The sequence below is a fragment of the Scyliorhinus canicula genome, chromosome 17 (genome assembly GCF_902713615.1).
Source record: "Scyliorhinus canicula chromosome 17, sScyCan1.1, whole genome shotgun sequence".
Lineage (NCBI taxonomy): Eukaryota > Metazoa > Chordata > Chondrichthyes > Carcharhiniformes > Scyliorhinidae > Scyliorhinus > Scyliorhinus canicula.
This window is the reverse complement of record NC_052162.1, coordinates 110,977,890-111,031,915: the sequence shown is the minus strand read 5'-3', so window position 1 is coordinate 111,031,915 and position 54,026 is coordinate 110,977,890. Positions and strand designations below refer to the sequence as shown.

Below are 54,026 nucleotides of genomic sequence, written 5' to 3'. Positions count from 1 at the left end.
TCAGAAGAAAAAGAAACACAAGACTTGTGTATGATGATGTTATCATGTCAAGATTCTGATGATGCTGTTTAAGTTGTTGTCTTTGTTTTGGTTAAATCATTGTAATTACATACAACGAAATGTGTAATTGTGAACGAGGAAAACTACGTGTATGATGTAATAAGTTATGTTCGTGTAAAGTGGATCAGTGATTCATGATTATGAAGGTTTATTTCTTTCAAAGGGGGAGGTGTTAGGTAAATGAAAGTAGTTTTAAAGGACTTATATTTGTGGTGGTAAACCTTAGAAATAAGGTATAGTTTTAAGTAGGTTTAATTTAGTGTTTCTTTGCCTGGGAAGGTAAAAGCTATAGTTGGATTCATGCTGGACAAATTGTTTGAATGTGGGGGTTGGTAAAGTTCCAGCTGTGATTCTATTGCACTTAGAGAGGGTTATGGCATAAAGAAAGAATAAACCAGCACTGGTTGCTTAACAACCGGCACCTTGTAAGGATAAAAAATCTTTTTAAGTTGATAGTTTTAAGTGGAAGTCAGGGCAGTTGGAGACAGGTCACTGAGGAGTGAACAACTCTCAACTCCGCCAGTAGAAGCTGGACATGACCAGCATTAGGATCCTGGACCAGACCCCAACGTTTGTTAGGTTACCAGATAAAACTGTGAGAACATAGAACATACAGTGCAGAAGGAGGCCATTCGGACCATAGAGTCTGCACTGACCCATTTAAGCCCTCAGTTCCACCCCATCCCCGTAACCCAATAACCCCTCCTAACCTTTTTGATCACTAAGGGCAATTTAGCATGGCCAATCCACCTGACCTGCACTTCTTTGGACTGTGGGAGGAAACCGAAGCACCTGGAGGAAACCCATGCAGACACAGGGAGAACGTGCAGACTTCCCACAGACAATGACCCAGCGGGGAATCGAACCTGGCACCCTGGTGCTGTGAAGCCACAGTGCTAGCCACTTGTGCTACCATGCTGCCCTTTCCTGCTGAGGAAAGGATACTTCACCACAGGAGTGACAACTAGAACATAGAACATAGAACAGTACAGCACAGAACAGGCCCTTCGGCCCTCAATGTTGTGCCGAGCCATGATCACCCTACTCAAACCCACGTATCCACCCTATACCCGTAACCCAACAACCCCCCCCCCCTTAACCTTACTTTTATTAGGACACTACGGGCAATTTAGCATGGCCAATCCACCTAACCCGCACATCTTTGGACTGGGAGGAAACCGGAGCACCCGGAGGAAACCCACGCACACACGGGGAGGACGTGCAGACTCCACACAGACAGTGACCCAGCCGGGAATCGAACCTGGGACCCTGGAGCTGTGAAGCATTTATGCTAACCACCATGCTACCCTGCTGCCCCAAACTCTGACCAATAGATATCTTTTTTGTTCAAACAAACTTTAATTTACATACAGAATTAACCACATTAACATCAAATAAATAGCTTTACAATTTATCAGTTAAAAAGTTCTTAAACACAAGAAAAAATTTAAATTTCTATCTATACCTGCTACTAACTCCAATTAAGCAACCCAATACAGTTCAAATGCCACTTATAAATAAAGTTAACAAACAGATTACTTGCTTAAATACCTTTGAAGAGAGGGCCCTTTCAGGAGCAGAACCAGTACACTTCTGCTCAACCAACAGCATTTGGCAAAACTGCTGTTCAACTTAAAATCCTTCTGTCTTATAAGACTCAAATTCTATGGCAAACTGGAAAACTATAGACAGACCTGGTTCCTCCTATTGATTACATCACCATCCCCCACTAAGATCCATGACCTGTTTAGCTAGGACTAACACCACTTCCCCATAAAATATCTACTCTCCAGATAATCTCCAGAAATCCTAACAATGATCCATTCGCCCTTTATATGTAAACAAGTAAATGGTTAGAAATAATGAAGACCTCACCTTTTACAACTTCTTAATTACAACTTTAACATACACACAGTCTGGATACCTTAACCTGGGTCCTTAATAACATTACTGGCACAAATGTAAAATATAATACATAGCAATTTCTACATTCATCACATAAAGGAGTTGTAAAGATGCAGATTCCCAAAGGAATAAGATACAGTTCAGATAACCAGGGAATTGGGACAGAAAGACTGTCTAAGCCTAGCTGAAGTTAAGTGAACAGAGACCGAGGTATTGTTCAGAAGAATTCAGTAAACAAAGTGTTCTCAGTTAAAGAGACAATTGCAGTAACTCGATTTAAAGTGGGACAGCAAGCTTGAGAGGTAGATGGACCATTTAATGTAATTTCAATAAAGAGTCTGGGAATTGAGATTTAAAGCAATTGCGAACTCTTTGGACAGCACTTAAGACAAACAAATCCTAAACGGATTGGGGTCAAATTCTGGATAGGATTGACTTAAAAGTGGAGCAGAAGCTGTATTTAGAACTGTAATTTGGAAAACCCGGACTGGATTTTGGAATCCAAAGTGCCAAGGGAAACCACTATTATGAGAAAAGTGGTTAAAGTTTTTGGGAGAGTTATGTGGAAACTCTCATATGACAAACATAGAAAATACTGCACAGAACAGGCCCTTTGGCCCACGATGTTCCGAATTTTTGTCCGAGAGTAAGAACAAATTAATCTACACACTATCATTCTACCGTAATCCATGTACCTATCCAATAGCCGCTTGAAGGTCCCTAATGTTTCCGACTCAACTACTTCCACAGGCAGTGCATTCCATGCCCCCACTACTCTCTGGGTAAAGAACCTACCTCTGACATCCCCCCTATATCTTCCACCATTTATCTTAAATTTATGTTCCCTTGTAATGGTTTGTACCACCTGGGGAAAAATTCTCTGACTGTCTACTCTATCTATTCCCCGGATCATCTTATAAACGTCTATCAAGTCACCCCTCATCCTTCTCCGTTCTAATGAGAAAAGGCCGAACACCCTCAACCTTTCCTCGTAAGACCTACTCTCTATTCCAGGCAACATCCTGGTAAATCTCCTTTGCACCTTTTCCAAAGCTTCCACTTCCTTCCTAAAATGAGGCAACCAGAACTGCACACAGTGCTCCAAATGTGGACTTATACAGCTGCATCATCACCTCACGGCTCTTAAATTCAATCCCTTTGCTAATGAATGCTAGCACACCATATGCCTTCTTCACAGCTCTATCCACTTGAGTGGCAACTTTCAAAGATCTATGAACATAGACCCCAAGATCTCTGTGCTCCTCCACATTGCCAAGAACCCTACCGTTAACCCTGTATTCCGTATTCATATTTTTCCTTCCAAAATGGACAACCTCACACTTTTCAGGGTTAAACTCCATCTGCCACTTCTCAGCCCAGCTCTGCATCCTATCTATGTCCGTTTGCAGCTGACAACAGCCCTTCTCATGATCCACAACTCCACCAATCTTCGTATCAACTGCAAATTTATTGACCCACCCTTCAACTCCCTCATCCAAGTCATTAATGAAAAACATCTGAGAATCGAAGAAAAAAAACACTGACATTAACTTGGGTCCAGAGAGAAGTGGGTATTTGACCACAGTCATCTTGTGTGCGTCAAAGAGACTTTGTGTGTTAGTGAGACCATTGTAGTTTAAGATGTACTTTGAATCCATGTTAATCCTAAAACCTGTGTGAAATTGTTAAGCTAAAGGGGGAAGTAAGGGTGTGTTGATTATGATTCAATTTTTCCATTTTTAATAAATGACCTTTTTCTGGTTAAAACTAATTAGCAATCCTGTGATTCTGTTCCTCCACATTTTATTTTTACAAAGTAAAAATTATGGGGCGGGATTCTCCCGTACCTGGCAGGGCGGGGGATCCCGGCGGGAAGGAGTGGCATGAACCACTCAGGGGCTAGGCCAGCGCCGGAGTGGTTTGCGTCCCGCCACCCGGCGTGGAAGGCCTTTGGCGCCACGTCAGCCGGGGCCGAAGGGACTCCGCCGGCCGGCAAGAGTCAGCGCATTCACGGGTGCGTCAGCGACTGCTGACGTCATCCCCGCGCATGCGCAGGGGTCACCTACGCGTCGGCCATTGCAGAGGCTGATACGGCCAACGCGTAGTAAAAGAGTGCCCCCACGGCACAGGCCCACCCGCCAATCAGTGGGCCCTGATCGCGGGCCAAGCTACCGTGGGGGCACCCCCCAGGGCCAGAAAGTCCCGCGCCCCCCAGGACCTCAGAGCCCGCCCGCGCCGCCGGGTCCCGCCAGTAAGGGTCCTAGTCTGATCCACGCTGGTGGGACCGGCAAAAAACCAGCGGGACTTCGGCCCATCGTGGGCTGGAGACTTCGGGTAGCCCCGGGCCCATTGAGTCGCGCCGGTCCCCGCCATTCTGCGGGGCAGACGGCGCGACTCACACCTCGCCGACTTTTGGAGGGCCGGAGAATTCAGCGGCCGGCGGGGGCGGGATTTACGCCGACCCCCGGCGATTCTCCGACCCGGCGGGGGGTCAGAGAATCCCGCCCATGGTCTTTTGATCCAGGGTTTTATTCTGGGATCTTCCCATCCAGTGATAACATTAATGGGGATCATAACACTTATAACTCAGGAGTGCTACAGTGTCCCTTTATGAGACTGCAATAAAAACCTGTGGGATCTTTGACCATATCAATGGAAGCATAGAACACAAAAGTAAGGACGTTATGGTGAGTCTCTGCAACGCTCCAGTTCATCATCATCATTCTTATGAGGAGAGGGTAAGTAGATTGGCCCTGTCCTCAGTGGAATTTAGAAGAATGAGAGGCAGACTTAGAGACGTATTGGATTCTCAGGCCTTGACAGGGCAGATGCTGAGAGGATGTCTCCTCTTGTGGGAGAGTCTAGGACCAGAGGGCATCAACTCAGAATGGAGTTTAATCCGGACAAAGGTGGGGTAATGCATTTTGGAAGGTCTAATACAGGGAGTGAATATACAGTGAATGGTAGAACCCTCAAGAGTATTGACAGTCAGGAGATCTAGGTGTGCAGGTCCACAGGTCACTGAAAGGGGCAACACAGGTGGAGAAGGTAGTCAAGAAGGCATAGGGCATGCTTGACTTCATTGGCCGGGGCATTGAGTATAAAAATTGGCAAGTCATGTTGCAGCTGTATAGAACCTTAGTTAGGCCACACTTGGAATGTAGTGTTCAATTCTGGTCGCCACACTACCAGAAGGATGTGGAGGCTTTAGAGAGGGTGCAGAAGAGATTTACCAGGATGTTGCCTGGTATGGAGGGCAGTAGCCATGAGAAGCAGTTGAATAAACTTGTTTGTTCTCACTGGAACGACGGAGGTTGAGGGGCGACCTGATAGAGGTCGACAAAATTATGAGGGGCATAGACAGAGTGGATAGTCAGAGGCTTTTCCCCAGGGTAGAGGGGTCAATTACTGGGGGGGGGGGGGGGGGGGGGATAGGATTAAGGTGGGGGGGGCAAGGTTTAGAGTAGATGTATGAGGCAAGTTTTTTACACAGAGGGTAGTGAGTGCCTGGAACTCACTGCCGGAGGAGGTGGTGGAAGCAGGAAATATAGTGACGATTTTGGAGCATCTTGACAAATACATGAATAGGATGGGAACAGAGGGATACGGACCCCGGAAGTGCAGAAGATTTTAGTTTAGACAGGCAGCATGGTTGGCACGGGCTTGGAGGGCCGAAGGGTCTGTTCCTGTGCTGTACTTTTCTTTGTTGTTTGTTGAGAATAAGGGAGTTGCCCATTTAAGGCAGAGATGAGGAGGAATTTCTTCTCCCAGAGGGTAGTCAATCTGTGGAAATCTGTACCGCAGAGAGCTGTAGAGGCTGGATCGCTAAGTATGTCCAAGGCTGAGGTAGACAAATTTTCAATAAGTAAGCGAACCGATGGTTACAGGAATAGGGCGGGAGAGTGGAGGTGAGGATTATCACATCAGATCAACCATGATCTCATTGAACAGTGGAGCAGACGCGATGTGCCGAGTGACCTACTTATGCTCCTTCGTCTTATCATAGATTTTACAGTGCAGAAGGAGGCCATTCAGCGCATTGAGTCTACAATGGCCCTTGAAAGACCCCACACCTACTTGATCCCAGTAACTCCACCTAACCTTTGAACACTACGGGGCAATTTAGCATGGCCAATCCACCTAACCTGCAGATCTTTGGACTGCGGGAGGAAACCGGAGCACCCGGAGGAAACCCACGCAGATACGGGGAGAACGTGCAGAACCCGCACAGACAGTGACCCAAGCCAGGAATCAAACCCGGGTCCCTGGCGCTGTGAAGCAACAGTACTAACCACTGTGCTGCAGTGCCATCCGAGTTGCTCCCTGTACTTGCACGCTAGCTTTCTGTGTTCCTCAAGGAATGAGAGAAGATCTAATTGAGGTTCACAAGATATTAAAGAGGATTGACAAGGTAGATGTAGAGCGGATGTTTCCCCTTGATAGACATTCTAGAATGAGAGGCTATAGTTTTGTGGTAGTCACCACTATGTATTACGGTAAGACACATATACTAGAGATACATGGGTAAATCTCTGCTGCTGGCTCCGCCCAGTAGGTGGTGTATAAATGTGTGTGCTTGCCGGTGCTGCAGCCATTCTGGCAGCAGTTACAGGAGGCACAACATCGTTGCTCAATAAAGCCTTGGTTATTCCACTACTCTCGTCTTTGTGGTAATTGATAGTACATCAAGTTTTAAGCTAAGGTGGGGGTGGGAGGGGCAGAGTTAAAACAGAAATGAGGAGGAATTATTTCACTCAGAGGGTTGCGTATCTGCGGAAATCTCTACCCCAGAGTGCAGTGGATGTCGGAACACGGAATAAATTTAAGAAATTCTAGGTTTAAAAAAAAATAAATTTAGAGTACCTAATTTTTTTTTTCCAATTAAGGGGCAATTTAGCGTGGCCAATCCAACTAACCTGCACATCTTTGGATTGTGGGGGTGAAACCCACGCAGACACAGGGAGAATGTGCAAACTCCACACGGACAGTGACCCAGGGCCGGGATTCGAACCCGGGTCCTCAGTGCTGAGATCCCAGTGTTAACCACTGCGCCAGATGCCGCCCCAGGAGCTAGGTTTTTAATTAGTAGGGGGATGAAGGGTTATGGGAAATGGGCAGGAAGGTGGCGATGAAGCTGAGATGAGATCAGCCATGATCGTATTGAATGGCGGGGCATGCAGGAGGGGATGAATTGCCTCCTTTTGATCCGACTGATCTTCTGTTTCATAGATTATCATAGAATTTACAATGCAGAAGGAGGCCATTCGGCCCATCGAGTCTGCACCGGCTCTTGGAAAGAGCACCCTAACCAAGGTCAACATCTCCACCCTATCCCCAGTAACCCCACCCAACACTAAGGGCAATTTTGGACACTAAGGGAAATTTATCATGGCCAATCCACCTAACCTGCACATCTTTGGACTGTGGAGCACCTGGAGGAAACCCACGCAGACACGGGGAGGATGTGCAGACTCCGCACAGACAGTGACCCAAGCCGGAATCGAACCTGGGACCCTGGAGCTGTGAAGCAATTGTGCTATCCACAATGCTACCGTGCTGCCTGTTCTTATACCAGCACATCCAAATCTGAACATGAAGAGTTATGAAGTTCACGCTTTTCCGTCCTGACAACTGAAGTGAATATCTTCACATTTCCCCACATGGTACTCCATCTGCCACCATCTTGTTACCCGTTCATTTAACCCGACCACATCTCTGCTCTGTGTCGTTTTCGAGGTTTATCTTTCCACCTGTCATCAGCAACCGTGGGATCCTTCAAAATAGTAGCAGTCATGGGTTTGTTAAGATGCTGCCTAAGGAGCCTTGGTAAGTTCTTGCAGAGCATCTTGCAGATGGTAAACACGGCTGCTATTGTGCGTCGGTGGTGGAGGGAGTGGACGTTTGTGGAAGGGGGAGCAACCAAACTGACTGCTTTGTCCTGGATGGTGTCACACTTCTTCAGTGTTCTTGAAGCGAAACTCATCCTGGCAAGTGGAGAGTATTTTATCACACTCCAGGCTTTGGGGAGTCAGGAGCTGAGTTACTCGCCACAAGATTCCTAGCCTCTGACCTGCCCTTGCAGCCGCAAAGTATTTATGTTAGATATGTTTATTGAAAAATTTTCATTATAAACAAAAGAATAGAAAGTTAACTGAAGTTACAATATCAAAGAACATGACAATCATATCAAAGACACAAATTAATTTAACCCCCCAAAATAAACTAACTCCTTCACAACTGATGGTGTCTAGCTCTTTAGAAAGGAAATGAATGGCTGCCATCTTTGGTCGAACCCTTCTACCGACCCTCTAATAGTGTATTTAACCTTCTCCAAATAGAAGAATGACATGACGTCACCCAACCAAGCCGAGAGACTGGGCAGAGTAGGAGACCTCCATCCAAGCAGTACATGGCTCGGGGCTATTAAGGAGGTAAAGGCGAGGACATCCACCTTCACTCTGTCTGCAGCACTGGCATATCTGATACCCTGAAATGGCCACCAGTGGAGATGGCTCCAGATTGACATTAAAGTAGAGGTTTGGGTTGTTTTCCTTAGAGCAGAGAAGGCTGTTGGGAGGACAGGATTGAGGTATAGAAAATTGTGAGGGATATAAATGGGGTAGATCGGAATAAACTTTTCCTCTTAGTAAAGGGGTCAATAAGCAGAGTTTAGATTTAAGGTAAGGGGCAGGAGATTTGGAGGAGGTTTGAGGAAACCTGGAATTTACTACCATAAAGTGTGATAGAGGCAGGAACCCTCACAACATTTAAGAAGCATTTAGATGAGTACTGAAACACCACAGCACACAAGGCTATGGACCAAGTGCTGAAAATGGGATGAGAATAGATATGGTGTTTGATGGCCCGCCCAGACATGATGGGCCGAAGGGCCTCTTACTGTGCTGTAAACCTCTTTGACTCTATCTCTGAAATGGTGTTGAAGAAAGAGATCCAAAAGTTTTCTGACTTGGATGTTTGCAGAAGGGGTGCCAATCAAACTGACTGGTTTGTCCTGGATGGCGTCGAACCAGAACATATGAGTGTGATTAGCCGGCCCCCGAGAACACCGCTCACACCTGTCCTCCATCCCAGAAAAGAATCCACTCATCCTCCCCTTGGCAGATGAGTCCTGTGTGTCACCTTGAACTGGATCAGACTAATCCAAGCACAAGAGGACGTGGAGTTGCACAAGAGGACGTGAAGAGCGTCCACGTCTCATCACCCAGAATAGGAGCCAATTCACCCTCCCATTTCACCTTTACCTCATTCAACGAGCCGACTCCGCTGATGGGAACTGGCAGCATATGCTCGAAATAATCTCCACAAAAGACAAAATTCCCTTCAACAGGGAGGAAGGTGTTGCCAAGGGGAAAGAGGGAAAGCCTTGCGCAAAACAATCATGAATCTGAAAGTATCTGAACAGATTGGAACCAGGATATTGAAATTTCTCCGACAGCTCCTTAAAACTTGCAAAACTTCCATCCAGGAACAAGTCGTCAAACCTCTCCAAACCCTCCCCCACCCCCCATGACCTAAACGTCGAATCTAAACCCGCTGGCAAAAAATGGTGATAGTTGCAAATAGAGAGGCCAGCAAAGACATGAAACTAAGTTTAAAACTCTGTCTGAACTGCTTCCAGATTCTCAGGGTGGACACCACCACTGGATTCGAGGAAACTCTTGCTGGAGAGAACAGCAATGATGTGGTTACTAATGCACCAAGTCTAGAACCTTTACAGGAACTCGTCTCCATTTTCTGCCACGGGGAACCTGGATCACTAAACCTCCCCAGTTTTGAACATTGGCTGCCCAAAAGTAAAACAATAAATTGGGTCAAACCAAGCCTTCTGATTGCCTATCTCTCTGGAGGAACTTTCTACGGATCTGGTTCAGGGGCTGGTTTAGCACAGTGGGCTAAACAGCTGGTTTGTAATGCAGTGCAAGACAGCAGCGTGGGTTCAATTCCCGTTCCGGCCTCCCAAACAGGCGCCGGAATGTGGTGACTAGGGGCTTTTCACAGTAACTTTATTGAAGCCGACTTGTGACAATAAGTGATTATTATTATCTTTGGGATCTTACCCGCCCAAATTAATGAGGACACTCAATTATTAGTTTTGGCAAAGAAGGACGGTGGGGGGGGGGGGGGGAGAAACGTTGAAAAAGAAATAAAATCTCCAGAGGGCATTCATCTTAATAATCTGGACCCTGCCCGCCAAGGACAGGGTAAAGTTATCCTACTTTGGTAAGTCAGCTTTAAACTCATTAACCAGATGAGTATAATTTAATTTTTGAAGCGAGGTCCTATTGTGTGTCACCTGGATTCCCAGATAACGAAAGGAAGATCTGGCAAGGCAAAAAAGGTAACCTCCCCAGATAGACTCCCCTCCCCTGGGGGTTAATCGAGGAGTATTTGTTCTTATTCAAATTCAATTTATACTGAAAGAAGGCGCAAAAACTCCCAAGCTGCTTCATTATCTCATCCATATGGATACTGGGTTCGTTATATAAAGAAGCAGGTCATCCGAGTACATGAACATCCTATTTTCCACCCTCTCCCATTTATCCCCCTCCATTTAATGGAGGATCTCAGGGTGACTGATCTTCTCCCCGTGTTCGTAAAATACACCCCTCGAACGTCGCAGTTGGCCCACCGCTTTATCATAGAACAGTACAGCACAGAACAGGCCCTTCGGCCCTCGATGTTGTGCCGAGCCATGCTCACCCTACTCAAACCCACTATCCACCCTATACCCGTAACCCAACAATCCCCCCCTTAACCTTACTTTTTAGGACACTACGGGCAATTTAGCATGGCCAATCCACCTAACCCGCACATCTTTGGACTGTGGGAGGAAACCGGAGCACCCGGAGGAAACCCACGCACACACGGGGAGGACGTACAGACTCCGCACAGACAGTGACCCAGCCGGGAATCGAACCTGGGACCCTGGAGCTGTGAAGCATTTATGCTAATCACCATGCTACCGTGCTGCCCAATTGTGATTGGTTGATAATCACTCAAATTATGTCTGCAGCTTTTTTCCACTTGCCGGCAACTCTGGGGATGGGGCAAGTGAGTACTGATGGTCCAGAACAAGGACAAAGAAAAGTACTGCACAAGAACAGGCCCTTCGGCCCTCCAAGCCTGCGCCGACCATGCTGCCCGTCTAAACTAAAATCTTCTACACTTCCAGGGTCTATATCCTATTCCCATCCTATTCATGTATTTGTCAAGATGCCCCAAAAACGACACTATCGTCCCTGCTTCCACCACCTCCTTCAGCAGCGAGTTCCAGGCACCCACTACCCTCTGTGTAAAAAACGTGCCTCGTACATCTCCTCTAAACCTTGCCCCTCGCACCTTAAATCTATGCCCCCTAGTAATTGACCCCTCTACCCTGGGAAAAAGTATCTGACTATCCACTCTGTCTATGCCCTTCATCATTTTGTAGACCTCTATCAGGTCGCCCCTCAACCTCCGTCGTTCCAGTAAGAACAAACCAAGTTTATTCAACCACTCCTCATAGCTTATGCTCTCCACACCAGGCAACATCCTGGTAAATCTCTTCTGCACCCTCTCTAAAGCCTCCACATCCTGGTAGTGTGCCGACCAGAATTGAACACTATACTCCAAGTGTGGCCTAACTAAGGTTCTATACAGCTGCAACATGACTTGCCAATTTTTATACTCAATGCCCCGGCCAATGTAGGCAAGCATGCCGTATGCCTTCTTGACTACTTTCTCCACCTGTGTTGCCCCTTTCAGTGACCTATGGTCCTATGCACCAAGATTTATCTAACTGTCAATACTCTTGAGGGTTCTACCATTCACTGTATATTCCCTATCTGTATTACACCTTCCAAAATGCATCACCTCACATTTGTCCGGATTAAACTCCATCTGCCATCTCGCTGCTCAAGTCTCCAAATGATCTAAATCCTGCTGTATCCTCTGATAGTCGTCATCGCTATCCGCAATTCCACCAACCTTTGTTTCATTTGCTAACTTACTAATCAGACCAGTTACATTTTCCTCCAAATCATTTATACTACGAACAGCAAAGGTCCCAGCACTGATCCCTGCGGAACACCACTAGTCACAGGCCTCCAATCAGAAAAGCACCCTTCCATTGTTACTCTCTGCCTTCTATGACCTAGCCAGTTCTGTATCCATGTTGCCAGCTTCCCCCTGATCCCGTGTGACTTCACCTTTTGTACCAGTCTGCCATGAGGGACCTTGTCAAAGGCCTTACTGAAGTCCAGATAGACAACATCCACTGCCCTACCTGCATCAATCATCTTTGTGACCTCCTCGAAAAACTCCATCAAGTTAGTGAGACACGACCTCCCATTCACGAAACCGTGCTTCCTCTCGGCAATACATCCACTTGCTTCCAAATGGGAGTAGAACCTGTCTCGAAGAATTTCCAGTAATTTCCCTACCACTGACGTAAGGCTCACCGGCCTGTAGTTCCTGGATTATTCTTGCTCCCCTTCAAACAAAGGAACAACATTGGCTATTCTCCAGTCCTCCGGGACATCACCTGAAGACAGTGAGGATCCAAAGATTTCTGTCAAGGCCTCAGCAATTTCCTCTCTAGCCTCCTTCAGTATTCTGCGGGTAGATCCCATCAGGCCCTGGGGACTTATCTACCTTAATATTTTTCAAGACACCCAACACCTCGTCTTTTTGGATCTCAATGTGACCCAGGCTATCTACACACCCTTCTCCAGACTCAACATCCACCAATTTTCCTAGGGGCTTTTCACAGTAACTTCATGGTGAATACTGATGCAAAGTATTCATTTAGTACCTCGCCCTATTTCCTCTGGCTCCACACTTACATTCCCTCCCGTCCTTCAGTGGGCCAATCCTTTCCCTGGCTACCCTCCTGCTTTTATGTACGTGTAAAAAGCCTTGGAATTTTCCTTAACCCATTTGCCAATGACTTTTCATGACCCCTTTTAGCTCCCTGACTCCTTGCTTAAGTTCCTTCCTACTTTCCTTATCTTCCACACAGGCTTCATCTGTTCCCAGCTTTCTAGCCCTGACAAATGCCTCTTTTTCTTTTTGACGAGGCCTACAATATCCCTCGCTATCCAAGGATCGCGAAATGTGCCATATTTATCCTTCTTCCTCACAAGAACATGCCGGTCCCTGAATTGCTTTTAACTGACATTTGAAAGCCTCCCACATGTCAGATGTTGATTTACCCTCAAACATCCGCCCCCAATCTATGTTCTTCAGTTCCCGCCTGATATTGTAGTAATTAGCGTTCCCCCAATTTCGCATATTGACCTGAATACCACTCTTATCCTTGTAACCAGCACTTTAAAACTTACTGAAATGTGGTCACTGTTCACAAAATGCTCCCCTAGTGAAACTTCTACAACCTGGCCGGGCTCATTCCCTAATACCAGGTTCAGTAAAGCCCCTTCCCTCATTGGACTATCTACATATTGTTTTAAGAAGCCCTCCTGGATGCTCCTTACAAACTCTGCCCCCTCCAAGCCCCTAGCACTAAGTGAGTCCCAGTCAATATTGGGGAATTTAAAGTCTCCCATCACAACAACCCAGCTGCTTTTACTCCTTTCCAAAATCTGTTTCTCTATCTGCTCCTCTATCTCCCGCTGGCTGTTGGGTGGCCTGTAGTAAATCCCCAACATTGTGACTGCACCCTTCCTGTTCCTGATCTCTACCTATATAGCCTCGCTGCCCTCTGAGGTGTCCTCCCCCAGTACAGCTGTGATATTCTCCCTAACCAGTAGCGCAACTCCTCCATCCCTTTTACATCTCCCTCTATCCCACCTGAAACATCTAAATCTGGAACGTTTAGCTGCCAATCCAGTCCTTCCGTCAACCAGGTCTCTATAATGGCAACAACATCATAGTTCCAAGTACTAATCCAAGCTCTAAGTTCATCTGCCTTACCCGTAATACTTCTTGCATTAAAACTTCAGGCCACCAGTCCCGCTGTTTTCAGCAACATCTACCTGTCTGCTCTTCCTCAGAGCCATAGTGGCCCTATTTCCCAGTTCTCCCTCAATCTTTTCACCTTCTGACCTATTGCTCCAACTCAAGGATGGAGTCAACCAGCCTCTGCTGCTCCTCCCTCGCTGTCTTTTCCATGTGCACTTTGCGGGAAGTTATCTTCCCCCGCTCCCCGATAACCAGCTTAAGGGCTTCCCACAGCGTAGAAAGTAAGAAATACTCACTGTTATTAAATTTAATACATTCCCCAATGGCGGTGGACGTGTGTTCACAAAATCTATTAATGCCGTATCCAATTTCCATGGCAGACATTGGGGGGGAACCTGAGTTGAGTGTCAAATCAACAAAATGTGGGGCATGGTCTGAAATCACAATCGGTGAGTAACCCACCCCCTCCGCCAAAGGGAGGAGGGAGCCATCCACCACAAAAAAGTCAATATGCGGGTATACCTGGTGTACATGGGAGAAAAAGGAAAAGTCTTTATCACCTGGATGCAAAAAATGCCACGGACCTGCCCCCCCCCCCCCCCCCCCCACCTGCTCTATGAAAACCAACAGTGCTCTGGCCACCCCTGGTGGAGTAAGAGGTTTATGCCGGGACCGATCTATCTTGGGGTCCAGAACACAGTTTAAGTCACCCCCCCCCCAAAATACGGCGATGCATATCCAAATCAGAGATGGAGGCCAACAGCTTGTTAATAAAACCCATATCGGCCCAGTGTGGAACATATTAACCAGGACCACCAAGGTTCCCGCCAAAGATCCACAGACAAAACATGTCTGCCATTGGTGTCCGTCAAGATCTTAGCAGCAGAAAACTGAACCCTTTTTTTGATTAGAATTGCCGGATCCCAGGCTTTACCATCAAAGCCTGAATGAAAAACTTGTCCCACCCACCCCTTCCGCCACCTTGCCTGGTCTCTGGCCCACAAATGAGTCTGCTGCAGAAACACCACATCAGCATTCAAAATTTTACGGCGACTAAATTACCCTCGACCTTTACACTGGGCCATTAAACCCCTGACATTCCAGTCCTCCCGTAAGTCCCAAAAGACGCGCTGTTGGGTAATTTTGACATTCTGAATTCTCCCTCTGTGAACACGGACAGGCCCCGGAATGTGGCGACTAGGGGCTTTTCACAGTAACTTCATTGCAGTGTTAATGTATGCTTACTTGTGACAATGGAGATTATTATTAAAGATTTTTCCTTTTTCTCACATGACCATCAGGTTTACTCTCATATCAACTGCTTTGTGGTGGGTAGCTCTCTCCTTCTTTTGGTGGAGAGGGCAGGGTCGTCATCGGGGGATTTCCGACCATGCCCCACATTTTGTCGATTTGATACTGGAGTCAGGTCGCCCCCAACATCTGCCATGGAGATTGGATACGGTGTTGTTGGCGGACAAAAGATTTTGCGAAAGCCATTGGGAATATATTAAGTTTAATAAAAGTGAGTCTATCTCACCTTCCTCACTGTGAGATGCCCCTCAGGTTTTCCACAGGGAGGGAGATCATTTCCAACAAAGCACACATGGAAAGGACTGCGAGGGTGGAGTAGCAGAGGCTGGTGGACTCCATCCTTAAGGTAGACCATCAGACCATCGTCAGACTCGTTTGACCCCACCTCAGAGTTGCTTGTGAGTAGAAAAAAGCAGCAGGTGCAATTTGAATTGCCATCAACAGGTAATGCGGTGAACCAGCTGTGATGTTCGAGGAGGCTATTTTATGAACTCGGGGAGAAGGCCAATCGCCTTTTAGTTAATCAGCCGAGGTGGCAGGCTGCTTCCTGGGAGATTGTGCAAATTATGTGCTCAGGTGGCAGTTTGGTTTCTGTCCCGCCTAAGGTCAAAGCAACTTTTGAGACATTTTATGGGGATCTCTATAGATTGGAGCCCCCAGAGGGGAGTTCGAACATGACGGAATTTCTGGATGAGTTATCCTTCCCATTGGTGGACAGGGACAGATGGGAAGAGTTGGAATCACCGTTGGACCCAGAGGAAATTATGAAATGCATGGAGTTAATGTAGATGGGTAAAGCTCCTGGCCCTGATGGATTCCCATGAATCCATTGACATTGGCAAGACAGTTGATCCCTTTGCAGAGAACATAAAACATAGAACAGTACAGCAGAGTGCAGGCCCTTCGGCCCACGATGTTGTGCCGACCATTTATCCTAATCTACGATCAACCTAACCTATACTCCTTCAATTTACTGCTGTCCATGTGCCTGTCCAAGAGTCGCTTAAACGTCCTTGACTCTGACTCCACCACCTCCGCTGGAAGTGCATTCCGCGCGCCCACCACTCTCTGTGTGAAGAATGTACCTCTGACATCCTCCCCAATACCTTCCTCCAAGCAGCTTAAAATGATGTCCCCTCGAGACAGCTATTTCCGCCCTGGGGAAAAGTCTCTGGCTATCCACTCTATCTATGCCTCTCATCACCTTGAGCACCTCTATCAAGTCACCTCTCTTCCTTCTTCACTCCAGTGAAAAAAGACCAAGCTCCCTCAACCTTTCTTCATAAGACATGCCCTCTAATCCAGGCAGCATCCTGGTAAATCACCTCTGCACCCTCTTCAAAGCATTCACATCCTTCCTATAATGAGGGACCAGAACTGGGCACAATATTCCAAGTGTGGTCTAACCAGAGTTTTATAAAGCTGCAGTAAAACCTCGCGACTCTTAAACTCAATCCCCTGTTAATGAAAGCCAACACACCATACGCCTTCTTTTTAAAAAAATTTAAAGAGTATCCAATTAAGGGGCAATTTAGCGTGTCCAATCCACCTACCTTGCACAGTTTTGGAGGCGAAACCCACGCAAACACGGGAAGAATGTGCAAACTCAACATGGACAATGACCCAGAGGCGGGATCGAACCTGAGACCTCAGCGCTGTGAGACTGCAGTGCTAACCACTGCACCACCGTGTTGCCCCACCATACGCCTTCTTAACAATATGAACCTGGGTGTCAACTTTGAAGGATCTATGTACATGGACCCCAAGATCCCTCTGTTCCTCCACACATCCAAGAATCCTGCCTTTAACCCGTATTCAGCATTCAAATTGAACCTTCCAAAATGAATCACTTCACATTTATCTAGGTTGAACTCCATATCCACTTCTCAGCCCAGCTCTGCATCCTGTAAACATCCTGTTATAACCTGCAACATCCCTCAACACTATTTACAACTCCACCAACCTTCGTGTCATTGGCAAACTTACTAACCCACCCTTCTACTTCCTTATCCAAGTCATTAGGAAAAACCACAAAGAGCAGAGGTCCCAGAACAGATCCCTGCGGGACACCACTGGTCACCAACCTCCAGGCGGAATACTTTCCATCCACTACCACTCCACTGTCTTCTTTTGGACAGCCAATTCTGTATCCAGACAGTCAAATTTCCCTGTATCCCATGCCCCCTAACTTTATGAATGAGTCCACCATGGGAAACCTTAGCAAATGCCGTATTGAAATCCATATACACCACATCCACTGCCCGACCTTCATCAATGTGTCTCGTCACATCCTCAAAGAACTCAATGAGGCTTGTGAGCCATGCTGACCATCTTCAATCAAACTATGTTTTTCTAACTAATCATAAATCCTAACACTTAGAATCCTTTCCAGTATTTTGCTCACCACTGACGTAAGACTGACTGATCTGTAATTCCCAGGGATTTCCCTATTCCCTTTCTTGAACAGGGGAACAACATTCACCTCCCCCCAATCATCCGGCGGAGACTAAGGACGCAAAGATCATCGCCAACGGCACAGCAATCTTCTCCTTCGCTTCCCGTAGTAACCTTGCGTATATCCCATCAGAGGACTTATCTATCCTGATGCTTTTCAAAATTTCCAGCATATCGTCCTTCTTAATATCAACCTGTTCGAGCTTATTAACCTGATTCATGCTGTTCTCATGAGCAACAAGGTCCCTCTCTCTAGTGAATACTGAAGCAAAATATTCATTTAGGGCCTCCCCTACCTCCTCAGACTCTAGGCACAAGTTGCCTCCCCTATCCATGATTGGCCCTACACTCACTCTGATCATCCTCTTATTTCTCACATAAGTAGATCACCATGGGGTTTTCCTTAATCCTTCCCACCAGGGCTTTTTCATGTCCCCTTCTAGCTCTCTTACGTCCATTTTTGAGTTTCTTTCTGGTTACCTTGCAACCCTCTGGAGCCATGCCAGACCGTTGCTTCCTCAACCTTAGGTAAGTGTTCTTTTTCCTCTTGACTGGAAGCTCCACTTCTCTTTTCATCCAGGGCTCCTTCACCTTACCATTCCTTCCGTGTCTCAGTCCTTCCATGTCTGAGTGGGACAAAACTATCCAGCACTTGCAGCAAGTACTCCTTAAATAACCCCACATTACTGTTGTGCATTTCTCTGAGAACAGCTGTTTCCAATTTATGTTCCTCAGCCCTGTACAATAGCAGTATAATTTCCGCTTCCCCAATTAAATACCTTCCCATACTGTCTGTTCCTATCCCTCTCCATGACTATGGTAAAAGTCAAGGAGTTGTGGTCACTGTCATCTAAATGCTCTCCCAACGAGACATCTGAAACCTGGCCTGGTTCGTTGCCAAGCACCAAATCCAATATGGCCTCCCCCCTAGTTGACTTATCTACATATTGAGTCAGGAAGCCTTCCTATACATACCTGACAAAATCTGCTCCATTCCAACCATTTGGACTAAGGAAGTTCCAGTTAATATTAGGGAATTTGAAGTCACCCATGACAACAACTCAGTTACTTCTGCACCTTTCCAGGATCTGCCGCCCAATCTGTTCCTCCATCTCTCTGCTGCTATTGGAGGGTCTATAGAAAACTCCCAACAAAGTGACTGCTCCTTTCTTGTTTCTGACTTCCACCCATACTGACTCAGTAGACAAACCCTCCTCAACTACCTCCTTTTCTGCAGCTGTGGGGCACTGCCTAATTAACAGTGCCACTCCCCCTCCTCTTTTACCTCCATCCATATTTTTCTTGAAACATCTAAAACCCGGAACATCTAACAACCATTCCTGCCTACGTGAAATCCATGTCTGCGTAATGGCCACAACATCGTAGTTCCAAGTACTGATCCATGCTTTAAGTTCATCTCCATCTCCCTTGATTCCTGACACTCCGTGCATTGAAACAGACACACTTTAACCCATCCCACCGAGTGCAACTTTGCCCTATCAACTGTCTATCCTTCCTCACAGACTCGCTGCATACTACTTCTGGCTGTTCAACAGCTACCCTATCCTCTGATCCGTAGCTCTGGTTCCCAACTCCCTGTCAGACTATTTTAAACCTTCCCGAAGAGCTTTAGTAAACCTCCCACCCAGAATATTGGTGCCCCTCCAGTTTAGGTGCAATCCATCCTCCATATACAGGTCCCACCTTCCCCAGAAGGTATCCCAATGATCCACATATCTGAAGCCTTCCCTCCTGCACCAGCCCTGTAGCCACGTGTTCAGCTGCACTCGCTCTCTGTTCCTTGCCTCACTAGCACGTGGCACCGGTAGCAATCCTGAGATCACTACTCTGCTTGTCTCCCTAAAATCACTTTTTAGATCCTCCTCCCTTTTCTTAGCTATGTCGTTGGTGCCTATGTGCACCACGACTTCTGGTTGCTCACCCACCCCCTTAAGGATCCTGTAGACTCGATCCAAGACATCCCTGACCCTGGTACCCGGGAGGCAACATACCTTCTCGGCGTCTCGTTCACGACCACAGAATCTTCCATCTGTTCCCCATACCATTGAGTCTCCTATCACTATCGCTTTCTGAGCCCCCCCCCCCACCCACCCCCTATACTGTTGCTACCCACTCAAGTGAAGCTAGTCCGGTTAATGGGGTGAAATCTGACTTACAGAAGTGGGATAGACTCCCCCTTGGCGGGCAGGGTTCAGACTATTCATATGAATGTCCTCCCGAGGTTTTTATTTCCTTTTCTGTATCTCCCCACTTTGTTCCCCAAATCCTTCTTTGCCAGAATTAACAAATTAGTGGCCTCTTTCATTTGGGAGGGCAAGACCCCAAGGATCCATAGGGCATTCCTCCAGAGAGATAGACAGTCAGGTGGTCTAACTTTACCCAACTTGCTATTTTATTATTGGGCAGTCAACACTGAGAAAGTGGGGTGGATTAGTGATCCGAGGTCAATATTGAGGCAGATGAAGGGAAGGTCTTATAGGGACTCTAGCCTGGGTGCTTTAGTAACTGCCTCGCTTCCGTTCTCTCCTGCAAGATTTTTGTTGAACCTGGCAGTGGTGTCCACCCTGAGAACTGGAAACAGGTTAGACAGCATTTTAAATTTAGTTCCATGTCTTTGCGGGCCCCTATCTGTAGTAATCATCTCTCTTTGCCAGTGGGCTTAGACTCAATGTTTCGGCTATGGTGGGGGAGGAGAGCTTGGAGCGGTTTGGGGCCTTGTTTGTGGAGGGAAGGTTTGTGAGTTTTGAGAACCTGTCAGAAAAATTCCAACTCCCTTGGACCAATCTGTTTGGGTCATTTTAGATTAGCGTTTTTTTTGCGCTGGGTTATTTCCTCTTTTCCATTGGTACCACTGTCTTCCCTGTTGAAGAGGATTTTATCCTTGGCCAGACCTGGTGGGGGGATTATTTCGGATATTTATGGCCAGATCCTAATAGCGGAGTCAGCGCCATTGAATGAGGTAAAATTGAAATGGGAGGGTGAATTGGGTCCCATTCTGGATGATGAGGTATGGAGCGAGGCTCTTCACAGCATCAACGCCACGTCCTCGTCTGTTTGGCTTGTGGCTTAAAGAAAAGTACAGCACAAGAACAGGCCCTTCGGCCTCCAAACCCGCACCAACTATGCTGCCCGTCTAACCTAAAAGCCGCAGGGGCAGCACGGTGGCGCAGTGATTAGCACTGCTGCCTGACGGCGCTGAGGTTCCAGGTTCGATCCCGGCACTGGGTCACTGTCCATGTAGACTTTGCAGATTCTCCTCGTGTTTGCGTGGGTTTCACCCCCACGACCCAAAGATGTTGGGCGGCACAGTAGCACAGTGATTAGCACAGTTGCATCACAGCTCCAGGGTCTCAGGCTGGGTCGCTGTCTGTGCGGAGTCTGCACGTTCTCCCAGTGTCTGCGTGGGTTTCCTCCGGGTAATCTGGTTTCCTCCCACAGTGCAAAAATGTGCGGGTTACGTGGATTGGCTATGCTAAATTGCCTTTAGTGTCCAAAAAATGTTAAGTGGGGGTTACTGGGATGGGGTAGACATGTGGGCTTCAGTAGGGTGCTCTTTGTAAGGGCCGTTGCAGACTCAATGGGCCGAATGGCCTCCTTCTGCACTGTAAATTCTATGTGTAGGGTAGGTGGATTGGCCATGCTAAATTGCCCCTTAATTGGAAAAAATGAATTGGGTACTCTAAATTTATTTTTAAAAAACCTAAAAATCCCTACTTTTCCGGGTCCATATCCCTCTATTCCCATCCTATTCATGTATTTGTCAAGATGCTCCTTAAACGTCACTATTGACCCTGCTTCCACCACCTCCTCCAGCAGCGAGTTCCAGGCACCCACTACCCTCTGTGTAAAAAACTTACCTTGTACATCTCCTCTAAACTTTGTCCCTCGCTCCTTAAACCTATGTTCTCTACTCTTCAACCCTGGGAAAAAGCCTCTGACTATCCACTCTGTCTATGCCCCTCATAATTATGTAGACTTCTATCAGGTCGCTCTTCAACCTCCGTCGTTCCAGCGAGAGCAAACCGAGTTTATTCAACCTCTCCTCATAGCTAATGCCCTCCATACCAGGCGACATCCTGGTAAACCTCTTCTCTGTATGTGGTGTATCTGGTTTTCCAGTCGGCATTCGACAAGGTGCCACACAAAAAGCCGCTGCATAAGATAAAGGTAGACTGCATTATGGGTAATATATTAGCATGGATAGAGGATTGGTTAACAAACAGAAAGCAAAGAGTGGTGATAAATGGGTGTTTTTCTAGTTGGCGATCAGTTGGCTAGTGGTGTGCCTCAGGGATCAGTGTTGGGACCGCAACTATTTACAATTTACATAGATGATTTGGAGTTGGGGACCAAGTGTAGTGTGTCAAAATTCGCAGGTGACACTAAGATGAGTGGTAAAGTGTGCAGAGGACACTGAAAGTCTGCAGAGGGATATAGATAGTTTATGTCAGTGGGCAAGGGTCTGGCAGATGGAGTGCAATGTTGGTAAATGTGAGATCCTCGATTTTGGTAGGAATAACAGCAAAATGAACTATTATTTAAATGGTAAAAATTGTAGCCTGCTGCTGTGCAGAGGGACCTGGGTGTCCTAGTGCATGAATCGCAAAATATTGGTTTGCAGGTGCAGCAGGTAATTACGAAAGCAAATGGAATTTTGTCCTTCATTGCTAGAGGGATGGAATTTAAAAGCAGGGAGGTTATGTTGCAACTGTATAGGGTGCTGGTGAGGCCACACCTGGAGTACTGTGTACAGTTTTGGTCTGCTTACTTGAGAAAGGATGTACTGGCACTGGAGGATATGCAGAAGAGATTCACTAGGTTGATTCCGGAAGTGAGAGGATTGTCTTATGAGGAGAGACTGAGGAGACTGGGACTATAATCATTGGAAATTAGAAGAATGGGGGGGGGGGGGGGGGGGGGGATCTTACAGAAACATATAAAATTATGAAGGGAATAGATAAAATAGAAGCGCAGGGAGGTTGTTTCCACTGGCTGGTGAAACTGGAACTTGGGGACATAGCCTCAAAATTACGGGCAGCAGATTTAGGACTGAGTTGAGGAGGAACTTCTATGTTCTTCACCCAACTGTTGTAAATCTGTGGAATCCCCTGCCCACTGAAGCAGTTGAGGCTACCTTAGAACAGTACAGCACAGAACAGGCCCTTCGGCCCTCGATGTTGTGCCGAGCAATGATCACCCTACTTAAACCCACGTAACCCGTATACCCGTAACCCAACAATCCCCCCCATTAACCTTACACTATGGGCAATTTAGCATGGCCAATCCACCTAACCCGCACATCTTTGGACTGTGGGAGGAAACCGGAGCACCCGGAGGAAACCCACGCACACAAGGGGAGGACGTGCAGACTCCACACAGACAGTGACCCAGCCGGGAATCAAACCTGGGACCCTGGAGCTGTGAAGCATTGATGCTAACCACCATGCTACCGTGAGGCCCCCAGACCTTGTTGGATGTTTTTAAGGCAAAGATAGATGGATATCTGAACAGTAAAGGAATTAAGGGTTACGGTGAGCGGGCGGGTCAGTGGAGCTGAGTCCACAATAAGATCAGCCATGATCTTACTGAATGGCAGATTGGGCCCGAGGGGCTGGATGGCCTCCTGCTCTTAGTTCTTATAAAAAGCCTCCCTCCAAAGCCTCCACTTCCTTCTGGCAGTGGGACGACCAGAATTAAACACGATATACCAAGTGTGGCCTAACTGAGGTTCTCTGCAGCTGCAGCATGACTTGCCAAGTTTTGTACTCAATGCCCCAGCCGATGAAGCCAAACGTGCCATATGCCTTCTTGACTACCTTCTCCACTTGCATTGCCACTTTCAATGACTTGCGGACCTGCACACCCAAAATGAAATGCTGGAAAATCTCAGCAGGTCTGGCAGCATCTGTAGGGTGAAAAAAGAGCTAATGTTTCAAGTCCAGATGATCCTTTAGCTCGTTAGATCTTTTCTCTCCCTACAGATGCTGTCAGACCTGCTGAGATTTTCCAGCATTTTCTTTTTGGTTTCAGATTCGAGCATCCACATTATTCAGCTTTTGACCTGTACACCCAGATCCCTCTGCCTGTTAATACTCTTAAGGGTTCTGCCATTTACTGTATACTTCCTACCTGTAATAGACCCTCCAAAACTCACATTCGTCCAGATTAAACTCAGTCTGCCATCTCTCCGCCCAGGTCGCCAACCGTTCTATATCCTGATGTATCCTCCGATAGTTCTCATCGCTATCCTCAATTCCACCAACCTTCCTGTTGTCCACAAACTTTTTTTAAAAAATAAATTGAGAGTACCCGATTTTTTTACAATTAAGGGGCAATTTAGCGTGGCCAATCCACCTACCCTGCACATCTTTGGGTTGTGGGGGCAAAGCCCACGCAAACAAGGGGAGAAGGTGCAAACTCCACACGGACAGTGACCCAGAGCCAGGATCGAACCTGGGACCTCAGCGCCGTGAGGGATCAGTGCATCCCACTAAGCCACCGTGCTGCTCCCATGTTGTCCGCAAACTTACTAACCAGACCAGTTACATTTTCCTCCAAATCATTTATATATATATTACAAAGAGCAAAGAACCCAGCACTGATCCCTGCGGAACACCACTAATCACTGTTGTGTTTGGTGATCTTGCTGTTGCAATGATGCACACCAAACTGCTGGTGACTTAACTAGAATGATGATTTATTGATTAACACGTGGAAGGATAACAAGCAGAATCCTACACAGGCTAAGTTACTATTTGAGTTTTGTGAACTCTCCTGGAACTACCCTATGTGTGACTGTCCTATTGTATGCTTTACTACCAACTGGCGATAGTCGGTGTAATGATTTGTATATAGTCAGGTTAATGAAGGGTTAATTATTACATCTCTGTGTAAATCAAACACTAGAGGGCACCACCACTTCTCTGTATTTAAGTCAGACCCTGAGGGAATCCTGGGAGTAGCATTAGGAGAAAGCATGGTCACAGCATTAGGAGATTAAATTAGACAGATCATAGTGTAGTTAGTGGCTATTTAGGTTATTGAGTACTGCTTGACAGATTCAATATTACTTAATTATTAACTGTAGCTCAGTAGAGTGTGCGAACTTCATTTAATTAATAGCTTTATAATAAATTAGTTTTGTTTCAATCTTTTGATTGGTGGATTCTTTGTCAACAACACATCGGATCATTCTGGAAGAAAAGACAAAGAACACAACATATTACCACAAATGGTAATATAACAGTCGGATGTCAGATGACCTATGTCTGGCGCCACCAGCTGGTTCGAAGTCGCACTGCTAACTGTATACAATATTATTCAGTCATATCACCACATCCCCCTTCCTTTGGAGATGTTAACATTTAGATACAAAACATGATTTGTTTAACACATGTGGCATGTATATACAGATTTAACTGTGCTTCAGTTCACATGATATGCCTGCTCAGTGTGTCCCTTGTGCACAGTTCATTGTTCATCTCCATCTGCTCTTGTCAGCTTTCTGGAAGACTGGTTTCCGTGTCAGTCGTTTGTGCCTTAGCCTTTTGATGCAATGCATCCTAAAGATCAGTATCCTTGCTGGCCATGCTTCTTTCGTGTCTTTACATGATGTTGTTTGCGACTGCGTCGTTGCATACTCTCTGGCATCACCAGTTTTCCTCATGTCATTACGCAATGCTTTTTGCTGCTGCGTAGTTCTGTATTCTCTGGCCCGTCGACCACATTGTCGACAACTACTTGCTTGGTGTCATCAGTGGGACTCACAAGGCATCACGGTGGCACAGTGGGTTAGCACTGCTGCCACACGGCGCCGAAGTCCCAGGTTCGATCCCAGCTCTGGGTCACTGTCTGTGTGGAGTTTGCACATTCTCCCTGTGTTTGTGTGGGCTTCGCCCCCACAACCCAAAGATGTGCAGGGTAGGTGGATTGGCCACACTAAATTGTCCCTTAATTGGAAAAAATGAATTGGGTACTCTAAATTTATTTTCATTGACCGAGCCAGTTCTGTATCCATCTTGCCAACTCACTTCTGATCCCCTGTGACTTCACCTTTTATCCCAGTCTGCCATGAGGGACTTTGTCAAAGGCCTTACTAAAGTCCAATGTAGACAACATCCACTGCCCTACCCTCATCAATCATCTTTGTCACTTCCTCGAAAAACGCGATCAAGTTAGTGAGACACGACCACCCCTTCACAAAACCATGCTGCCTCTCGCTAATACGTCCACTTCTTTCCAAATGGGAGTAAATCCTGTCTCAAAGGATCCTCTTCAATAATATCCCTATCACTGATGTAAGGCTCACCGGCCTGTAATTTCCTGGATTATCCATGCTACCCTTTTTAGAAACAATGGAACAACATTCATAATTCTCCAGTTCTCTGGGACCACACCTGCAGCCAGTGAGGAAACAAAGACTTCTGTCAAGGCCCCAGCAATTTCCTCCCTTGCCTCCCTCAGTATTCTGGGGTAAATTTCATCAGGCCCTGCGGACGTATCTACCTCTAACGCCCAACACCTCCTCCTTTTGATCTCAATGTGACCCAGACTATCTACGCACCCTTCCCCAGACTCATCATTCACAAAGTTCTTCTGTTTGGTGAATACTGTTGCAAAGTACTCATTTAGTATCTCGCCCATTTTCTTTGGCTCCACACATAGATTCCCCCCTGTCCTTGAGTGGGACAATCCTTTCCCTGGCTACCCTCTTGCTCTTTATATACAAATAAAAAGCCTTGGGATTTTCCTGAATCCTGCTGGCCGATGGTTTTTCGTGACCCCTTTTAGCTCTCCTGGCTCCTTAAGTTTCTCTCTATTTTCACTGTATTCCACACTTGCTTTGTTTGTTCCCAGCCTCCTAGCCTTGACAAATGCTTCCTTTATCTTTTGACTAGGCTCACCTTTTTATCCAAGGTTCCCAAAACTTCATCTTCACAGGAACATGCCGGTCCTGAATTCCTATCAACTGACATTTTAAAGCCTCCCACATGCGACGTTGATTTACTCTCAAACATCTTCCCCCAATCTAGATTCTTCAGTTTCTGCCTAATATTGTTATAGTTAGTCGAGAAGACGCAGCCGGAGTGAGGCACATCCAGACATCCAGAGTGGGAAGTTGGAACTTGGTAATTTGGTGCACTGAAGTAATTCGGTGCAGAGTGGGAGAAGGTGCTTTTTCTCTACTGTTTTGTTCTCTCTCTTTCTTCTGGCCTGTAACTTTTAATCTGCAGAGAAAGAACCAGAGAGCATCTGAGACCCTGGGTGAGTTCTCCCAGTGAGCCAGAGAAGACACAGCCAGCGTGAGGCACAACCAAGAGTGAGTTTGGGAATTCAAAGCTGGGTAAGGAGGAGGTGCTTTTTAACCCTGGTAAGTGACTGGTAAGTAGATTTTCTTTTCATTGTCTAATTTATTTATTTTTCTTCTGTTTTTTTTAAAAATTGTAGTTGTATAAGTTTACCTAAGGTTTAAGACATGGCAGGAGATCCCAGACCCGTGTCATGCTCCTCTTGTGCGATGTGGGAGCTCAGGGACACGTCCACTGTCCCTGGCGCCTTCACATGCAAGGAGTGTGTTCAGTTGCAGCTCCTGTTAGACCGCTTGACGGCTCTGGAGCTGCGGATGGACTCACTGTGGAGCATCCACGATGCTGAGAAGGTCGTGGATAGCACATTTAGCGAGTTGGTCACACCGCAGGTGAAAGTTACTGAGGGAGATAGAAAATGGGTGACCAAAAGACAGAGCAAGAGTAGGAAGGCAGTGCAGGTGTCCCCTGTGGTCATCTCCCTGCAAAACAGATATACCGTTTTGGATACTTTTGAGGGAGATGGCTCACCAGGGGAAGGCAGCAGCAGCAAGGTTCATGGCACCATGGCTGGCTCTGCTGCGCAGCAGGGCAGGAAGAAAAATGGCAGGGCTATAGTGATAGGGGACTCAATCATAAGGGGAATAGACAGGCAGTTCTGCGGACGCAATCGAGACTCCAGGATGTTATGTTGCCTCCCTGGTGCAAGGGTCAAGGATGTCTCGGAGTGGCTGCAGGACATTCTGGGGGGGAGAGGGTGAACAGCCAGCTGTCGTGGTGCACATAGGCACCAACGATATAGGTAAAAAACAGGATGACGTCCTACAAGCTGAATTCAGGGAGTTAGGAGTTAAACTAAAAAGTAGGACCTCAAAGGTAGTAATCTCAGGATTGCTATCAGTGCCACGAGCTAGTCAGAGTACGAATGTCAGGATAGATAGGATGAATGCGTGGCTCGAGAGATGGTGCAAGAGGAAGGGAATCAAATTCCTGGGGCATTGGAACCGGTTCTGGGGGAGGTGGGACTAGTACAAACTGGACGGTCTGCACCTGGGCAGGACTGGAACCGATGTCCTAGATGTTTACTAGAGTTGTTGGGGAGGGTTTAAACTAATGTGGCAGGGGGATGGGAACCGATGCAGGAAGTTGGAAGGTAGTAAAACAGGGACAGAAGCAAAAGGCAGTAAAGGGGCAGTGTAAGGCAGAGAAGACATAGTCAAAAATCAAAAAGGGTGACAGTACCAGGTACAGTGACTGAGGGGAGCTCAGTGAATAGGCCCAGAATAGGCCTCGTGTTAACTCTGTCTAATTTAATCTCCTAATTTAAAAGGAATAAAACTGGAGATGTTAAGATTCAAAACAGAGGTAAAAAACCCAATATAAGTGTACTTTACCTGAATGCTCGTAGTATTCAGAATAAAGTAAATGAGTTGATGGCACAAATCATCGTAAATGACTATGATTTAGTGGCCATTACTGAAACATGGTTAAAGGATGGTCACGACTGGGAGTTAAATATCCGAGGGTATCAAACTATTCGGAAGGACAGAGTGGATGGTAAGGGAGGTGGTGTAGCTCTGTTATTTAAGGATGACATCCGGGCAATAGTAAGGGATGACATCGGTGCTTTGGAGGATAAGGTTGAATCCATTTGGGTGGAAATCAGGAGTAGTAAGGCGAAAACGTCACTGATAGGAGTAGTCTATCGGCCACCAAATAGTAACGATATGGTGGGGCAGGCAATAAACAAAGAAATAACTGATGCATGTAGAAATGGTACAGCAGTTATCATGGGGGATTTTAATCTACATGTCGATTGGTTTAACCAGGTCGGTCAAGGCAGCCTTGAGGAGGAGTTTATAGAATGTACCTGCCATAGTTTCCTAGAACAATATGTAATGGAACCTACAAGGGAACAAGCGGTCCTAGATCTTGTCCTGTGTAATGAGACAGGATTGATTCATGATCTCATAGTTAGGGATCCTCTCGGAAATAGCGATCACAATATGGTGGAATTTAAAATACAGATGGAGGGTGAGAAGGTAAAATCAAATACTAGTGTTTTGTGCTTAAACAAAGGAGATTACAAGGGGATGAGAGAAGAACTAGCTGAGGTAGACTGGGAGCTAAGACTTTATGGTGGAACAGTTGAGGAACAGTGGAGAACCTTCCAAGCGATTTTTCACAGTGCTCAGCAAAGGTTTACCAACAAAAAGGAAGGACGGTAGAAAGAGGGAAAATCGACCGTGGATATCTAAGGAAATAAGGGAGAGTATCAAATTGAAGGAAAAAGCATATAAAGTGGCAAAGATTGGTGGGAGACTAGAGGACTGGGAAATCTCTAGGGGGCAACAGAAAGCTACTAAAAAAGCTATAAAGAAGAGTAAGATAGATTATGAGAGTAAACTTGCTCAGAATATAAAAACAGAAAGTAAAAGTTTCTACAAATATATAAAACAAAAAAGAGTGGCTAAGGTAAATATTGGTCCTTTTGAGGATGAGAAGGGAGTTTTAATAATAGGAGATGAGGAAATGGCTGGGGAGCTGAACAGGTTTTTTGGGTCGGTCTTCACAGTGGAAGACACAAATAACATGCCAGCGACTGATAGAAATGAGGCTATGACAGGTGAGGACCTTGAGAGGATTGTTAGCAAATTAGCAAACGTGACACCACTGTTTAAAAAAGGAGGTAGGCAGAGAGCGGGTAATTATAGGCCAGTGATCTTAACTTCGGTAGTAGGGAAGATGCTAGAATCTATCATCAAGGAAGAAATAGCGAGGCATCTGGATAGAAATTGTCCCATTGGGCAGATGCAGCATGGGTTCATAAAGGGCAGGTCGTGCCTAACTAATTTAGTGGAATCTGTTGAGGACATTACCAGTGCAGTAGATAATGGGGAGCCAATAGATGTGGTATATCTGAATTTCCAGAAAGCCTTTGACAAGGTACCACACAAAAGGTTGCTGCATAAGATAAAGATGCATGGCATTAAGGGTAAAGCAGTAGCATGGATAGAGGATTGGTTAATTAATAGAAAGCAAAGATTGGGGATTAATGGGTGTTTCTCTGATTGGCAATCAGTCGCTAGTGGCGTCCCTCAGGGATCCGTGTTGGGCCCACAATTGTTCACAATTTACATAGATGATTTGGAGTTGGGGACCAAGGGCAATGTGTCCAAGTTTGCAGGCGACACTAAGATGAGTGGTAAAGCAAAAAGTGCAGAGGATACTGGAAGTCTGCAGAGGGATTTGGATAGGTTAAGTGAATGGGCTAGGGTCTGGCAGATGGAATACAATGTTGACAAATGTGAGGTTATCCATTTTGGTAGGAATAACAGCAAACGGGATTATTATTTAAATGATAAAATATTAAAGCATGCTGCTGTGCAGAGAGACCTGGGTGTGCTAGTGCATGAGTCACAGAAAGTTGGTTTACAGGTGCAACAGGTGATTAAGAAGGCAAATGGAATTTTGTCCTTCATTGCTAGAGGGATGGAGTTTAAGACTAGGGAGGTTATGCTGCAATTGTATAAGGTGTTAGTGAGGCCACACCTGGAGTATTGTGTTCTGTTTTGGTCTCCTTACTTGAGAAAGGACATACTGGCACTGGAGGGTGTGCAGAGGAGATTCACTAGGTTAATCCTAGAGCTGAAGGGGTTGAATTACGAGGAGAGGTTGAGTAGACTGGGACTGTACTCGTTGCTCGTTGGAATTTAGAAGGATGCGGGGGGATGTTATAGAAACATATAAAATTATGAAGGGAATAGATAGGATAGATGCGGGCAGGTTGTTTGCATTGGTGGGTGAAACAGAGCTAGGGGGCATAGCCTCAAAATAAGGGGAAGTAGATTTAGGACTGAGTTTAGGAGGAACTTCTTCACCCAAAGGGTTGTGAATCTATGGAATTCCTTGCCCATTGAAGCAGTTGAGGCTCCTTCATTAAATGTTTTTAAGGTAAAGATAGATAGTTTTTTGAAGAATAAAGGGATTAAGGGTTATGGTGTTCGGGCCGGAAAGTGGAGCTGAGTCCACAAAAGATCAGCCATGATCTCATTGAATGGTGGAGAAGGCTCGAGGGGCCAGATGGCCTACTCCTGCTCCTAGTTCTTATGTTCTTCCCCCAGTTAAGCATCTTCACCCAAGGACTACTCTTATCTTTATCCAACAGTAGCTTCAAGATCACTGAATTATGGTCACTGTTCCCTAAATGGTCCTCTACTGAAACTTCAACCACCTGACTGGGCTCATTCCATAATACCAGGTCCAATAAGGCCCTTTCCCTAATTGAATTATCTGCATATTGTTTCAAGAAGTCCTCCTGGGTGATCCTTATAAACTCTGCCCCATCCAAGCCCCGAGCACTAAGTGAGTCCCAGTGAGGGGTAGTTAAAATAACCCACAACAACTCTGTTGCTTTTACACGTTTACAAAATCTGTCTCCATATCTGCTCCTCTATCTCCTGTTGGGAGGCTTGTAGTAAACCACCAACATTGTGACGGTACCCTTCCTATTCCTGAGCTCTACCCATATTGCCTGTGGGACATTGGTTTCAGTCCTGCCCAGGTGCAGATCATCTGATTTGTAATGTTCCCAGCTCTCCCAGAACCGGTTCCAATGTTCCAAAAATCTGAATCCCTCCCTCCTGCACCATCTCTCAAGCCACGCATTCATCCTGTCTATCCTGGTATTCCTACTCTGATTAGCACGTGGCACTGGCAGCAATCCTGAGATTACTACCTTTGAGGAGCTTTTTAGTTCAGCTCCTAACCCCCTAAATTCAGCATGTAGAACCTCATCCTGTTTTGTACCAATATGCAGCATGACAGCTGGCTGTTCACCCTCCCCCTTTAGAATGTCCTGTAGCCACTCTGAGATATCCAGGACCCGTGCACCCGGAAGGAACATATCTCCCTGGAGTCTCGTTTCCCCTTATCTCTACTCCCCTTCTTGAACAAAGGGACCACATTTGCTATCCTCCAGTCCTCTGGCACTATTCCTGTAGCCAATGATGACCTAAAAATCAAAGCCAAAGGCTCAGCAATCTCTTCCCTGGCTTCCCAGAGAATCCTAGGATAAATCCCATCAGGCCCCGGGTACTTATCTATTTTCACCTTGTCCAGAATTGCCAACACTTCTTCCCTACGCACCTCAATGCCATCTATTCTAATAGCCTGGATCTCAGCATTCTCCTCCACAATATTATCTTTTTCCTGAATGAATACTGACGAAAAGTATTCATTTAGTATCTTGCTTATCTCCTCAGCCTCCACACATAACTTCCCACCACTGTCCTTGACTGGCCCTACTCTTACCCTAGTCATTCTTTTATTCCTGACATACCTATAGAAAGCTTTTGGGTTTTCCTTGATCCTACCTGCCAAAGACTTCTCATGTCCCCTCCTTGCTCGTCTTAGCTCTCTCTTTAGATCCTTCCTCGCTTCCCTGTAACTATCAAGCGCCCCAACTGAAACTTCACGCCTCATCTTCACATAGGCTTCCTTTTTCCTCTTAACAAGGGATTCCACTTCTTTGGTAAACCATGGTTCCCTCGCTCTACCCTTTCCTCCCTGTCTGACTGGTACGTACTGATCAAGAACATGCAATAGCTGTTCCTTGAACAAGCTCCACATATCCAGTGTGCCCAACCCTTACAGCCTACTTCTCCAACCTACACATCCTAAGTCATGTCTAATGGCATCATAATTGCCCTTCCCCCAGCTATAACTCTTGCCCTTGTCGCCTCAGCTGCCAGTTTCTCCTTCTCCCAGTTCCACCGAACTCCCAATTTTCACCCACTCCAAGAAGCACTCTCTCAGCCAAGGCAGCACTCAGTGCAGTCTCCTACCCCGTCCAGTGCTTTGCCCTGGTTAGGGGACCTCATGGCGTTCTTCCATTTGGAGGTCAAATGGGAAGCACGGTGGCACAGTGGTTAGCACGGTTGCTTCACAGCATCGGGGTCCCAGGTTCAATTCCTGGCTTGGGTCACTGTCTGTGCGGAGTCTGCATGTTCTCTTCGTGCCTGCGTGGGTTTCCTCCGGGTGCTTCGGTTTCCTCCCACAAGTCCCGAAAAACATGCTGTTAGGTGAATTGGACATTCTGAATTCTTTCTCTGTGACCTGGACAGGTGCCGGAATGTGGCAACAAGGGGCTTTTCACAGTAACTTCATTGCAGTGTTAATGTAAGCCTACTTTGATAATAAAGACTGTTATTATTAGGGGGTTGGTGAAAGGGTTCCACCTAAGGTGGCAGCCATTCATTTCCTTTTTCAAATGTTTAGTCACCGTCAGTTGTTAAGGGGGTTTTATTTTAATGTTGGGGAGCCACTGGATGAGCCGCCGTATTTATTTTTTCAAAATATTTTTATTGAAAGTTTATTGAGCAGAACAAAACACAACAACATAATAAACAATACAATCAGCAATCAACACATACAGTACCCCCCATGAGGTCACTGAACCAAACCGAGGTACTGGACAGAGTTGGAGACGTCCACCCAAGCAGAACTCAACAATGCAAAGGCCTTTGCCCGCATCTGCAGCGCCAGCGTGTCCGGGACCCTGTAAATGGCCACGAGCAGACTCCAGTTTGACATTCAGAATTGTTGACATGGTGCTAAAGGAGACCCAGAAGCTTAACAATTTGGGACACAACCAAAACATGTGCGTATGATTAGCTGGCCCTCGAGAACATTTAGGGCAGCACGGTAGCATTGTGGACAGCACAATTGCTTCACAGCTACAGGGTCCCAGGTTCGATTCCAGTTTGGGTCACTCTCTGTGCGGAGTCTGCACATCCTCCCCGTGTGTGCGTGGGTTTCTTCCGGATGCTCCGGTTTCCTCCCACAGTCCAAAGATGTGCAGGTTAGGTGGATTGGCCATGATAAATTGCCCTTAGTGTCCAAAATTGCCCTTAGTGTTGGGTGGGGTTACTGGGTTATGGGGATAGGGTGGAGGTGCTGACCTTGGGTAGAGTGCTCTTTCCAGGAGCCGGTGCAGACTCGATGGGCTGAATGGCCTCCTTCTGCACTGTAAATTCTATGATAACACCACTCACATCTGCCATCTACCCCCAAAAACACCCACTCATCCTCGCCTTGGTCAGATGAGCCCTGTATACCACCTTGAACTGGATCACAATAAGTTAAGCACAGGAGGACGTGAAGTTGACCCCATGAAGAGCCTCTCTCCACACCTCCTCATCCAGAATAGAACCCAGTTCGCCCTCCTATTTTAACTTCACCTCAACGACCAGAGCTGATTGACATAATCTGACCATAAATACCCGAGATACTCCCCCACCAGATCCTGCCATAAAATCCGTCTTCAACATGGAGAATGGTGGTGACAGGGAAAAGAGGGAGCTGTCTTCTGCAAAAAAAAATCACGATCTGGTGGCGCAGTGGTTAGCACAGCTGCCTCACAGCACTGAGGTCCCAGGTTCGATCCCGGTTCCGGGTCACTGTTCGTGTGGAGTTTGCACATTCACCCTATGTTTGCGTGGGTAGGGCAGCACGGTGGCCTAGTGGTTAGCACAACCGCCTCACGGCGCTGAGGTCCTAGGTTCGATCCCGGCTCTGGGTCACTGTCTGTGTGGAGTTTGCACATTCTCCCCGTGTCTGCGTGGGTTTCACCCCCACAACCCAAAAATGTGCAGAGTAGGTGGATTGGCCACACTAAGTTGCCCCTTAATTGGAAAAAATAATTGGGCACTCTAAATTTATAGAAAAAAAAATGTTTGCGTGGGTTTCGGCCCCCCCCCCCCCCCCCTCCCAAAGATGTGCAGGGTAGGTGGATTGGCCATGCTAAATTGCCCCTTAATTGGAAAAAATGAATTGGGTACTCTATAAAAAATGTTTTCAAATTACGATCTGGAAGAATCTGAACAAATTGGTCACAGGAAGTTGAAAGTTTTCCGACAGCTCCTCAAAACTGGAAAACCTTCCCTCCACGAACAAGTCCCCAAATCGTTCCAGACCCTTCCCCTCCAATGTCCTGAACGTCAAGTCTCAGCTCACTGGCACAAAGAGACAGTACCACAGATAGAAGGTAACACCAAGGAGCTCAATTTAATGAAGTTGTCTGAACTGCCTCCAGACCCTCAGGGTGGACACCATCACCAGACTGGAAGAAAATCTTTCAGGGGAGAACAGAAGCCAGACAGTCACAAAGCAGCCAAATTAGGGTCCCGACAAGAATTTTCCTCCATCTGTCCCCAAATGGAACCCAAAGCCTCCCCAGCACTTTCTCAATAGAACATAGAACATAGAACAGTACAGCACAGAACAGGCCCTTCGGCCCTCGATGTTGTGCCGAGCCATGATCACCCTACTCAAACCCACGTATCCACCCTATACCCGTAACCCAACAACCCCCCACTTAACCTTACTTTTTAGGATACTACAGGCAATTTAGCATGGCCAATCCACCTAACCCGCACATCTTTGGACTGTGGGAGGAAACCGGAGCACCCGGAGGAAACCCACACACACACGGGGAGGACGTGCAAACTCCGCACAGACAGTGACCCAGCCGGGAATCGAACCTGGGACCCTGGAGCTGTGAAGCATTTATGCTAACCACCATGCTACCGTGCTGCCCCTGAATATTAGCAGCCCAATAATAAAATAACAAATTGGATGGAGCTAACCCACCCAGAGCCACAGTATTTATATGGCTGGTCCAGTCCAGTTTCTTTTTTTTTTTAATTTAGTGTACCCAATTATTTTTTTCCAATTAAGGGGTAAATTTAGGGTGGCCAATCCACCTACCCTGCACATCTTTGGGTTGTTAGGGGGTGAAACCCACGCAAACACGGGGAGAATGTGCAAACTCCACACGGACAGTGACCCAGTGTTAGGATCGAACCTGGGACCTCGGCGCCGTCAGCCAGCATTGCTAACCACCGTGCTGCCTCTCAGTCCAGTTTCTGAATCAACTACAGGTTCTACACCTACTGGCTCCTTTTTATCTACCTTGCTCAGTTACATCCTCAAAATATTTGAACAGTTCTCTCAGTTTCCCTTTCATAAAACCATTTTCACTTCAGCCGTACTCTGTACGAGTGGATAGGAAATTATTCCGTGGGCGGAAGGGTTGAGAAGCAGAGAGCAATTCATGGTGATTAACGCCAAAGCAAAGGCCATAGTGGGAACCTCTTCATGCAGCGAGTGGCTGGGACCTGGAAGACAATAACTGAGAGTGTTGTGGAGGCAGCTTCAGTCATGGCTTTCAAGAGGGAATTAGTCAGTGACCTGAAGAGAAACCCTTTGCAGGGCTACGGGGCAGAAGACAGGGGGCCGGGGAGTTGGGCCAGTCCTGCACAGTGCTGGCAGGGTGGCCGTGGAGAAAACAGTGACAATACCTGGAATGCACGGGTTGTTTTGTGAGGAAAGTGTGGAGAGGCTGGGATTGAATCTTCTGGAGTTGAGAAGAATAAGAGGCAACTCGATTCAAACATATAAGATCCTGAAGGTGTCTTAGAATCATAGAATCCTTGCAGTGCAGAACAAAGACATTTGGCTCATCATGTCTGCACTGACTCTCCGAGAGAGCACCATACCCGAGGCCCCTCCGCACTAATCCCATAACCCCACCTAACCTTTGGACACTAGCGCACCCGGAGGAAACCCACGCAGACACGGGGAGAACGTGCAAACTCCACACACTCATCCAAGGCCAGAACTGAACCTGGGTCCCTGGCGTTGTGGGGCAGCTAACCACTGTGCCAACGGGACTTGACAGGGTGGATTTGGAGAGGGTGTTTCCTCTTGAGGGAGAATCTAGAACTCGGGGGTTACTGTTTAAAAATAAGGGGCCGCCCACTTAAGACAGAGGAGAACTTTGCTCTCTCAGAGGGTTGTGAGTCTCAGGAACTCTTTTCCTCAAAGGACAGTGAAAGCAGAGTCTTTGAATATTTTAAAAGCTGAGCTGGATAGATTCTTGATAAGCAAGGGGATGAAAGGCTATTGGGCAGGGTTAGGGGGGAATGTGGACTGGAGGTGACAATCAGATGGAGCTGTATAAGGCACGAGTTATGCCACAGCTAGAGTACTGTGTGTAATTCTGGTGGCCATAGTATAGGAAGGAAATGATTGCACAGGAGAGGGTGCAGAGAAGATTCACCAGGATGTTGCCAGGGCAGGAGCAGAGACTGGATAGGCTGGGGTTTTTTTCCTTAAAGCAGAGAAGGCTTTGGTGTGACCCGATTGAGGTGTACAAAATTATGAAGGACAGAGGTAAGGTGGAAAGTTTTTTCCTATCCACTTTACCTGAAGTGAAATTGCCCTTCGTGTTGGGTGGGGTTAGTGGGTTATGGGAATAGGGTGGAGGTGTTGACCTTGGGTGGGGTGCTCTTTCCAAGAGCCAGTGCAGACTCAATGGGCCAAATGGCCTCCTTCTGCACTGTAAATTTTATGATAAATTCTATTAATCTACGATTAATCTAGGACAAAGGTTCGGCACAACATCGTGGGCCGAAGGGCCTGTTCTATGCTGTATTTTTCTGTGTTCTATGTAATAGCAGGGTTACATTTGCCACCTTCCTATCTGTAAGAACAATTCCAGAGTGCAAAGAATTTTGGAAAATTATCTACTATTTCTCAGACCACTTCCTGAATTTCCCCCAAACCATTTCTAATTTCCTTCAGCTCCTCCCTAAAACTGGGGCTGGATTCTCTGTCGGCGGGATGCACCGCTTTGCCGGCAGCCCAGGGGTTTCCCGAGGGGGTGGAGCTGCCCCACAATGGGAAACCCCATTGACCAGCCAGGCGGAGAATCCAGCTCCTGGTGCTTCACAGAACATCCGGAACATTACTCATGGCTTCCTTTGTGAAGACAGAAGCAAAGTATGAATTTAGTTCCTTCGCCATTTCTTTGTTCCCCGTTATGAATTCTCGTTTCTGACTGTAAGGAACCTACATTAGTTTTTATCAATCTTTTTCTCTTTCCATACCTATAGAAACTTTTACAGTCAGATTTTATGTTCTATATTAGTTTACTTTCTAATTGTATTTTCCCCTTCTTAATCAGTCCCTTGGTCTGCCTTTGCTGATTTTTAAACTATTCCCAATCCTCAGGTCTATTGCTTTTTCTTGTTAAATTTGTATGCCTCGTCTTTGAATCTAATACCATCTCTAATTTCCCTTGGTTTGGCCACAGTTCCCTTTCTAATCGCGTGTCAAATGGGAATAAACAACCTTTGGAGTTCACCTATTCGTTCCTTGAACGCTTGCCATTGCCTGTCCGCTGTCCACCACCTTTTCCTTTCTGCCTGTCCTTCCTGAAAACTGAATCGCCCTCAATTTGTAGTCCCCATCCTTGGAGCCATGTCTCCGTAAGCCCAACTACATCATGCCCCTTTTCATCCATCTGCGCATCTAATTCATCCATTTTATTTTGAATGCTTTGCACATTCAGGTACAAAACCTGAAAGCTAGTCCTTTTCACGTTCCTCGTCCCGCCCCTACTATTTTTTATGGTGTCAAAACTGCCATATGTGAGTAAATATCCTCAGGACAAAATGTTGACAAACAGCCCCTGTATGTTTTCTGCAGAGTGTGAATGAACTCAATTGGAGTCAATGGGTGTCCCTCCCGGGCACTGGGACCAAAGTTGGGAACAGGAAGCCCCGCCCACTTACTCTCGCTGCCACAAAATGGCGGCGGGTTTGGTGCATGCGCCCTGATCAGCCTTTCCTCTGGTGCACAAGATGGCGGCCGGTTTCCACGGTGACGCTTGTCGGCTGCCTCGGAGCTCAAGGTTGGCCGGGAGCTGCTGCTGAAGGTTTTAGAGAAAGATTGAGAAATGAGTCATTTTCAGTCGAAACATCGCCTCTTCCCTTAACCCCTCGTCCCAAAAGGTTCAGCGATTTTAGTCATTCACCTCGGCTTATGGCTGGTCCCTGCATCTTCACCTCCCCCACTCTGCGAATGATTGACGGCTCCTTGGACCAATGGCGATCAGGCGTCGGCCAGGAGGACCACCCGGTCCTCCAGCCAATCACAGAGGTCTGATCTCCCATGACACAGAGGGGGAGAACTGACGCTTGTGAGGGTGAGGCGCATTTGATTGACAGCGGAATAGACCAATGGTGATCCGGAACTTACCTGGAGGACTAGCTGGTCCTCCAACCAATCATGGTGGGGGGCTACACTCCTGCCCCTCTCCCTCGCCAAAGGTTTGCTCTGCCTTCGTTGTCCATGTGTGAGCTCCCAGTGAGGAATTGTAACTGGGATTGGCTCTTCATTAAATTATTAACAAAATGCAGATCTCTGTCTCAGGAAGAAAAGATAAATTATTCCTGCAATGTGGTGTTGACAACTGGCTGTGATTTGTGCCAAGCATTTTAAGCTGTGTGAGTGAAATGAGGGTTCATGTTGAGAATGCCATTGTTATTGGGGGATAGTTTAGCTCAGTTGGTTGGACAGCTCGTTCATGATGCAGAGGGTGGCGAACAGCACGGATCCAATTCCCGTACCGGCTGAGGGCATTCATGATGCAGAGGGTGGCGAACAGCATGGATCCAATTTTCGTTCCGGCTGAGGGCATTCATGATCTCGATTTTGCCCCTTGCCTGAGGTGTGATGATCCTCCAGTTAAATCGCCACAGTCAGCTCTCCCTCTCAAAAGGGAAAGCAGTGTAAGGTCACCGAGGACTAGGGCGACTACTTTTTCATTGTAATTATTTCTGGATGTTTCTGAAAAGATGGTGGTGGAGGATGATCGACTCCTAAAGATTCTGGGGTCGAGCAAAGGGTGGGTTGGTAAAGGATGGGTGGGATGTGTGCCCTAAATTGGGAAACGGATAGACATCCAAAGAGGGAAGAACATGCAACCCAGTGACTGGATCAGAGTTGGTCCTGAGGAGGGGACGAGACAGGAGGTCAATGAAGTGGAGGGGGTTCGGAGTAGGGTAGGACGGGACCGCCTTCCATATTGTATGTTGGATATGTGCAGGGTGGATGGGGGGAGGCAGTGGTGGGTATAGGGATCAGGACATGAAGGGAAGGGCTGTGGACAAGTAGAGTACAAAATAGAATTGTCTGCTATTAATTTTTCCTCCTGTACCTCGAGTGACGTTTTCTGTCAACTTTTGCAGAGTGTAAGCAAGGGAAGATTGACCGACGGGCAACCTGAATCATCAATCAAGTCAACATCTGACAGAGTCACTCGATTCATCAGTGTTTGATGTCATCAGCTTTTGAATGTGGACGGAGAAAAGTTTTTCCCTGGACAAAGCGACTGGCAAAGAAGCGAGACACACCCGAGTGAGAGTGTTCCAGTGAACTGACTGTGGAAAGAGCTTTAACCAGTTACATGCCTGAAAAAACATTGCACCATTCACAGCGGGGAGCGACCGTACACGTGTTCTGTGTGTGGACGAGACTTCAACTCATCGTCCAACCTGGAGACTCATAAGAACACCTGCAACATGGCGAAACCATGGAAATGTGGGGACTGTGGGAAGAGATTCAGTTACCCATCCCTGTTGGAAACTCATCGACGCACTCACACCGGGGACAGGCCGTTCACTTGCTCGCAGTGTGGGAAGGGATTCACTGATTCATCCAACCACCTGAAACACCAACGAGTTCACACCGGGGAGAGGCCATGTACCTGTTCTAAGTGTGGGAAGGGATTCGCTGGTACATCCAGCCTGCGGAAACACCAGCGGGTTCACACGGGGGAGAAGCCATTCACGTGCTCCGTGTGTAGTAACGGATTCAGTGATCCGTCCAACCTGCAGGCACACCAGCAGGCTCATGCTGGGAAGAGGCCATTCACCTGCTCCGAGTGTGGAAAAGGATTTGCCCTTTCCTCCGACCTCCTGAGACACCAACGCATTCACACTGGGGAGAGGCCGTTCACCTGCTCCGAGTGCGGGAAGGGTTTCAGTCAGCTGTCCCACCTGCTGACTCACCGCAGTGTTCACACCGGGGAGAGGCCGTTCGCCTGCTCCGAGTGTGGGAAGAAATTCACGCAATCCTCCAGCTTGCTCACGCACAGGCGCATCCATACCGGGGAGAAGCCCTTCACCTGCTCTGTTTGTGGGAGTGGGTTCAGCGATTCAACCACCCTGAGGCAACACCGGCGTGTTCACACCGGCGAGCGGCCGTTCAGCTGCTCCGAGTGCGGGCAGCGATTCACTCGGTCATCCAGCTTGCTGACGCACAGACACGTTCACACTGGGGAGAAGCCCTTCACCTGCTCCGTGTGCGGGAAGGGATTCACCCAGTCATCCACCCTGCGGACTCACCGGCGGGTTCACACTGGGGAGCGACCATTCACCTGCACCGTGTGCGGGAAGGGATTTGCTTGTTCATCCAACCTGCTGAAACATCAGGGCAGTCACACCGAGTAGACACCTTCCTCAATGCTCAGACTTTGGGAGTAACTTTAAAACCCGCTGAATCAGTGGTAGCCCATTCACGCTGAAGAGCGCTTGGATCAGCTATCTTGCTGCCTGGAGAGGTTGAGACTGTCCTCCCAGCTGCTCAGACACAATAGAGTCGACAAGTGATGCAGCTGTTATCACATCCAGGACTGAACCATGTCATCCCGACAGGTATTGGGTGTCGGGGAAGTGACCCATTTGATAAAGCAATTGAGGTGTTAATTATATTACTGCATTTAAAAATGGAAGTACATTTTGCACCATTTGAATCATTGGCAGGAAAACAACTGGACACAGGACGCAGCGCAGGAACCCATTCAGAAGAAACCTTGAATGCCTAACTGATGGAAGAAAGCCAGACACCTGTAAGAACCTCGGCACTAAATAATGTGACCATCAACGATTCGAAAAAAGACTGATAAGACTTATTTTTTAAAAACATGTTTTTGTGTAATGCAATGGATAACACCAAATTGGTTTGTCACAATGTGTTCACAAACCAATATGTAGAGACAGAAGTTAATTATTTTTCGGATATTAAGGGTTGAGTTCGAAAGGAATTCCCCTTAAAAGGATCTGACAAATTTCTATACTATTGCAAAATTATAACGGACTGTAAGTAGTCTTCAAATCAATATTTGTTTGAATATCTAAATAGTCTCCTATGGATTTAAAAATTAAAATGTAATCTTAGGTAGAATTGTCATGCGATACCGTGTTTTAATTAGCGCCCATTCTATGATATAAGGTTCATTACGATAATGTAAACCACAATTGATTCCTACAATAAATATTCACAAACAAGTATTCACAAAGAGTTGCCGTCTCATACTTATATCCTCACATGCCCACACACAGATAGAAACATCCTAGCAAGCGACCTTCCAAACCAGCACAGTGGTTAGCATGCTGCCTCATATCGTCAGGAACTCGGGTTCAATGCTGGCCTTGGGTGACTGTGAAGTTTGCACATTCTCCCCGTGTCTCCGTGGGTTCCCTCCGGCTGCTCCAGTTTCCACCCAAAGTCCAAAGCTGTGCAGGTTAGGTGGATTGGCCATGCTAAATTACCCTCAGTGTTCAAAATGATGAGCAGGTTAGGTGGGGTACAGGGATAGGACGGGGTAGTGGGCCGAGGTACGGTGCTGTTTCAAATGGTCGATTGGCCCCTTCTGCACTGGGATTCTATGGGTCTAAGTCGCTTCAGTCTTCCTTTTTGCTATACCAAGGGTTCCCCCCACCCTCCTCCCCGGTTGTTGTTGACAGGGCTCTCAACCATGTTTGATCCATCTCCTCCATCTCTGTCCTCACCCCTTCCTCTCCCTTCCAGAACCATGATGGTATCTCCCTTGACCTCATTTTTCACCCCACGATCCTCCACATTCAAAGGATCATCCTCTGCCGTTTCTGCCAACTCCAGCGTGATTCCACCGCCAAACATCTTCCCCGCACCTCACCCCTCTCGTCAGTGTGATTCCACTGGCAAACATCTTCCCCGCACCTCACCCCTCTCGTCAGCGTGATTCCACCGCCAAACATCTTCCCCGCGCCTCACCCCTCTCGTCAGCGTGATTCCACCGGCAAACATCTTCCCCGCACCTCACCCCTCTCGTCAGCGTGATTCCACCGCCAAACATCTTCCCCGCACCTCACCCCTCTCGTCAGCATTCCACGGGGACAACTCCCTCAGTGACACCCTGGTCCACTCCTTCAGCGCCTCTGCACTTTCCCATGCAATCGCAGGAGGTGTCACACCTACTACCCTTTCCTTCCGCCCTCCTCACTGTCCAAAGGATCAAGCACTCCTTTTAGGCGAAGCATCGTTTCACCTGCACCTCGTCCAATTTGTTCGACTGTATCGCTGCTCCCAGTGCCGTCTCCTCTCTATTGGGGAGACTAAAAACAGATTGGGTGAATGCTTTGCCGAACACCTTCACTCAGTCCGCAAGCATGACTCCCAACGTTCCTGTCACTTGCCGTTTCAACTCGCCCTCTTGCTCTCGTGCCCACATGTCCATCCTCGGCCTGCTGCAATGTTCCAGTGAAGCCAACGCAAGCTGGGCAAACAGCCCTTCATCTTCCGATGAGGCACTTTGCAGCCTTGTGGACTCAACATTGAGTTTAACAAGTTCAGACCGTGAATTCTCCCCCCTCCATCTTGACCCCCCTTTTTCAATCCAACTTTTTGTCCCAACAAACCCCCCCCCCTACCCCCCCCCCCCCCCCCCCCCCACCCCCCCCCAGAGGACCATCTGTCACTTGTCCTCACATTTTGTTTTCGTCCAAACTTGTCCCGGTATTTTACCTTTATGCCACTATCAGAACCGTCTTTAGTCTTTAACACTACCATTAACACTCCCTATGTCTTGTGTCCATGACACCTTTATCAACTCTCTCCTAGCTCCCACCGATCCCTGATATTCTCTTTTTTAAATAAACACTTTATTGAGGTATTTTTGGGAGAGTAACAACAATAAAATAAACAACATGAAACCATAAACATGGTGCAAAAGCCATTTACCTCGTGTACGGGTCCCACACTTATTGACAGCCTACTCGAAGCTAAAATAACCCCCACCCCCTACCCCCTTGCTGACAATTAATTTCACGCAAAGAAGTCGACGAACGGTTGCCACCTCCGGGTGAACCCTCACAGTGACCCTCCCAAGGCGAACTTGATTTTCTCCAAACAGAAAAAGCTAGCCATGTCCGATAGCCAGGTGTTCGACTTCGGGGGCTTTGAGTCCCTCCAAGCTAATAGTTTCCGTCTCCGGGCTACCAGGGAAGCAAAGGCCAGAACGTCGGCCTCTCCCTCCTCCTGGATTCCCGAGTCTTCCGACACCCCGAAAATCACCACCTCTGGACTCAATGCCACCCTTGTTTTTAACACCGTGGATATCCCTGATATTCTATTTGCTCCACCTACCTCACACCTCTTAAACAGTATAAAATCCATCACATTTCTCCCTTTCTTTAATTCTGACGAAGAGCCACACAGACTCGAAACATTAAATCTGGCCAGGATTTTCCGCAACCCCCCATCTCCTGCAGTGGGTTTTCCGGGTTGCCGTTGGCCGGTGGGTTCCCCGGCGCCATGGAAAATGTTATTTCCTTCAGCAGCACCAGAGGATCCCGCTGCCATCCAATGGCGTCCACATTTGCAAACCTTTCAACTTCTTTTCATGTGCAAAGTATCCACATGATTTAAAATATTTATTGAAATAAGTGCAGACCTTCTGGCTATACCTAAATATGTCATCCATTGTGCAAGTGTTTACACCTCTCCCTCTGAACTGGTAAGATAAGCACAGGTCAGCATAATTAACTTCAAGCTCGTTTGAATTGTGTTTAGAACAAAACAAAGAAAAGTACAGCACAGGAACAGGCCCTTCGGCCCTCCAAGCATGTGCCGACCATGCTGCCCGTTTCTACACTTCTGGGGTCCGTATCCCTCTATTCCCATCCTATTCATGTATTTGTCAAGATGCTCCTTAAATGTCACTATCGTCCCTGCTTCCCCCACCTCCTCCGGCAGCGAGTTCCAGGCACCCACTACCCTCTGTGTAAAAAACGTGTCTCGTACATCTCCTCTAAACCTTGCCCCTCGCACCTTAAACCTATGCCCCCTAGTAATTAACCCCTCTACCCTGGGAAAAAGCCTCTGACAATCCACTCTGTCTATGCCCCTCATAATTTTGTAGACCTCTATCAGGTCGCCCCTCAACCTCCGTTTTTCCAGTGAGAACAAACCGAGTTTATTCAACCGCTCCTCATAGCTTATGCCCTCCATACCAGGCAACATCCTGGTAAATCTCTTCTGCACCCTCTCTAAAGCCTCCACATCCTTCTGGTAGTGTGGCGACCAGTATTGAACATGATACTCCAAGTGTGGCCTAAATAAGGTTCTACACAGCTGCAACATGACTTGCCAATTTTTATACTCAATGCCCCGGCCAATGAAGGCAAGCATCCCGTATGTCTTGACTACCTTCTCCACCTGTGTTGCCCCTTTCAATGGCCTGTGGACCTGTACACCCAGATCTCTCTGACTGTCAGTACTCTTGAGGGTTCTACCATTCACTGTATATTCTGACCTGCATTAGACCTTCCAAAATGCATTACCTCATATTTGTCCGGATTAAACACCATCTGCCATCTCTCCGCCCAAGTCTCCAAACGATCTAAATCCTGCTGTATCCTCTGACAGTCCCCATTGCTATCCGCAATTCCACCAACCTTTATGTCATCTGCAAACTTACTAATCAGACCAGTTACATTTTCCTCCAAATCATTTATATATACTATGAACAGCAAAGGTCCCAGCACTGATCCCTGCGGAACACCACTACTCACAGCCCTCCAATCAGAAAAGTACCCTTCCATTGCTACTCTCTGCCTTCTATGACCTAGCCAGTTCTGTATCCATCTTGTCAGCTCACCCCTGATCCATAGAACACAGAACATTACAGCGCAGTACAGGCCCTTCGGCCCTCGATGTTGCGCCGACCTGTGAAACTACTCTAAAGCCCATCTACACTATTCCCTTATCATCCATATGTTTATCCAATGACCATTTGAATGCCCTTAGTGTTGGCGAGTCCACTACTGTTGCAGGCAGGGCATTCCACGCCCTTACTACTCTCTGAGTAAAGAATCTGGCATCTGTCCTATATCTATCTCCCCTCAATTTAAAGCTATGTCCCCTCGTGCTAGACATCACCATCTGAGGAAAAAGGCTCTCACTGTCCACACTATCTAATTCTCCGATCATCTTGTATGCCTCAATTAAGTCACCTCTTAACCTTCTTCTTCCTAACGAAAACAGCCTCAAGTCCTTCAGCCTTCTATCATAAGATCTTCCCTCCATACCAGGCAACATCCTGGTAAATCTCCTCTGCACCCGTTCCAATGCTTCCACATCCTTCCTATAATGCGGCGACCAGAATTGCACGCAATACTCCAAATGCGGCCGCACCAGAGTTTTGTACAGCTGCAACATGACCTCATGGCTCTGAAACTCAATCCCTCTACCAATAAAAGCTAACACACCATATGCCTTCTTAACAACCCTCTCAACCTGGGTGGCAACTTTCAGGGATCTATGTACATGGACACCGAGATCTCTCTGCTCGTCCACACTACCAAGAATCTTACCACTAGCCCAGAACTCTGTCTTCCTGTTATTCCTTCCAGAATGAAACACCTCACACTTTTCTGCATTAAACTCCATTTGCCACCTCTCAGCCCAGCTCTGCAGCTTATCTATGTCCCTCTAACTTGTAACATCCTTCCGCACTGTCCACAACTCCACTGACTTTAGTGGCATCTGCAAATTTACTCACCCATCCTTCTACGCCCTCCTCCAGGTCATTTATAAAAATGACAAACAGCAGAGGCCCCAAAACAGATCCTTGTGGTACACCACTAGTAACTGGACTCCAGGCTGAACATTTTCCATCAACCACCACCCTTTGTCTTCTTACAGCTAGCCAATTTCTGATCCAAACTGCTAAATCACCCTGAATCCCATGCCTCCGTATTTTCTGCAATAGCCTACCGTGGGGAACCTTATCAAACGCTTTACTGAAATCCATATACACCACATCAACTGCTTTACCCTCGTTCACCTGTTTGGTCACCTTCTCAAAGAACTCAATAAGGTTTGTGAGGCACAACCTACCCTTCACAAAACCGCGTTGACTATCTCTAATCAAATTATTCCTTTCCAGACGATTATACATCCTATCTCTTATAAACCTTTCCAAGACTTTGCCCACACGGAAGTAATGCTCACTGATCTATAGTTACCGGGGTTGTCTCTACTCCCCTTCTTGAACAAGGGGAGAACATTTGCTATCCTCTCGTCTTCTGGCACTATTCCTGTAGACAATGATGACATAAAGATCAAAGCCAAAGGCTCAGCAATCTCCCTAGCTTCCCAGAGAATCCTAGGATAAATCCCATCCGGCCCAGGGGACTTATCTATTTTCACACTTTCCAGAATTGCTAACACCTCCTTCTTGTGAACCTCAAGCCCTTCTAGTCTAGTAGCCTGTATCTCAGTATTCTCCTCGACAACATTGTCTTTTTCCTGTGTGAATACTTTCCTTATATTCCACACAGGCGTCGCCTATTCCCAATCTTCTAGCCCTGACAAATGCCTCTTTTTTATTTTTGACGAGGCCAACAATATCTCTCGTTATCCAAGGTTCCCGAAATTTGCCGTATTTATCCTTCTGCACGGGAACATGCAGGTCCTGAATTCCTTTCATAACAACATAAGAACTAGGAGCAGGAGTAGGCCGTCTGGCCCCTCGAGCCTGAGGTCATGGCTGATCTTTTGTGGACTCAGCTCCACTTTCCAGCCCGAACACCATAACCCTTAATCCCTTTATTCTTCAAAAAGCTATCTATCTTTACCTTAAAAACATTTAATGAAGGAGCCTCAACTGCTTCACTGGGCAAGGAATTCCATAGATTCACAACCCTTTGGGTGAAGAAGTTCCTCTTAAACTCAGTCCTAATTCTACTTCCCCTTATTTTGAGGCTATGTCCCCTAGTTCTGCTTTCACCCGCCAGTGGAAACAACCTGCCCACATCTATCCTATCTATTCCCTTCATAATTTTAAATATTTCTATAAGATCCCCCCTCATCCTTCTAAATTCCAACGAGTACAGGCCCAGTCTACTCAACCTCTCCTCATAATCCAACCCCTTCAGCTCTGGGATTAACCTAGTGAATCTCCTCTGCACACCTTCCAGTGCCAGTATGTCCTTTCTCAAGTAAGGAGACCAAAACTGAACACAATACTCCAGGTGTGGCCTCACTAACACCGTATACAATTGCAGCATAACCTCCCGAGTCTTAAACTCCATCCCTCTAGCAATGAAGGACAAAATTCCATTTGCCTTCTAAATCACCTGTTGCACCTGTAAACCAACTTTCTGTGACTCATGCACTAGCACACCCAGGTCTCTCTGCACAGCAGCATGTTTTAATATTTTATCATTAAATAATAATCCCGTTTGCTGTTATTCCTACCAAAATGGATAACCTCACATTTGTCAACATTGCATTCCATCTGCCAGACCCTAGCCCATTCACTTAACCTATCCAAATCCCTCTGCAGACTTCCAGTATCCTCTGCACTTTTCGCTTTACCACTCATCTTAATGTCATCTGCAAACTTGGACGCATTGCCCTTGGTCCCCAACTCCAAATCATCTATGTAAATTGTGAACAATTGTGGGCCCAACACGGATCCCTGAGGGACACCACTAGCTACTGGTTGCCAACCAGAGAAACACCCATTAATCCCCACTCGTTGCTTTCTATTAATTAACCAATCCTCTATCCATGCTACTACTTTACCCTTAATGCCATGCATATTTATCTTATGCAGCAACCTTTTGTGTGGCACCTTGTCAAAGGCTTTCTGGAAATCCAGATATACCACATCCATTGGCTCCCCGTTATCTACTGCACTGGTAATGTCCTCAAAACATTCCACTAAATTAGTTAGGCACGACCTGCCCTTTATGAACCCATGCTGCGTCTGCCCAATGGGACAATTTCTATCCCGATGCCTCGCTATTTCTTCCTTGTTGATAGATTCCAGCATCTTCCCTACTACCGAAGTTAAGGTCACTGGCCTATAATTTCCTGCTCTCTGCCTACCTCCTTTTTTAAACAGTGGTGTCACGTTTGCTAATTTCCAATCCACTGGGACCACCCCAGAGCCTAGTGAATTTTGGTAAATCATCATTAGTGCAACTGCAATTTCCCTAGCCATCTCTTTTAGCACTCTGGGATGCATTCCATCAGGGCCAGGATACTTGTCTACCTTTAGCCCCATTAGCTTGCCCATCACTACCTCCTTCGTGATAACAATCCTCTCAAGGTCCTCACCTGTCATAGCCTCATTTCTATCAGTCGCTGGCATGTTATTTGTGTCTTCCACTGTGAAGACCAACCCAAAAAACCTGTTCACTTCCTCAGCCATTTCCTCATCTCCCATTATTAAAACTCCCTTCTCATCCTCTAAAGGACCAATATTTACCTTAGCCACTCTTTTTTGTTTTATATATTTGTAAAAACTTTTACTGTCTGTTTTTATATTCTGAGCAAGTTTACTCTCATACTCTATCTTACTCTTCTTTATACCTTTTTTAGTAGCTTTCTTTTGCCCCCTAAAGATTTCCCAGTCCTCTAGTCTCCTACCAATCTTTGCCACTTTGTATGCTTTTTCCTTCAATTTGATACTCTCCCTTATTTCCTTAGATATCCACGGTCGATTTTCCCTCTTTCTACCGTCCTTCCTTTTTGTTGGTATATAAACCTTTTCTGAGCACTGTGAAAAATCGCTTGGAAGGTTCTCCACTGTTCCTCAACTTTTCCACCATAAAGTCTTTGCTCCCATTCTACCTTAGCTAGTTCTTCTCTCATCCCATTGTAATCTCCTTTGTTTAAGCACAAAACACTAGGATTTGATTTTACCATCTCACCCTCCATCTGTATTTTAAATTCCACCATATTGTGATCACTCCTTCCGAGAGAATCCCTAACTATGAGATCATGAATCAATCCTGTCTCATTACGCAGGACAAGATCTAGGACCGCTTGTTCCCTCGTAGGTTCTATTACATACTGTTCTAGGAAACTATCGCGGATACATTCTATAAACTCCTCCTCAAGGTTGCCTTGACCGACCTGGTTAAACCAATCGACATGTAGATTAAAATCCCCCATGATAACTGCTGTACCATTTCTACATGCATCAGTTATTTCTTTGTTTATTGCCTGCCGCACCATAACGTTACTATTTGGTGGTCGATAGATTACTCCTATCAGTGACTTTTTCGCCTTACTATTCCTGATTTCCACCCAAATGGATTCAACCTTATCCTCCATAGCACCGATGTCATCCCTTACTATTGCCCGGATGTCATCCTTAAATAACAGAGCAACACCACCTCCCTTACCATTCACTCTGTCCTTCCGAATAGTTTGATACCCTCGGATATTTAACTCCCAGTCGTGACCATCCTTTAACCATGTTTCAGTAATGGCCACTAAATCATAGTCCTTCACGATGATTTGCGCCATCAACTCATTTACTTTTTCCGAATACTACGAGCATTCAGGTAAAGTACACTTATATTGGGTTTTTTACCTCTGTTTTGAATTTTAACATCTCCAGTTTTATTCCTTTTAGTATTACTGGGCCTATTCACTGAGCTCCGCTCAGTCACTGTACCTGGTACTGTCGCCCATTTTGATTTTTGACTTTGGCTTCTCTGCCTGACACTTCCCCTTTACTTCCTTTGGCTTCTGTCCCTGTTTTACTACCTTCCAACTTCCTGCATCGGTTCCCATCCCCCTGCCACATTAGTTTAAACCCTCCCCAACAGCTCTAGCAAACACCCCCCTCCTAGGACATTGGTTCCAGTCCTGCCCAGGTGCAGACCGTCCGGTTTGTACTGGTCCCACCTCCCCCAGAACCGGTCCCAATGCCCCAGGAATTTGAATCCCTCCCTCTTGCACCATCTCTCGAGCCACGCATTCATCCTATCTATCCTGACATTCCTACTCTGACTAGCTCGTGGCACTGGTAGTAATCCTGAGATTACTACCTTTGAGGTCCTATTTTTTAGTTTAACTCCGAACTCCCTAAATTCCGCTTATAGGACCTCATCTCGTTTTTTACCTATATCGTTGGTGCCTATGTGCACCACGACAACTGGCTGTTCACCCTCCCCCCCCCCAGAATGTCCTGCAGCCGCTCCGAGACATCCTTGACCCTTGCACCAGGGAGGCAACATACCATCCTGGAGTCTCAATTGCGTCCACAGAACCGCCTGTCTATTCCCCTTACGATCGAGTCCCCTATCACTATAGCCCTGCCATTTTTCTTCCTGCCCTGCTGCGCAGCAGAGCCAGCCACGGTACCATGAACCTTGCTGCTGCCTTCCCCTGGTGAGCCATCTCCCTCAACAGTATCCAAAGCGGTATATCTGTTTTGCAGGGAGACGACCGCAGGGGACACCTGCACTGCCTTCCTACTCTTGCTCTGTCTTTTGGTCACCCATTTGCTATCTCCCTCAGTAACTTTCACCCGCGGTGTGACCAACTCGCTAAACGTGCTATCCACGACCTCCTCAGCATCGCGGATGCTCCAAAGTGAATCCATCCGCAGCTCCAGAGCCGTCAAGTGGTCTAACAGGAGCTGCAACTGAACACACTTCTTGCACGTGAAAGAGCCAGGGTCAGTGGATGTGTCCCTGAGCTCCCACATCGCACACGAGGAGCAGGACACGGGTCTGGGATCTCCTGCCATGTCTTAAACCTTAGGTAAACTTATACAACTACAATTTCAAAATAAAAATAAATAAATTAGACAATGAAAAGAAAAACTACTTACCAGTCACTTACCAGGGTTAAAAAGCACCTCCGAAAAAGCACCTTCTCTCACTCTGCACCTTCTTTCAACTGGCATTTGAAAGCTTCCCACATGTCAGATGTTGATTTACCCTCAAACATACACCCCCAATCTAGGTTCTTCAGTTGCCGCCTAATATTGTTATAATTAGCCTTCCCCCATTCACCCTAGGACCACTCTTATCCTTGTCCACCAGCACTTTAAAACTTACTGAATTGTGGTCACTGTTCCCGAAATGCTCCCCTACTGAACCTTTTACCACCTGGCCGGGCTCATTCCCCAATACCAGGTCCAGTACAGCCCCTTCCCTAGTTGGATTATCTACATATTGTTTTAAGAAGCCCTCCTGGATGCTCCTTACAAACTCTGCCCTGGCCAAGCCCCTCGCACTAAGTGAGTCCCAGTCAACATTGGGGAAGTTGAAGTCTCCCATCACAACAACCCTGTTGCTTTTACTCCTTTCCAAAATCTGTCTATCTGCTCCTCTATCTCCCGCTGGCTGTTGGGAGGCCTGTAGTAAACCCCAACATTGTGACTGCACCCTTCTTATTCCTGATCTCTACCCATATAGCCTAGCTGCCCTCTGAGGTGTCCTCCCGTAGTATAGCTGTGATATTCTCCCTAACCAGTAGCGTAACTCCGCCACCCCTTTTACATCCCCCTCTATCCCGCCTGAAACATCTAAATCCTGGAACGTTTAGCTGCCAATCCAGTCCTTCCCTCTCTGTAATGGCAACAACATCAAAGTTCCAAGTACTAATCCAAGCTCTAAGTTCATCTGCCTTACCCGTAATACTTCTTGCATTAAAACATATGCACTTCAGGCCACCAGACCCACAGTTTTCAGCAACATCTCCCTGTCTGCTCCTCCTCAGAGACATACTGGCCCTATTCCCCAGTTCTCCCTCAATGCTTTCACCATCTGACCTATTGCTCCAGTACCTACCCCCCTGCCATACTCGTTTGAACCCTCCCGTGTGACACTAGCAAACCTCGCGGCCAGGATATTTATGCCTCTCCAGTTTAGATGCAATCCGTCCTTCTTGTACAGGTCACACCTTCCCTGGAAGACCTCCCAGCGGTCCAGATAACGGAAACCCTCCCCCTACACCAGCTGTTTAGCCACGTGTTTAGCTGCTCAATCTTCCTATTCCTAGCCTCACTGGCACGTGGCACAGGGAGTAATCCCGAGATTACAACCATCAAGGTCCTGTCTTTTAACTTTCTACCTCGCTCCCTGAACTCCTGCCGCAGGACCTCATGCCCCTTCCTGCCTTTGTCATTAGTACCAATATGAACAATGACCTCTGCCTGTTTGCACTACCACTTCAGGATGCCCGCTACCCGTTCGGAGACATCCTGGACCCTGGCACCAGGGAGGCAACATACTATCCTGGAGTCTCTTTCACATCCACAGAAGTTCCTATCTGTGCCTCTGGCTACAGAGTCCCCTATGACTATTCCTCTTCTGCGCTTTGACCCTCCCTGCTGAACATCAGAGCCAGCCGTGGTGCCATTGCTCTGGCTGCTGCTGTGTTCCCCTGATAGGCTATTCCCCCCAACAGTATCCAAAGCGGTATACCTGTTCGAGAGGGGGGACAACCACAGGGGATTCCTGCACTGACTGCCTGCCCCTTCTGGTGGTCACCCATCTCTCTGCCTGCACCTTGGGTGTGACCACGTCTCTATAACTCCTATCTATGATGCTTTCCACCACCTGCAGGCTCCTAAGTGCATCCAATTGCTGCTCCAACCGAATTATGCGGCCTGTGAGGAGCTGCCATTGGTTACACTTGCTGCAGATGTAGTCAACCAGAACGCTGGCAGCGTCACAGATCTGCCACATCTCACAGCTGGAGCACTGCACCCCGCTGAGTGACATTTAAGCACTAACTAATTAATTTAAAATAAACACTTAAATTATTATTAGATTGAGTTACAATTAACTAAACGGCCCTGCGCTAGATGATTTTTACTGTAAAATTAAATGCTAAATACCGATCACTGCCCTGAGGTTTCACTACTCTACTATCTAGTTAATCAATTAAATTTGTTTTGTAATATTATTTTTTTTTTCAAATTTAACAGATTCCCAACCAGCCAATCAGGTCACAGCTTTACTGTGATGTCACTTCAGTTCCCCCCCCACACAATTTGAAAAGGTAATAAAAATCACTTACCTTCCCAGGATGCTCTCTGATTCTCTCCCTGCAGATTAACAG

The 54,026-nt window shown here is 46.9% G+C and overlaps 1 protein-coding gene across 5 annotated transcripts; it reads left to right on the top strand.

The window, feature by feature from the left end:
* Nucleotides 1-38,698: 38,698 nt before the first annotated feature.
* Nucleotides 38,699-42,175, top strand: LOC119952186 (zinc finger protein 79-like). Of its 5 annotated transcripts, none has more exons than XM_038775794.1 (2): nt 38,699-38,733; nt 40,073-42,175. In XM_038775794.1, exon 2 carries the CDS (start codon nt 40,406-40,408, stop codon nt 41,333-41,335), a length of 930 nt encoding a protein of 309 aa, XP_038631722.1. In that variant the 5' UTR covers nt 38,699-38,733; nt 40,073-40,405; the 3' UTR covers nt 41,336-42,175. The 5 variants fall into 5 exon arrangements, with proteins under 5 accessions (XP_038631722.1, XP_038631723.1, XP_038631720.1 ...); XM_038775795.1 differs by having other exon boundaries at nt 38,714-38,757; XM_038775792.1 differs by lacking the exon at nt 38,699-38,733 and adding an exon at nt 38,776-39,027.
* Nucleotides 42,176-54,026: the final 11,851 nt, after the last annotated feature.

Excerpts from the sequence above, each read along its gene's own strand:
- LOC119952186 (XM_038775794.1), top strand. The coding sequence starts at position 40,406 with ATGGCGAAACCATGGAAATGTGGGGACTGTGGGAAGAGATTCAGTTAC.